Consider the following 54,419-nt stretch of genomic DNA (forward strand, 5'->3'; position numbering starts at 1 on the left):
AAAATTTTAAAATTTTTAATGCGTAAATTAATTATATAGCGTAATAACACAAAAATATAGAAAATTCATTAAAAGTCCAAGATATTAAAAAGATTAAAGAAAATAAAATAACTAGCATGTTTTTACAAGTATAAACGGTGCAATAGTGTTAAAGTTACTATAAAATATATATCAACTATAACGTCTTAACTTTCAAACAATTAAAAATCATAATTTCTTAATATAATATTATCAAACTACACAATTTTACCTCCCTAAAAATAAATACTCAATAAATTTCATCAATATTGTAATTTAAAACATTACTCCTTCGTGAGTAAACATAAAATCACTTTTAAATAATAAAATATTAAAAGTATGATAATTTTGAGAGACATAGAACTAAGACACGAGGATCTAGCAAGTAAATATACAAATATTTACAATCTATTTTCATAAGAAATGCTCAATTGATATTCGCTCTCACCATGTGCTTTTATTATTTACAATTTTCATAATCCTATACACAGAGGCGGAACCAAGATTTCAATCTTAAGGGTTCTGAATTTTAGAACGACGATTTTAAGTGTTAGTGACTGAGTTCTAAATTTAATATTTGTACATATATTTAATGAATTCTAAATAACAAATATATTGTTTGAACAAAAGCTACTGGGTTCGGCCGAACCTATTGTTCGGCTTGTACCTCCGCTCTTGCCTATAGATGAATAGAACTTTAATCATTCAATTGTTAAGGAACTTTGAGAGTCAAGAATACTAATTAGTAAATTCAACATATGATTTGCATAAGAACTATTGGATGATCCTCACACTTGGCCTCAAAACATTTTGATGGTATCCCGAGCGATGAGTCCCGAGGCGAGTCCCACAAAATCTTTTAAAACACTGATAAACACGTCTCTATCAACTACTGTTTAATTTGTTTATTACAGGATTTCTTCGATCTATAATGCTATTTTGTCAACAAAAGCTGGTGGTTCACTTGTCCTAATAATTAAGCCCCACCTTCATCATTGTTTTTACTTTTTAGGTTGTTAATATCAATTAATTATATATATACAAATATAATTAATTGGTATTAGCAACCTAAAAACAATATATATATATATATATATATATATATATATATATATATATATATATATATATATATATATATATATATATAAGAAACAAAAGAAAAACCCATAAACTGTTAGTTCTCATTATAAGTATCATATCCTGACTTGGGAAAAATACGCGGAAGAAGGAAAGAATTAAAAAGAAAAAGAAAGACGATAAACCACTAGAAGAGAAGGACAATAAATACTAGCATATTATTGGTCAATAGAAAGCTCTTCCGATCTTTGTTATGCAAGTAACTTTAAAATGTTGATCTTTATAAACTATACAGTAATTGCTTCCCAACCTAAAACATTTTAGACACGATAAAAAGAGTTTAACATCTATACCTAACTAACAGTGAAATGATTTTTTTTTGTACTGTCAGATCACGTAGCTAGAAAGATAACTATACGCGACTGCTTATATAATTAGAGGAACTAATAATTAATTAAAAGTTAAGACAAACAAACTGTCGAATTAACCTATAATACTACTCAGTGTAAATACACGTTAAATCCCAATAGAAAATAGCAGTTAGTTTGATTTGACTCTTTCTTCATCTAATCCATGAATTAAAAAAGGAGTGCTCCAATCTCTTAGCCGTGTTGACTGCATAATGTATCCAAACATATGCGGATTCCGTATGGTTGCACTATTAAGAAGAGGTGGATTCAAACAGTGGCGGAGCCACATACACCAAAGGGTCACCAAAAAATTATACTGTATAGTAAGGTAATTTTAAAAAATAAATAAATAAAATATATATATATATATATATATATATATATATATATAATGACACTCCTTGACTTCTTGATGAGTTTATTTCTTTATGTTTTGACTCCCCTTAATGAAAATCCTGGATCCGTCACTGGATCCAAACTATAAATTTTACGGGTTCAACCTTTATTTCTTATGATTGCGTACCCATTGCACTTTTGAAATTATAAGTTCAAATTTTTATTTTTTGAAATAGTAATTTTATTACATCTATATCTATTTTTCATGTTGAAAATATTGAGATCAACTTGAACCCATTGACTATATGCTACATCATACATTGCTACTAGTTTTAATATACACATTTTTGTTTAATCATATAAGATTTTACAGCGACAAAAGAAGAATAAGAATTTTAATGTGTGAAAATTTTGAAAGAATTAACCAAACAAAAAAAGAAATAAAAAGAAAAAGTACTTAAGTAATACGCAAAAAATAACACCAGACATGCCCATCTCCCATGGGCGTCTACTTCTAGAAAAAGAAGGAAAAAATAACAAGATTGACATAAGATTTGAACTCACAACCTCACCTAGAGAGGTACACTCAATAACTATCACATCATATAATACTTTGAGTATGAGTGCACACACACATATTTAAATATTTTTTGAAAAAATATAATATTACTATATATAATTTAGGGTGAGGAGCATGGATTCACGTGCCCCATGGAACCCCTAGATACGCCCCTGCATATGACCCTTCCTTGGGTACGTACTTGACAACAATGTTCATATATACCATCGCAGTCCGATCAAAAGCACATTATTGGTCTTGCTTAGTCGTAAATTAGGTGAATATATAGATTTATTTTATTTGTCTCAATGGAATCTACATATTTCACATTTCGCCGCAAACTTAATTCGGATTTGATTGCATGCTCTAATAAATAATCAAACTGACAACCTGGCGTTTGCAAAGCTATTAGCCCAAATAATTCGATTAAGGACACAATTTCCAGATTATCATATAAAGGCTATTCGCCCTGATAATGCTGGAGATTTCTCATCTCAAGCTTTTGATGATTATTGTCTATCAGTAGAGATAAAAGTTGAACATCTGGTAGCTTATCTTCATACTCAAAATGGCCTTGCAGAGTCATTTATTAAACGCCTGTAATTGATAGCAAGACCACTACTTATGAAAATAAAATTGCCCACTACTGTTTGGGGCCATGCTATCTTGCATGCAGCATCACTTATTCGTCTCAGACCGATAAATTATAATAAATATTCTCCGTCATAATTAATTTTTGGTCATGAACTAGATATTGCCCATCTAAAAATTTTCGGATGTGCTGTATATATGCCAATAGCACCACCACAACGCAGTAAGATGGGTCCACAGAGAAGGTTAGAAATATATGTTGGGTTTAAATCACCCTCTATTATTCGCTATCTTGAACCACTGATGAGAAGTTTATTTACTGCTCGATTTGCAGATTGTTGGTTTAATAAAACATATTTCCCACAATTAGGGGGAGAGAAAAAGGAAATCAAAAGAGAAATTGTGTGAAAAATTTCATCATTATCTCATTTTGATCCACGTACTCCTATATGTAATCAGGAGGTCCAGAAGATCATCCATTTACAAAATATAGCAAATCAAATGCCAGACGCGTTTACTGATTTGAAAAGAATAACTAAGTCACATATCCCTACAGAGAATGCGCCTATCTGAATTGATGTCCTAACAGGACCATCTACTAGCATGAGAGCTAGTGAACCTAAATACCCCTCAAGCGTGGTAGGCCTTTGAGTTCAAAGGATCGAAATCCTCGAAAAAGAAAATCGACAAATGATCAAAACGATACTATGAAAGGATCCCCTGAAGAGACCCAAAATCTGATTAGTTCTGAGATTCCTAAAGAAATCAATGAACCCGAGACTCAAGTGAGTAAGAAGCTTTTAATAAGTTCTACTGGTGAAGGGATTAATTTAAATTGATCTAAAATAGTGATGGATAATATTTTTGCATATAATGTTTTACTTAACATTATACAAGATAGTGAGGATCTTGAACCCCGATCTGTCGAAGAATATCGACAAAGATCTGATTGGCCAAAATGGTAAGAGGTAAGTCAATCAAAATTGAACGCACTTGCTAAAAGAGAGATCTTTGGACCGGTAGTCCAAACACCTGCTGGTATAAAACCAGTTGGTTATAAATGGGTTTTTGTGCAAAAAAAGAATGATAAAAATAAAATTGAAAGATACAAAGCTAGTCTTGTCACACAAGGATTCTCACAATGACCTGGAGTCGATTTTGATGAAACATATTCACCTGTTATGGATGTCATAACATTTCGATATCTCATCAGTTTAGCACTACATAAAAAGCTTGAAATGCATCTAATGGATGTAGTTACAGATTATCTGTACGGTTCACTTGATAATGAAATTTATATAAAAATTCTCGAAGGACTTAAAATGCCCGAAGCAAATCCAAAATCTCGGAAAATGTATTCAATCAGATTATAAAGATCTTTGTATGGTTTAAAATAATCTGGGCGTATGTGGTATAATTGCCCTAGTGAATATTTGCTGAAAGAGGGTTACATAAATGATGTTATTTGTCCATGTATTTTTATAAAGAAAATGGCATCAGAATTTGTTATATTTGCTGTTTATGTTGATGACATAAATCTTATTGTAACTCTAGAAGAGCTCCAAAAGGCAATTGAATATCTTAATAAAGAATTTGAGATGAAAGATCTTGAAAAGACAAAACTTTGTCTTGGTCTGCAAATTGAACATTTAGCAGATGAGATCTTTATCCATCAATCTGCCTATACAGAAAGAGCATTAAAACGTTTTTACATGGACAAAGCGCACCCATTGAGTACACCAATTGTTGTTCGATCACTTGAAGTGAATAAGGATTTGTTCCGACCTCCAGAAGAGGATGCGGAACTCCTTGGTCCCGAAATACCTTATCTTAGTGCAATTGGTGCACTTATGTATCTTGCTAATGCTACAAGGCATGACATATCATTTTCTGTTAATTTACTAGCAATATATAGCTCTTCTCCTACACAGAGACATTGGAATGAGATTAAGCATATATTGCGATATTTAAAGGGAATACTTGATATGAGTTTATTTTATTCTAACAAAGGTAGTGCAGATCTTGTTGGTTATACAGATGCAAGTTATTTATCTGATCTACATAAAGTTTGATCTCAAACTGGGTACGTCTTTACATGTGGAGGTACTATCATATCATGGCGATCCACAAAGCAATCTATTATTATTAATTCTTTAAATTATGGTGAGATAATAGCTATTCATGAAGCAAGTAGGGAATGCGTATGGTTGAGATCAATGATTCATTTTATTCAAGGAAAATGTGGTTTGGAATGTGATAAAAGATCTAAAATTTTATACGAATACAATGTTGCATGCATAGCCCAATTAAAGGGGAGATTTATAAAAAGAGATAGAACGAAGCACATTCACCAAAATTATTCTACACACATGATATTCAGAAAAATGGTGACATTGATGTGCAACAAATCCGTTCAAGTGACAATCTGACAGATTTATTCACTAAATCTTTGTCAACTTTAACTTTTGAGAAGATGGTATACAAGATTGGAATGTAGAGACTCAAATATTTGAAACAAGATTTTTATCGGGGGGAGTAAAATATGCGTTATAGCGTATTACTAAATATGTGTACTCTTTTTCCTTCACTAGAATTTTTTTCCACGGGTTTTTTCCTAGTAAGGTTTTAATGAGGCACATTATCTTTTAATGAACATCCAAGGGGGAGTGTTAGAAATATATTATATTATGGATGTTCATTTAGTACTCCGTTGTAAATAAGCTTCCTGAAGAAACTTATATATATGAGACTCCGCCGTAAATATGTTTATCTACTTAGTACTCTATTAGAAATAAGTTTCCTGAATAAGCTTATCCTTTCGATACCCTGTTATGGATAAACATCACCCTCAGTAGAAAATTATCTATATCTGGTACAATGAGCTTATTTTTTCAGTACCCCATTATAGATAAATATCATCCCCGGTAGAAGATTATCTATATCTGGTACAAAGAGCTTATCCTTTCAGTACCCCGTTATGGATAAATATCACCCCCGATAGAAGATTATCTATATCTGGTACAATGAGCTTATCCTTTCAGTACCCCGTTATGGATAAACATCACCCCCGATAGAAGATTATCTATATCTGGTACAATGAGCTTATCCTTTCAGTACCCCGTTATGGATAAACATCACCCCCGGTAGAAGATTATCTTTATTTGGTACAATGAGCTTATCCTTTCGGTACTCCATTATGGATAAATATTACCCCGGTAGAAGATTATCTATATCTGGTACAGTAACAGCTTACACATCAGCTTGCTTTCTTCTGTAAATAGAGGAAATTTCAGTTCATTATGTACATAAGTTTGAAGTTTGAATAATATATCAGTTTTTCTTTATACTTATTTTTACTTTACACTCTTAACTATATAACAGTTAATGATTTGTTTGTATAGAGTTTGAGGGAAATAATTCAATAATTTCAACAATTCCGGCTGCGAAGTTGGAATTTGCTCTTAATCATTAACCGTCATTAAAAGTCTTAAATATATTTAGCTTTTTACAAAAGAACCTTGTATATTAGTGTTCTTATTGGTGTCTTGTTGTTTAGAAATATTTTCTGAGCATTTGAACTCATTAAAGTTCACTTCAGCTAGAGGCGACAAACATTAGGCTGTTTACGAGGACTGACTTGTTTTATTTAGTCATTTAGCCTGACGATGTCTCTTTGGTAAATGAAAATGCCAATTTTATTTATAGAATCAAAATGACGGAGTCCTCTGTCTTCTTTGCATTTTAGAATTTGAAAAAGGTAAACTAAGCTACATATATGAACAAATCTAGTGTTAATGTGTTTGATGCGCGCAATACATAAAATCTCATATGTATAAGTGCATTACTTCTGTATATGGTTAAAACCCGGCCTACCCGAATTTACTATTTGACCGAGACCTGGAGTTTGCATTGAAGGATGGCCTCATAACGGAATAGGCCATATCATGAGGATAAGGTACCGAGTTCAGAGCCGAGGTACCTGTCAAGATCGAGGCTAGTAACGATCGAAGCTAAACAAGACAGACATCGAGCAAGATCGAAGATAGCACAATAACAGAAAGGCGAGATATCCGTGACTGGTTGAGGATCACAGCGTAAATCTCGGTAGCTGGTCGAGGATCATGGCGTAAATCTCGGAACGGATCAAATCAGAAACGGTTAATTAGCTAATCATGGGATTTTCTTCTGTAATTAGAGTTATACCATAAGTGAAACTTCTCTACTATATAAAGGGGAGTATTAACCATTTGTAACACATTGTTCTCACGTAAAAAAGCCAATATAACACTCTCTCTCTTTAGCTTATACTTTCTTGTTCATCATCTTGCTTATTTTTAACTATTTTGGTATCAATCAGTTTGAGGGCACAAACTCGAGGGTTGAATTCCGTTTCAATACTAGTTCGCTTTATTTTATAGTTCATTTCTGTAATTAATCTTCATATTTGCTTATCGGTATTAAGTGAAATTGTGTATCCTTAGAACCTCATTATAAGTTTAATTGTTATCCAATTTTAAGGGTAAACAGTTTGGCCCCCATCGTGGGGCCAAGGATAATAGTGATTACTTAATACTAATTTCGATAATACACACTGCTTTACACTTGTTCTCGTAAGAATCTTTGTTTTCAGGACAAACATGTTAAACTCACAAGCAGCACCTACACATGGTGATAACAGCCTTGGATTTCAGGGGAAAAATGACAACCTAGCCGCCCCAGGAATCGAGATGCCTCAGGCCGACCTCGAGGGAGTACCAATTACAAATCCCGTTAATGTCAGTTCACATGTCGCCCATAATGTAAATTTGGGCGTTGAGCCCGAAGGTAGTATACGCAGGGAAATTCGATCAGGTGGTCGAGGTACGCAGGGCGGAGAAGATGGTGGAGTTAGCCTCCAATTGATATTCGAAATGTTACAGGCTGAACATGCCGTTATAGAACAACTACAAAATCAACACCGAACACCGAGTAGGATCGAACCAGAAGTCGTTCAAAGGACCGAGCTTGTACCGAAAAGGTCGAATGCCAACGAATCGGGGACCAACCCGGCCGTTGTGAAAATGTTCGAGGAGCTCACTAAACGGAATAAATCGGGAGAAAAGAAAATCGAGGCAAATGACAAGAAAGTAGAGACATACAACTCCCGGGTTGACCAAACACCGGGGGCACCACCGATTCTAAAGGGTATGGATTCAAAGAAATTTGTACAGAAGCCTTTCCCTCCAAGTGTGGCACCGAAACTGATTCCGAAGAAGTTCCGAATGCCAGAAATTCCTAAGTACAATGGGACCACCGACCCTAATGAACATGTCACTTCTTATACATGTGCAATAAAGGAAAATGACTTAGAAGACGATGAGATTGAATATGTTCTGCTGAAAAAATTTGGAGAAACCTTGTCGAAAGAAGCAATGAAATGGTACCGCAATTTGCCGCCTATGTTACACCCTGTGCGTCCCAAGGTGATATAATGAATATGAGACTTTTTAATCATAATTTAAATGATTTTAAAGTCATAATATGGCTATATATGATATTTGGATAGAAAATATGAAGTTTGGAAAAAATCGGATTAAAGTTGCAGAAACACCGACTAAGGATTTTTCATGTAACGGAGTTTTTTGAGAAATATATTTCGTGTACTATATGAGCTATTTTTCGGATATATTATATACCAAATTGAAGGTCTTGGAATGTAGTTTCCAAAGCACTTAAGCGTTTATTCATACGACATCCGGATAAAAAGATATAAGCATCGGAAGATGGGCAAATGAGAGGGTGCCAAGCTAGCACCTTTTGACTTTTCAAACGTTGATAAATATGTCTTAACTCGTCTCTCTCATCATTTTCACATAGAACCCGACCATAGAATACCATAGAACCTGTCTTTAAGCTCTCTAATAGTGTTTCAAAGAATATTATCATCCCAGGTACGGAATCAAGAAGCGATAACATTAAAACGATCCCTACGACGTAAGTATCACTATATCGCCTCTCTTTTTCTTTATAGTTTGAGTTTTGGAATGTATTTAATAGTTAATAAAATTCCTAATTTCTGTATTTAAGTGTTTAACTATCAAGGAATTGTGATAAATTCGTTTCCTAATAGTTAGAACTCATGGGACGGTAATCGGAAGTCGTGAGTTCGAGTTATTTGACTTGTAGTGGACTGCTTTGTGGACTGTTTTATGGGCTGTTTCGTGTTGCCTTTGGGCTGTATATTTTTCTACTGTTTAATGGAGTTTTGGAGGATAAATTGTGTGGAGAAACACCACATAATGACGGAATGGTGTGCTGGTCGTTCGTCGTTACATGTTTTAGGTTGTTTGACACTACTTTGGTTGTCGTTTTATGTATGAAGTGATTAGGGTGTGTGGGCTATTTTATGGTATATTGTGATGGAGATAAGGTTGGAAAATGATGCTTACATATTTTTATTGCTGTGTTCTTGTTGTTGTTGGTATATGGTATTGGAGGAGGACCTAGTTATAGGGGAGATGCTGCCCAAATTTACGTAAACGAGCTACTAGTTTAAGTTGAAGACTTAGCATTTACTCAGCACTGATTTTGAATCTCCTTATGATGTGGTAGATTGAATTGAGTTGTTTGAAGAATTTCTTGGAAGGTATTAAGGACTCAACGGAGTTAAGGTATGTTAAGGCTATCCTTTCTTTCCTTTTGGCATGATCCAAATGATACAAACGAAACGAGAAAAATACGCAACTTTCATAAATGACTCTATTCATAGAAATACTATGGGTGTATATATTCTTGATTCCCCATGTGATTTATTATTATATCCTCTATTCATGGGTCTCAGAAAAATACGTATTTGATAAAGTTTGTCCGAAAGGCATATTGATTTTATGATATTCGAGAAATCTTATTGACGTATTTCTTATGTATTTCATGCATTTATACATGTACATTGACCCATGACCAGAAGGCGTTATATACGCGTTTATTATATGTATATGGGATATGGAAAAAGGTTACATCATTATATACGCACCACCACCTGATCAGCTGATATACATTGATGATTTTGCCCACAGTGGCCGAGATGATATGATGGGATGCCCTCAGAGGCTTGATGATGTTATGAACGCATATACCTATACATGGTATGACATTTATATGCACATGCATGACATTATAAATTTTCATGATTCACAGAGCTATTCAGAATTTCAGGTTGAGTTCTTTACTCTATATTTCTTTCATGTCTTTTATATACTACTGTCATGCCTTACATACTCAGTACTTTATTTGTATTGACGTCCCTTTTGCTTGGGGACGCTGAGTTTCATACCCGCAGGTCCCGATAGACAGGTTGAGAGTTCTTCTAGTGGGCTATCAGCTCAACAGAAGGTGTTTGTGCACTCCACTTGCTCTAGAGTTGCCTATTTGGTCAGTATGATTTGAATATGTATTGTTTGGTATGGCGGGGCTATGTCCTGACTTTTATGATATTTATATACTCTTAGACGCTTGTAGACGGATGTCATGTATACAGATACTGGTATGGCCTTATAGGCCAGTACGTTATTTGTATAAGTCGGTATATCAAGTTGGGTCACCCTATATTGAGTATTTCCTCATGTTTTATTCTACTTATCTCACGACAACCTCTCCAACTCAATTACCTATGATAGTATGATACGAAAGATACGTTACGTTGGTACTCGGTTGATTAAGGTACCAGATGCCCATCGTGGACCATCGGTTTGGGTCGTGACAGAAGTGGTATCAGAGTAGTTCTGTCCTAGGGAGTCTACATGTCGTGTCTAGTAGAGTCTTGTTTATGGGTCTGTTGTGCACCAGACTTATAAGAAGGAGGCTACAAGGTATTTAGGACTGTCACTCTTTCTTCTTACTCTAGATCGTGTGGTAGAGCTCAGTTGTAAGAAATTCAAACTCCTAAATTCTATTTTATTCGCTATTCAATGACATCTACATCCAGAAAGACAATTGGTAAGAGATTGAATGTGGTTGTGAAAGATTTGAGTCAGAGGAATTCGATTTTGCATCATGCTTATGATGAGTAAATGTAAGGCCTTCAGTAGATTATGTGTGTACTACGATGTGTGAGCTTCTTGATAAAGATCCGTAAGGCATGGATATCTATCTACCCCTATGGTAAAAAGTAACGAGAGAATCAGAAGGTTGATACAAGTTTCAACAAGCAAAAAGAAGCAAGATGAAGAAGGGTACGAGGTACCCAGTTAGTGAAGATTATCTGTATTTACAATTCAAGCAGAGAAATATAAGCATTCTGAATTACTTTCAACAATAATAAGGATATATTCACTTGACAACACCCATTTCAGTTATGCCCTGTGGGAGCTAATAGATATAATTTAAGAGAAGGATGGGATATCAACATCCAGCTGGGGTTAGATTAACCTAAAATTGTGGATGGATTGTTATCATTAGCTCACATTTCCGAGGGATATTACAAACGTGGTAATGGTTCTCCATGTGAGACACCCAGATAGTGCACTCTAGAATAGTACAATCAGATATGAATACTAGAATGTTCAGATATTTCAGAAGATTGGCATTGGAATCCTAGAAGGGATAAATATTTACCTTTGTATGGATCTCGTCCCTAGTAAAGAGAGAGTGTTAGGCGACCCGAAGAGCTAGTGAGTTGAATCAAGGGGGGATAAAAGTGAAAGAATATTTTGAAAAAGTTTTCATAATAAGGTGATAGACATAAATATTAGCAGGAGAATAAGAAAAAAGTAAATGAAGCATTACGAGTAAGATGAGATAAATGGATGATAACGGTAAATCAAAATATGACAGGACTATAGATTCTATAGTCAAGTGAAGGAAAAGACAATAAGTTACATGCCTTGAGACAATAAAAGAGTATAAGCCATAAAGTCATGTCTCTTTTTTGAGAAATGCGTTGGTGACTCATACATGATTACCAGAAGGAAAAGTTAGGCCCCCGGAGTAATAGAAATTAGTATGGGCCAGTGAATAAGATAAACTGAACATGAATTCGAGACCGAAGGATTTGATAATATTTGACATCGTGAGAATTTCAGAGATCGCGTTCCGGGCAATAATTGAATTGACAACAGAAGAATAACTTTTAAAGGTCATTCAGGAAGACGTTTCCCTAAAACAAGCGCTGTGAGAAGAGTTAAGCGTAAGGGACTAAGTGAGCTAATTACCCTAGGTGTCACCTTTGTGTGTAAGAAATTAAATTATCCCTTGTACAGAAGGGTTACCGCAAGGTAAGTAAGAGTCCGCGAAGATGTGAAAAGACACCAAATATGAAGAGGTGAAACATTTATAGGTAAATCTTCATAGCAATAAATGTTAGTACTCCCCTAAAGGGGGAAGATGGTGTGATATGGTATTAAGTCGGAGTTATATGGTTAAGGTAACTATGGAATAGTAAAGGAAGAATATGGTATAAAAGCGAAAGAAATAAGATTTCATTTATTCAAATCCTACGGATATGATACGACTCCAGAACATTTTCTAAGCATGACGATAGGGAGAGGCAGTAAGGGTTCCATCACTAGATGTTATTGATATATAAATGCAAATGAACACTTGATACATAAGGAGCCAGTATGTGGGGTAAGTTAAGACAAATGATATAACCCAAGAGGCATTACGCAGAATAAGATATGAGAATGGACTAACGTGTAGTTAGTAGTTGATTCAGGAATAGCCTAGCCATGGCTAAACAAGAGGATACCAACAAATCAGCAGGTTGTGTAAGATAAACATAGCGAAACCCAACATAGGAAAATTGGTCTCGCAAATATAATGACATCGTAATCCTTGAGAAATATTTAGATAGGAGTTCAGGATGTTAAAGGTACCGCATAAATGTTATGAAGAAAACAAAAATGGTGCCACTAAGAAGACAGTCAAAACATTTCAGTTCAGAATCAACCTTATGAGCACACGGGCGTGGAGGTAAGTAATAAAGGATAATTATAGGCGAGTAAGAACGTCAAAAATTCTTTCGGGTATACGATGTAATAAGCTCGCAGCTTTACAGAAGTCAAAGGGTCTCTCTTAAGTACTACAAAGAAAGACTAGCTGAGGGAATAAGGAAAAAGGCTTCAACTTAAGCATAGTGACATAAGGAAGAAATGGTCTTGTAACAAGAGACTCACAACAACATTGTATGCATTCCATAATAAAGTGGCACCTATCGTGGCTAATGAACGGGAAAAAAAATAATCAAAAGATGATATTTGAGATCATATGAGTTACAGAAAATTTCAGTATTTGTGGGCAATGAGATAAGACATGTATTCATGCAACAAGTGGCAGAACGACCATGAAAAGTAATCGCTTATGTTTAAAGACAACTAAGAAAGCATGAGAAGAATTATCCGACCCACGATTTAGAGTTAGCCGCAGTGATTCATGCACTAAAGATGTGGAGGCACTATTTTTATGGCATTCATGTTGATATCTATACAGATCATAAGAGCCTTCAATATATCTTCAATCTAAAGGAATTGAATTTACGCCAAAAGAAATAGTTGGAGCTACTGAAAGACTATGGCGTTGATATTTTATACCATCCGGGGAAGGCAAATGTAGTAGCCGACGCCCTCAGCCGTAGATCTATGGGTAGCCTGTCATATTTATAGCCAGAGAAGTGTGGGATAGCCCATGATATTCATCTGCTAGTTAGTCTTGGAGTTCGATTACTGGACTCATGTGATATTGGAGTTACTATTCAGGACACGACAACATCCTCTTTAGTAACTGAAGTGTAGGAACGCCAGTATGCGGATCATGTGCTAGCTCATTACAGAGATACATCCCCTCAAAAGGAGAATACACCATTTGAAATTACAGGAGATGGAGTCCTCAGATATTGAGGTCAATTATGTGTTCTAATGTGACAGGGTTGTGCCAGAAGGTTATGGGAGAAGCTCACTATTCTCGTTATTCTATTTATCCAGGAGCGACGACGATGTATCGTGATATCAGGGGAATATATTGGTGGGGCGAAATGAAGAAGGATATAACAGAGTTTGTTACTCAGTGCCCAAATTGTCAACAAGTTAAGATTGAGCATCAGAAACCCAATGGATTTTTATAGGCTATAGAGATTCCGACTTGGAAATGGGAAGTGATTAATATGGATTTCATCATAGTCTTACCTCGTACCCAATGTAAGTTCGATGTTATATGGGATTGCCGATAGACTTACAAAAGCAACCCATTTTCTGTCTGTCAGGACTACTTACCTAGCATAGGATTATGCAAGGATTTACATTAGGGAGATAGTACGACTTCATGGTGTCCCTATATCTATTATCTCAGATAGAGGTGCTCAGTTTACAGTTAATTTCTAGAAGTCCTTCCAAAAAGGATTGGGGACTCAGATATGTTTTAGTATAATATTTCATCCCAGACAGACGGTCAGGTTGAACGTACTATTCAGACACTGGAGAATATGCTACGGGCTTGTGTGATGGACTTCAGGGGTAGTTGGGATGATCATCTTCCACTTATTGATTTTGCATATAATAATAGTTATCATTCCAACATTCAGATGGCTCCATATGAAGCTCTTTACAGACAGAAGTGTAGGTCACCTATAGGATGGTTCGAGGTTGGGGAAACTAAGTTAGTAGGACCAGAGTTAGTACAACAGACAATTGAGAAGATTAAGCTTATAAGGGAAAGGCTATTAGGAGCTCAGAGTCGTCAGAAGTCATATGCAGATAATCGACAATGAGACTTGAAGTTTCAGGTATATGACTGGGTATTCCTAAAGGTATCACCGATGAAAGGCATTATGAGATTCGGTAAGAAAGGAAAGCTTAGCCCTCAGTATATTAGACCTTATAAGATTATACGCAGAGTAGGCCAAGTAGCATATGAGTTAGACTTGCCTTCCAAATTGGAGTCTGTACATCTAGTATTTCATGTGTCTATGCTCCGTAGGTGTATTGGAGATCCCTCTAAATTCATTTTAGTTGACTATGTTCAGGTTACAGAGCAGCTATCATATGAGGAAGTTCCTATTGCTATACTTGATAGACAAGTTCGGAGATTAAGAACTAAGGATGCAACTTCGATTAAAGTACTTTGGATTAACAATAATGTGGAGGAGATGACTTGGGAAGCTGAATAAGAAATGAAGACTAGGTATCCTCACTTGTTTCCACTTCCGGAGAAGGATTATACTGATACATCACATCCTTTAGGTACGTATATGATACTTGATTCTTATGTTAGTTATTGTTATTGGTCATGTGAGGCCATTGGTGTTATTGATGATTGTGTACCTGTGTGGCTTTGTATTGTTGGGTTTTCTGTGTGACAAGTTGGCAGTAGTACCGTTACAGAGAAGACTCTGCCAAAATTTCTATAGATTTCTGGGAGTTTAACATTCGATAACGAATGTTTCTAAGGGGGGAAGATTGTTACACCATGTGCGTCCCAAGGTGACGTAATGAATGTGAGACTTTTTAATCATGATTTAAATGATTTTAAAGTCATAATATGACTATATATGATGTTTGGATAGAAAATATGAAGTTTGGGAAAAATCGGATTAAAGTTGCGGAAACACCTACTAAGGATTTGCCATGTAACAGAGCTTTTTGAGAAATATATTTCGTGTACTATATGAGGTATTTTTGGGATATATTATATAAAAATTGAAGGTCTTGGAATGTAGTTTCCAACGCACTTAACTGTTCGTTCTTACGACATCCGGATAAAAAGATATAAGCGTCGGAAGATGGGCGAATGAGAGGGTGCCAAGCTAGCACCTTTTGACTTTTCAAACGTTGATAAATATGTCTTAACTCATGTCTCTCATCATTTTCACATAGAAACCGACCATAGAACACCATAGAACCTGTCTTTGAGCTCTCTAATAGTGTTTCAAAGAATATTATCATCCCGGACACGGAATCAAGAAGCGATAACATTAAAACGATCCCTACGACGTAAGTATCACTATATCGCCTCTCTTTTTCTTTGTAGTTTGAGTTTTGGAATGTATTTAATAGTTAATAAAATTTCTAATTTATGTATTTAAGTATTTAACTATCAAGGAATTTTGATAAATTTATTTTCTAATAGTTAGAACTCACGGGACGGTGATCGAAAGCCGTGAGTTCGAGTTATTTGACTTGTAGTGGACTGTTTTGTAGGCTGTTTCGTGTTGCCTTTGGGCTGTATTTTTTTCTACTGTTTAATGGAGTTTTGAAGGACAAATTGTGTGGAGAAACACCACATAATGACGGAATGGTGTGCTGGTCGTTCGTCGTTACATGTTTAGGTTGTTTGACACTACTTTGGTTGTCGTTTTATGTATGAAGTGATTAGGGTGTGTGGGCTGTTTTATGGTATATTGTGATGGGGATAAGGTTGGAAAATGATGCTTACATGTTTTTATTGCTGTGTTCTTGTTGTTGTTAGTATATGGTATTGGAGGAGGACCTAGTTATAGGGGAGATGCTGCCCAAATTTACGTAAACGAGCTACTAGTTTAAGTTGAAGACTTAGCATTTACTCAGCACTGATTTTGAATCTCCTTATGATGTGGTAGATTGAATTGAGTTATTTGAAGAATTTATTGGAAGGTATTAAGGACTCAACGGAGTTAAGGTATATTAAGGCTATCCCTTCTTTCCTTTTGGCATGATCCAAATGGTACAAACGAAACGAGAAAAATACGCAACTTTCATAAATGACTCTATTCATAGAAATACTATGGGTGTATATATATTCTTGATTCCCCATGTGATTTATTATTATATCCTCTATTCATGGGTCTCAGAAAAATACGTATTTGATAAAGTTTGTCCGAAAGGCATATTGATTTTATGATATTCGAAAAATTTTATTAACGTATTTCTTATGTATTTCATGCATTTATACATGTACATTGACCAATGAACAGAAGGCGTTATATACGCGTATATTATATGTATATGGGATATGGGAAAAGGTTACGGCATTATATACGTACCACCACCTGATCAGCTGGTATACGTTGATGATTTTGCCTACAGTGGCCGAGATGATATGATGGGATGCCCTCAGAGGCTTGATGATATTATGAACGCATATACCTATGCATGGTATGACATTTATACGCACATGCATGGCATTATAAATTTTCATGATTCACAGAGCTATTCAGAATTTCAGGTTGAGTTCTTTACTCTATGTTTCTTTCATGTCTTTTATATACTACTGTCATGCCTTACATACTCGGTACTTTATTTATATTGACGTCCCTTTTGTCTGGGGACGCTACGCTTCATGCCCGCAGGTCCCGATAGACAGGTTGAGAGTTCTCCTAGTGGGCTATCAGCTTAACAGAAGGTGTTTGTGCACTCCACTTGCTCTGGAGTTGCCTATTTGGTCAGTATGATTTGAATATGTATTGTTTGGTATGACGGAGCTATGTCCCGACTTTTATGATATTTATATACTCTTAGAGGCTTGTAGACGGATGTCATGTATACAGATACTGGTATGGCCTTATAGGCCAGTACGTTATTTGTATAAGTCGGTATATCAAGTTGGGTCACCCTATATTGAGTATTTTCTCATGTTTTATTCTACTTATCTCATGACAGCCTCTCCAACTCAATTACCTATGATAGTATGATACGAAAGATACGTTACGTTGGTACTCGGTTGAGTAAGGTACCGGATGCCCATCGTGGACCATCGGTTTGGGTCGTGACAGAAGTGGTATCAGAACAGTTCTATCCTAGGGAGTCTACAAGTCGTGTCTAGTAGAGTCTTGTTTATGGGTGTGTTGTGCACCACACTTATAAGAAGGAGGCTACAAGGTATTTAGGACTGTCACTCTTTCTTCTTACTCTAGATCGTGTGGTAGAGCTCAGTTTTAAGAAATTCAAACTCCTAAATTCTATTTTATTCGCTATACAACGACATCTACATCCAGAAAGACAATTAGTAAGAGATTGAATGTGGTTGTGAAAGATTTGAGTCAGAGGAACTCGATTTTGCATCATGCTTATGATGAGTAAATGTAAGGCCTTCAGTAGATTATGTGTGTACTACGACGTGTGAGCTTCTTGATAAAGGGCCATAAGGCATGGATATCTATCTACCCCTATGGTAAAATGTAACGAGAGAATCAGAAGGTTGATACAAGTTTCAACAAGCAAAAAGAAGCAAGATGAAGAAGGGTACGAGGTACCCAGTTAGTGAAGATTATCTGTATTTACAACTCACGGGACGGTGATCGAAAGCCGTGAGTTCAAGTTATTTGACTTGTAGTGGACTGTTTTGTAGGCTGTTTCGTGTTGCCTTTGGGCTGTATATTTTTCTACTGTTTAATGGAGTTTTGGAGGACAAATTGTGTTGAGATACACCACATAATGACGGAATGGTGTGCTGGTCGTTCTTCATTACATGTTTAGGTTGTTTGACACTACTTTGGTTGTCGTTTTATGTATGAAGTGATTAGGGTGTGTGGACTATTTTATGGTATATTGTGATGGAGATAAGGTTGAAAAATGATGCTTACATGTTTTTATTGCTGTGTTCTTCTTGTTGTTGTTGTTGGTATATGGTATTGGAGGAGGACCTAGTTATAGGGGAGATTCTGCTCAAATTTACGTAAACGAGCTACTAGTTCATGTTGAAGACTTAGCATTTACTCAGCACTGATTTTGAATCTCCTTATGATGTGGTAGATTGAATTGAGTTGTTTGAAGAATTTCTTGGAAGGTATTAAAGACTCAACGGAGTTAAGGTATATTAAGGCTATCCCTTCTTTCCTTTTGGCATGATCCAAATGATACAAACGAAACGAGAAAAATACGCAACTTTCATAAATGACTCTATTCATAGAAATACTATGGGTGTATATATTCTTGATTCCCCGTGTGATTTATTATTATATCCTCTATTCATGGGTCTCAGAAAAATACATATTTGATAAAGTTTGTCCGAAAGGCATATTGATTTTATGATATTCGAGAAATCTTATTGACGTATTTCTTATGTATTTCATGCATTTATACATGTACATTGACCCATGACCAGGAGGTGTTATATACGCGTTTATTATATGTATATGGGATATGGGAAAATGTTACAACATTATATACGCACCACCTGATCAGCTGGTATACATTGATGATTTTGCCCACAGTGGCCGAGATGATATGATGGGATGCCCTCAGAGGCTTGATGATGTTATGAACGCATATACCTATGCATGGTATGACATTTATACACACATGCATGACATTATAAATTTTCATGATTCACAGAGCTATTCAGAATTTCAGGTTGAGTTCTTTACTCTATGTTTCTTTCATGTCTTTTATATACTATTGTCATGCCTTACATACTCGGTACTTTATTTGTATTGACGTCCCTTTTGCCTGGGGATGCTGCGTTTCATGCACGCAGGTCCCGATAGATAGGTTGAGAGTTCTCCTAGTGGGCTATCAGCTCAACAGAAGGTGTTTGTGCACTCCACTTGCTCAAGAGTTGCCTATTTGGTCAGTATGATTTGAATATGTATTGTTTGGTATGGCGGGGCTATGTCCCGAATTTTATGATATTTATATACTCTTAGAGGCTTGTATACGGATGTCAAGTATACAGATACTGGTATGGCCTTATAAGCCAGTACGTTATTTGTATAAGTCGATATATCAAGTTGGGTCACCCTATATTGAGTTTTCCTCATGTTTTATTCTACTTATCTCACGACAGCCTCTCCAACTCAATTACCTATGATAGTATGATACGAAAGATACGTTACGTTGGTACTCGGTTGAGTAAGGTACCGGATGCCCATCGTGGACCATCGGTTTGGGTCGTGACAGAAGTGGTATCAGAACAGTTCTATCCTAGGGAGTCTACAAGTCGTGTCTAGTAGAGTCTTGTTTATGGGTGTGTTGTGCACCATACTTATAAGAAGGAGGCTACAAGGTATTTAGGACTGTCACTCTTTCTTCTTACTCTAGATCGTGTGGTAGAGCTCAGTTTTAAGAAATTCAAACTCCTAAATTCTATTTTATTCGCTATACAACGACATCTACATCCAGAAAGACAATTGGTAAGAGATTGAATGTGGTTGTGAAAGATTTGAGTTAGAGGAACTCGATTTTGCATCATGCTTATGATGAGTAAATGTAAGGCCTTCAGTAGATTATGTGTGTACTACGACGTGTGAGCTTCTTGATAAAGAGCCGTAAGGCATGGATATCTATCTACCCCTATGGTAAAATGTAACGAGAGAATCAGAAGGTTGATACAAGTTTCAACAAGCAAAAAGAAGCAAGATGAAGAAGGGTACGAGGTACCCAGTTAGTGAAGATTATCTGTATTTACAACTCACGGGACGGTGATCGAAAGCCGTGAGTTCGAGTTATTTGACTTGTAGTGGACTGTTTTGTTGGTTGTTTCGTGTTGCCTTTGGGCTGTATATTTTTCTACTGTTTAATGGAGTTTTGGAGGACAAATTGTGTGGAGAAGCACCACATAATGAAGGAATGGTGTGCTGGTCATTCGTCGTTACATGTTTTAGGTTATTTGACACTACTTTGATTGTCGTTTTATGTATGAAGTGATTAGGGTGTGTGGGTTATTTTGTGGTATATTGTGATGGAGATAAGGTTGGAAAATGATGCTTACATGTTATTTTTATTGTGTTCTTGTTGTTGTTGGTATATGGTATTGGAGGAGGACCTAGTTATAGGGGAGATGCTGCCCAAATTTACGTAAACGAGCTACTAGTTTAAGTTGAGGACTTAGCATTTACTCAGCACTGATTTTGAATCTCCTTATGATGTGGTAGATTGAATTGAGTTGTTGTAAGAATTTCTTGGAAGGTATTAAGGACTCAACGAAGTTAAGGTATGTTAAGGCTATCCCTTCTTTCCTTTTGGCATAATCCAAATAATATAAACGAAATGAGAAAAATACGCAACTTTCATAAATGACTCTATTCATAGAAATACTAGGGGTGTATATATTTTTGATTCCCCATGTGAATTATTATTATATCCTCTATTATATCCTTTTGTCCGAAAGGCATATTGATTTTATGGTATTCGAGAAATCTTATTAACGTATTTCTTATACATTTCATGCATTTATACATGTACATTGACCCATGACCAGAAGATGTTATATATGCGTATATTATATATATATATATATATATATGGGAAAGGGTTACGACATTATATACACACCACCACCTGATCAGTTGGTATACGTTGATGATTTTGCCCACAGTGGCCGAGATGATATGATGGGATGACCTCAGAGGCTTGATGATTTTATGAACGTATATGCCTATGCATGGTATGACATTTATACGCACATGCATGGCATTATAAATTTTCATGATTCATAGAGCTATTCAGAATTTCAGGTTGAGTTCTTTACTCCATGTTTTTTTCATGTCTTTTATATACTACTGTCAAGCCTTACATACTCGGTACTTTATTTGTACTGACGTCCCTTTTTCCTGGGGATGCTGCGTTTCATGCCCGCAGGTCCCGATAGACAGGTTGAGAGTTCTCCTAGTAGGCCATCAGCTCAGGAGAAGGTATTTGTGCACTCCACTTGCTCTGGAGTTGCCTATTTGGTCAGTTTAATTTGAATTTGTATTGTTTGGTATGGCGGGGCTATGTCCTGACTTTTATGATATTTATATACTCTTAGAGGCTTGTTGACAAATGTCATGTATGCGGATACTGGTATGGCCTTATAGGCCAGTACGTCATTTGTATAAGTCGGTACATCAAGTTGGGTCACCCTATATTGAGTATTTCCTCATGTTTTATTCTACTTATCTCACGACAGCCTCTCGAACTCAATTACCTATGATAGTATGATACGAAAGATATGTTACGCTGGTACTCGGTTGAGTAAGGTACCGGATGCCCGTCGTGGCCCATCGGTTTGGGTCGTGACAACCTAATTCCATCGATTTCTTCGCCATGCTTGCAGACTCCTTCGTAAAGGCACATGCTGGAACAATAAAGGTTGCGACTAGAAAGTCGGACCTCTTCAAGGTGAAACAAAAAGACAACGAAATGTTGAGGGAATTCGTATCTCGGTTTCAGATGGAACGCATGGAACTACCGCCGGTCACAGACGATTGGGCTGTTCAAGCCTTTACTCAAGGTTTGAACGAACGAAGTTTGGTGGCGTCGCGACAGCTAAAGCAGAATTTAATTGAATATCCAGCGGTAACCTGGGCCGATGTACATAATCGGTTCCAGTCAAAGATCAGGGTCGGGGATGATCAATTGGGGACCCCTTCTGATTCCGCTTATCCAAACAGGCCTGTGGGTAGAACTCAAAGGGATATCGATAGAGAACCTCGGTCGAGCAGAGATCTGTATCTACCATAAAACGCAGATCGTAGAAACAGTGGCCCAGGACGCAATCCCATCCAAAATGATCGAAGGAACGATCGAAGACAGAGCTCTCGAGGGCTCATGAGCAAAAGTGGCTTTGATATACATGCCAATCCCACAGAAGCACCACGATTGTCAAAATATGACTTCAGCATCGATGCATCAGGTATTGTGTCAGCCATTGGGAGAATCAAAGATACTAGATGGCCCAGACCCCTACAAACCGATCCATCCCAAAGGAACCCCAATCAAACATGCAAATACCATGGTACATATGGTAATAAAATCGAACACTGTAGACAACTAAGGGAGGAGGTGGCTCGTCTATTTAACGAGGGTCACCTTCGCGAATTCTTGAGCGACCGAGCTAAAAACCATTTCAGAGACAGAGACGCAAATAGGAAAAATGAACAGGAAGAACCACAATACGTGATTCACAAGATCGCTGGTGGGGTCAATATTCCACAAGGGCCCGTGTTCAAATGCACTAAAGTATCAATCACCAGAGAAAAATGAACTCGAGACTATGTGCCAGAAGGTGCTTTTTCATTCAATGATGAGGAAGCAGAAGGGATCTCACAACCCCACAATGATGCTTTGTTAATCTCTATCCTTATGAATAAAATTAAGGTTAAACGTGTTTTAATTAATCTAGGAAGTTCGGCCAATATTATACGATCAAGGGTCATGGAGCAGCTCGGCCTACAAGATCAGATCGTACCCGCAACTCGGATTCTCAATGGCTTTAACATGGAAAGCGAAACAACTAAAGGTGAAATCATCCCACCAATAAATGTAGTCAGAATTATTCAAGAAACAAAGTTCCATGTGATCAAAGGCGATATGAGATACAATGTATTGCTCGGAAGACCCTGGATTCATAATTTTTGGCGGTCCCCTCAACCCTTCACCAAATGCTGAAGTTCCCAACATCGGATGGAGTAAAAACGGTGTATGGGGAACATCATTCTGCCAAAGAGATGTTCGCGGTCAACGAAGTGATACCGGTATCGGCGCTTTCGTCAACAAAAGGATCAGAGTCCAAAGGAAAACAGGAAGCTAAATAGCAACCACAACTACCAGCCTCGACTCAATCAGAAAAGCATGGAATGGACAAGGACGGTGACTATTGGATCCCTCGATCCTTCATAATCCCCCAGGATTCCGACGCCACCAAATCGACGGTCGAGGAGCTGGAGCAAATCATACTGATCGAGCATCTACCCGATCGAAAGGTATACCTGTGTATGGGGTTAGTCCCCGAGATCAGGGAAAAACTCATCAAATTTCTTATCATTAATATGGATTGTTTTGCTTGGTCCCATTTAGATATGACAGGGATCCCACTGGAAATTGCTTCACATCGACTGAACTTGGACATGAAGTTTCGCCCGGTAAAACAAAAGAGAAGACCCCAGTCCGAGGTAAAACATGCATTCATCAAGGACGAGGTAAACAAACTTCTCAAAATAGGATCCATTCGGGAGGTAAAATATCCCGAATGGTTAGCAAACGTAGTCGTAGTCCCTAAAAAGGGAAATAAACTTAGAATGTGTGTAGACTATAAAGATTTAAACAAAGCATATCCTAAAGAATCTTTTCCTCTGCCGAATATCAATCGCATGATCGATGCCACGACCGGCCACGAGATCTTTAGTTTTCTCGATGCCTACTCCGGGTACAATTAAATACAAATGAACCCAGAGGATCAGGAAAAGACTTCGTTCATCACTAAGTACAACACCTATTGTTATAATGTAATGTCGTTTGGACTAAAAAATGTTGGGCCACTTATCAACGCTTAGTAAATCGAATCTTCGAAGAATAAATAGGTAAGTCAATGGAAGTTTATATTGACGATATGCTAGTTAAGTCCCTGCGAGCAGAGGATCATTTGACACATTTGCAGGAGACCTTCGATATACTAAGGGAATACAATATGAAACTCAACCCGGAGAAATGTGCATTCGGGGTCAGCTCGGGCAAATTCCTCGGCTTTACGGTATGTAATCGGGGTATCAAAATCAATCTCGATAAGATCAAGGCGATCGAAGACATCACAGTCGTGGATAATGTTAAGGCCGTACAAAGTTTAACAGGGCGTATTGCCTCCCTAGGCCGATTCATCTCGAGGTCTTCAGATAGAAGTCACAGGTTCTTCTCATTGCTTAAAAAGAACATCAATTTTGCATGGACCCCAGAATGCCAACAAGAATTGGAAGAACTAAAGTGGTACCTCTCAAGCCCGCCACAGCTTCATACTCCGAAAGCGGACGAGCAACTATACTTGTACTTAGTAGACTCGAAAATTGAGGTAAGTGGGGTCCTAGTTTGAGAAGTGCAAGCTACGCAATTTTCTGTTTATTATATTAGTCGAACTCTAGGTGAGGTTGAGACCCGATACCCACACTTAGAAAAATTAGTACTGGCCCTAATAAGCGCCTCTAGGAAATTAAAACTATATTTTCAGTGTCACCCGATCTGCGTGGTGACTACTTATCCTCTTCACAATATTTTGCATAAGACCAAACTTTTGGGCCGATTGGTCAAATGGGCCGTCGAGATCAGTGGGTATGATATCGAGTATCGACCCCGAACGACCATCAAGTCTCAAATCTTAGTGGACTTCGTGGCCGACTTTATGCCAACCCTCATACCTGAGGTCGAAAAGGAACTATTAATAAAGTCTGGTACATCATCGCGGGTGTGGACCCTCTTCATAGACGGTTCTTCAAACTTGAAGGGGTCTGTGTTAGGCATCATTTTGAAGCCACCCATGGGTAATACAATTAGACAAGCCATCAAAACTGCTAAATTAACTAACAATGAGGCCGATTATGAGGCCATGATTGCAGGTCTCGAGCTAGCTAAAGGTTTGGGGGCAGAAGTCATCGAGGCAAAATGTGACTCCTTGCTTGTGGTAAACCAAGTCAACAGAACCTTCGAGGTTTGAGAAGATCGAATGCAGAGATACTTGGACAAACTACATGTGACTCTATATTGGTTTAAAGAATGGACTCTACAACATGTGCCTCAAGAACAAAACAGTGAGGCCGATGCCCTCGCAAATTTGGGGTCATCAATCGAAGACAACGAGATCATCTCGGGGACTGTCGTACAACTTTCAAGGTCAGTAATCGAAGAAGGCCATGCCGAAATCAACTCCACAAGCCTGACCTAGGATTAGAGGAACAAATATATCAAATATCTAAAGAACAGGAAATTTCCATCGGACCCTAGGGAATCGAGGACTCTACGTACGAAGGCCACACGATTCACATTGGCCGAAGACAGAACACTGTATAGAAGGATGTTCGATGGACCGTTGGCAATATATTTGCGACCAGGAGATACCGATTACGTCCTACGAGAAATCCACGAGGGCACTTGTGGAAATTATTCCGGTACCGAATCATTGGTTCACAAAGTCATCAAAGCACGATACTATTGTGTCGATATGGAAAAAAGATACAAAAGAGTTTGTTCGAATGCGTCAATGATTCACAAACCCGAAGCGCAACTCCACTCAGTCTTATCCCCATGGCTATTCATGAAGTGGGAAATGGATATTGTCGGCCCTCTGCCATCGGCCCCAGGTAAAGCTAAATTTATTTTGTTTATGACTGACTATTTCTCTAAGTGGGTTGAAGCGCAGACTTTCGAGAAAATTAGAGAGAAAGAAGTCATAGACTTCATCTGGGACCATATTATATGTCGATTCGGGATGCCTGCCGAGATCGTATGTGATAATTGAAAGCAGTTCGTCGGCAGCAAAGTGACAAAATTTCTCGAAGATCTCAAAATAAAAAGAATTCCGTCGACGCCATATCATCCTAGTAGGAACGGACATGCCGAATCGACAAACAAAACCCTCATTCAAAATCTAAATAAAAGATTGAACGACACTAAGGGAAAATGGAGAGAAATATTGCCCGAAGTCCTTTGGGCGTATCGAACGACGTTAAAATCCAGTACGGGGGCAACACCATTTTCTTTAGTATACGGTGCCGAAGCTCTGATCCCGGTTGAAGTCGGGGAACCCAGCGTCAGATTTCGATATGCAACGGAAGAGTCAAATCACGAGTCTATGAATACAAGCCTCGAATTTCTAGATGAAAAACGGAAAGTCGCCCTCATTCGAATGGCCGCACAGAAACAACGGATCGAAAGGTACTACAATCGAAAAGCCAATCTTCGATACTTCAAAATCAGGGACTTGGTTTTGAGGAAGGTCACCCTCAATACTCGAGACCCAAACGAAGGAAAAAAAGGTCCGAATTGGGAGGGACCGTATCAGGTCCTTGATATTGTCGGAAAAGGATCCTACAAACTTGGCACTATGAACGGCGAACAATTGGAACATATCACTCCTCAAACGATATTACTGCTAAGGTATGACCTTCTCTATTTTTGTTTATATTTTATACTGACCATTTGTAGATGTTTGATCGAAGACATCAGAGGATTCTTCAAGCACAAAATCATTAGGCCTGAAAGCACGCGTTGCACTCTTTTTCCCTTAGACCGATTTTTGTCCCAAATGGCTTTTTTCGGCGAGGTTTTTAACGAGGCAACCATTGTTCGTGCTAACTTAGATCAATTCAACATTATCCGAGGCTCCTTTAAAATCTACCTCGAATACTGGGGGCAACACCTTCGGATACTTACAAGGAAAATACTTCGTGTCGACAGGGTCTCGATAGGTAAATTTTGTAGAGGACCAAACGGTCAAATGAATTGTGTCCATGTAGATTACTTGAACCCTAATGGCAAAACACGTACGCATGTATAATCTATTAAAAGAAGCATTTTTCCTTACCAGATGTTCCATGCTTTAGAAAAATTTATACTTTACAATTTCATACTTATGATATATTGTGGAAACTGGCTTAAAGACCGATCACAACTGAAGTTCAAACAATTTACCCGATACTCGGGGACTGCCGTCCAAAAAATCGACATGATCAAATTACTAAACCTCGAAATCGTAAGACCTTAAAAAGGAAATCCTCGATTTTATAGGCCACGGCCACCCCACTCGGGGACTGATACTTCGAATAAGTTCAAAGTATAAAAGGGGAATAAGCCCAAAAGGAAAATCCCAAGTTAAAGGCTACGGCCAAATTAACACGGTTCGGAGACGTCCGATTACCGTTATTAAACAGGCCTTCGAATATTTTCACAAACCGGGTAAAAAGGCCACCCTCAGCTAAATTTCTAAGGGTCTCGATAATATCGACCCTCGAAAACCCTAATGGGTACAAAGTCGTTCGAACTCCCGAACAAATTCTTTATTTTATGCTAAGGCATTACGAAACAAAGGGTCTCGATAATATCGATCCTTAAAAATCCTAATGGGTATGGAACCGTTCAAACTCTCGAGCAAACCCTTTATTTCGTGCTAAGACACAACAAAATTTATATGATTAAACAATAAACTTTTCAAGCCGAAAAGGGGGAGAAAGCCATTTTTTTTGCTATGGTCATATAGGCCTAATTCAAGAGCCTAAATGGCTAGTTTATTTTTGAGAAATCATCTTCACTCAATTAAAACCTAAGTGTCACCCTGCTACAAGTTCGAGCAAGTAATCACTCGATTATAAAAATTACACTAGTTCGGGTTCGGTCAAATTCATAAGGCATAAACAAAACAAAATTTTCACAAGGCATAAATGAAATAAAGACAAGTCGGAATAGAAAGAGATCTTTATATATATGAGAATATTTACAATATCCGATTAGGATCCTATACAAAAGATCAAAAGTGAAAAATCCTAAAGTTCCTGATCTTCTACGGGGGCAGCTTCTTCTCCATCGAGGTCCTCCCCATTCTCGCACCCGCTCTTGCTGCCATCATCATCATCATTATCGGAAGTGGCCAGCGCTCCAGCTTCGACTTCATGCTTTCTAGCCTTTACTATCTCGTCGGTAAGATCGAAACCTCGAGCGTGGATCTCCTCGAGGGTTTCCCTTCGAGATTGACATTTGGCGAGTTCGGCAATCCAATATGCTCGAGTTTGAGCGGTCTCGACTGCCTCTCTCGCTTGGACTTGAGCGGCTTCAGCATCGGCCCGGTAGACGGCCACGATCACATCTGCCTCGGCCTTTGCCTTTTTAGCTTCAGATTTGGCCTTGGCAAGTTCGGAAGCCAACCGAGCCTTGAGCTTCTCTATTTTCCTTTCTTGAGCCGAGCTCTTCTCTCTCATGACTCGAAGCTGACTTTCGGCCGATAACAATTTGGATAAAGCAGTCTCTTTTTCTACAGCGAAGCGGTTGATGTCTTCTTTCCACCCCAAGGTCTATGCCTTCATCATATTGACCTCCTCGCGGAGCTGCTCGATCCTCTCGACCTTCTGCTGTAGCTGTGAGATTAAAATATTAGCCACCATTCCCGAATCGAGCCTATGAGCTTTTAATATTTTCATTACCTGCTCGATCAGGTCGGTCTGATCTTGGTGAGCCAGGTCATTAGTCTCCTCTTCTTTTTGCCCATAGAGAATTTTAAGGGCATTCCTCTCCTCCGAGAGACCTCGAAGGTCGACCTCACACTGACTCAGCTCAGCTCGAGCCCGAGAAAATGCTTCCTGGTGAAGCGTCGAGGCCTACACAGAAAGAAGAAAAAAAGTTAGACAGGAAGAGAAAAATGAACACAAGTGTAACACCGACAAGGAGAGTTAAGGCTTACCTGATTCAGAGCTTGCTGCACTTCATTGAAAAGGCTCGATGCCTCGTCCGAGTCCTTCCTCGAGACCTCCAAGCCACTCAGACCGGTAAAGTAGGAAGGGGTCCTCCCTTCCATGGGCTCCTTCGATGGAGAGGGTCTTCAAGGCCCGAGCCTCTTGAATCATCTCCTCAGAAAACGAGGGGAGCCTCCAATTTCTATTGCCCCAAGTGAATCACTTGGGGCGTTCTCCTCATCTCGAGGGGCAACGACAGCCGTACCCACCGTTGGCTCAGTATGGTGGGAGGCATCTTCGATCCTCGATGACTCGGGGACTTCGCCCATGTCTCTTTCCGAGACACCCTCATCTCGAGACGGAGTCTCTGCAGCCTTCACCGATTCAGTGGCCTTTGGGGCCTCGGTGCTCATTCCCATTCGTGCCACCAGCCCGGAGTCATCTTCTTTCACTTCTTCATCTTCCTCCCTTAGGCACCGAACATATTCTTCGGTTAGGATGATGATGTTCTTCCTCAATGTACGAGCCACCTTCTTCTTAGGTTCTGGATCCTCAGAGGGTGAGGACTTTTTCCTCTTTTTGTCCTTCACCGGTTTCGGTGCTGGGATCGAAGTCTCCCCCTCACCAGATAGGGGCCTCATAACATCATCTTTTCCAAGGCCTGTATGAAAGGAAATTAAGTAAGATATGCTTTGATAAAATCATTAAAGATATGGAAAAGGGGCTTACTATGAGTTTTGGCTTCCCATCGGCCCTTTGATAAGTCACGCCATGAATGCTCGACATACGTAGAGGTCGAGGCCAGGTCCCAAACCCAGCTCTTGAGGTTAGGGATTGCACCGGGCATCCAAGAGACCGCTACATCACGGAAAAGGATATCAATGAGAAGAAGAAAAGGAGCAAAACAATTGATAGGAGCTAACAGGGGGATTGTACTTACGCTTCATATTCTATTTCTCGGGAAATGGCATGACCTCAGCCGGGATTAGGTCGGAAGTCCTCATTCGAATGAACCGGCCCATCTAGCCTTGGTCCTTGTCCTCGTCTATGCTCGAGAATAGCACTTTGGTAGCCCGGTGTTGGAGTTTTATTAACCCGCCTCGATAGAGGCGGGGACTGTATAAGCTGATGAGGTGGTCGAGGGTGAAAGGTATCCCCTCAACTTTGCTCATGAAGAATCAGAGCAGAATCACAATTCGCCAAAAGGAAGGATGGATTTGGCCTAGCGTTATTTGATTCTGACGGCAAAAATCAACGACGACGGGGTCGAGGGGGCCTATCGTGAAAGGGTAAGTAAACACTTAGAAACTCTTTCACATGGGTGGTGATGTCCTCTTCGGGTGTCGGGATCACCACATCTTCGCCTTCCCAGTTGCAATCTTTCTTTACCTGCTTAAGGTATACCTAAGTTATCGAGCATATATACATCGATACTGGCTCGCATCGACCGGGAACCAACGAGGCTTTATCGGTCTTAAAATCGAAAGTGAGGACACACCCCCCGGGAACACACTCCTCAGGGCGCGGCTCCGCCGGTGTCTTGTTGCCGGCCGGCCGCGATGAAGAAGCGTTTTCCTTTTGAGGAACAGTTTTTGATGTTTTTATCATTTTTGTATGGATTTGAAGTTAAAAATAGATGGAGATGATAAGATTTGGTATTTTGAGAAAAGGTTAGCAGTGAAAATCGTAGATTTGCAAATGAAGAAATTAGAAGATATAAAAAGCTTTGGAGATTGGAAATCGAAAAGTAAAAGTTCAAAATGGTGGAGAGATGGGCTATTTATAAATTTCACAATGACGGTTCAATATTGGTGGTGGCCGACCATCGACCGACGTGTATTTAATACCTTGGTAACTGTACAGTCGAGTCGTTTCAGTCACTTCCGTCGCTTACGTCACAAAGATGGCATCATGACAGGTCGAGATAGAAAATCGAAGGCTCAATTCGTTTCTTGTCATTACACTTCAAAAAAACGAGGGGACTATCTGTATACGGTTAAAATCGGGCCCACCCGATTTTACTATTTGACCGAGACTGGGAGTTTGCATCGAAGGATGGCCTCATAACGGAATAGGCCATATCAAGAGGATAAGGTACCGAGTTCAGAACCGAGGTACCTGTCAAGATCGAGGCTAGTAGCGATCGAAGCTAAACAAGACAGACATTGAGCAAGATCGAAGATAGCATAATAACAAAAATGCGAGATATCCATGACTGGTCGAGGATCATGGCGTAAATCTCGGTGGTTGGTCGAGGATCATGGCGTAAATCTCAGAACGGATCAAATCAGAAACGGTTAATTAGCTAATCATGAGATTTCCTTCTGTAATTAGAGTTATACCATAAGTGGAACTCCTCTACTATATAAAGGGGAATATTAACCATTTGTAACACATTGTTCTCACGTAAAAAAGCCAATATAACGCTCTCTCTTTAGCTTATACTTTCTTGTTCATCATCTTATTTATTTTTAACTATTTTGGTATCAATCAGTTCGATGGCACCCTAGCTCGAGGGTTGAATTCCGTTTCAATACTGGTTCGCTTTATTTTATAGTTCATTTCTGTCATTAATCTTCATATTTGTTTATCGGTATTAAGTGAAATCGCGTATCCTTAAAGTCTCATTATAAGTTTAATTGTTATCCAATTTTAAGGGTAAACAACTTCAAACATACATACATAGTTACATACATACATATATATAAACATTCACACATACACGCACATATATATGTATTATTTTGTTGGGAAAACGAAGAAGAAAAGTAGTTCTCACTAGCGAAGCAGTTTTTCCATCTTAGACTGTTATCAGGTACATATAGTATATAACAGCATTCAAGGGTGTGGATAGAGACAAACCATTTGGTAATTTATTCTTATTTGTCTAAACTCTGATATATATATAGAGAGAATTATTTATACACTAGTTTATACTCGCGCTTCGCGGCGTTGTAAAAATTCATGTTTAAATTTATTAAACCCTCCTTTCTATGATAATGTGATAGTTATAAGCAACATACTTTGAGTTAATTCATAAATTTGAATTTAGAGCAGATACTACTATATATTTGTAAGTTACAGGAGCTTTTTAACTTTTTTTCTATAATTAAGAAAGTTGAGTATTAAAATATATAGAACTCAAATTAATACCAAAGTTACATTATGGGAACTCAGCTTTTTACCGGGGTTTATAATGGTTTGTTAAAAATATATGTTTTTTAAGAAAGATCACTAACACCAGTTATCACATGTTCAACAAAACAAAGCACCCAATTCCTTTGATTACTTTTCCGAAAACCAAATGCTTTCAATCTAGATGAAGGTTTTAGTAGTTGTGATAAAACTCTAAGGGGTTGTTTCCTTTAACCATTTCCATAAGCATATTCCTACTTCCTGTTGCGCTATTTGTAGCATCATATATTCCGTCCTGCACCCAAAACAGTATAATTGTTTTACAAATTAGAAAAACCAATGCTCCATAAAAAACTAGATAAAACTTAATTACGCGGCCAGCTTCTTACAGCCGTGCTATTATTAAGACTTAGAGCAATAGAAAAGATTTTTTGGGGAATTGTGAAACTAAATTCTTTTTCTAATCTATATGAAGCATTCACTCATGTAGCTATCCTTCTTGCTCATCATAGAAGCAATTAAGTTGTAAAAGATAAATATATAGACAAAAACTTTATGCCCCATAACCAAGTTTTCCATGAAAAAGAAGGTTGAATGACATTTAATGCGATTTAGAATCATCCAAGAGAAAGAAAACGAATGAAGAAAGAAAGAAAATATCATACCCACAACACAGGACTACGTACTATCTATGTTATTGCCTATGCCTTCCTCTCAACGACTCTACGTACTATATATCTTGTTTTCATCTTATCATTTGTTTCAATCCTCAGAGTTGAGAAGATTAATATAATTACTTTGCACTCTTCTCCAGTCTCCAACTGGCCACCACCCATGTCTTCTCACATAGAAGTTTACAAAAGAAAGTTTTTGCTACGTTTCATAATGCTGCGGAAAAATAATGTAAAATAGATTTTATCAACTATAAATGATTTAAAGAAATAAATTTCCCAAAAATATTAATTAGTACAAATAAGTATGCAAGCGCCATCATAAAGAGCCTACAAAAACTCATCAAGTTTTGGGACGATCGCCCTAAATTACAGGACGCATTTGAAAATAAACATTCTAATCAAGTAACCCAAAAGCAACTAATAAACTCCCTGGTAAAATTTTGTATGGAATTTTTCGCAAACCATTTTGTGCCGAATCTGCAAAGAAGGAAAATTTGGAGATATTTTCACCCGTGGAAAACTTAATATATCAAAAATCAGAATATTAAATCAACGACAATCCTGCATAAAATAATAATTTTGTTAATATATTTCACAAATATTCAACAATATTTGACTATAGTGCCAAAACAAACCTTGCGTAATGAAGCAAAAGGGTGTGAAACAGGCAAGTTTAACTTTCATTAAATAAAGACGTTTGGACTTTCAAACACATTAAGAGGCTATAGTGAAGAGATAAAAGTAAAAGGTTAAGGAAACAGTTATTTGTAATTTTGTAAGCAAACGGGCAAGTTCAACTTTCATTGAATAACGCTCGTTTGGATTTTTAAGGGTGTCATAATTGGTTTCTTAATGAGAATGAAAAGAAAAAGGACTTGATTTTTGGTTTTTGAAGAAGCGATTTTTGGATTTGTAAAAATAGTAGATTAACAGAAAAGTAGGATAAAAGCAAAATAATTGACAAAAAAGATAATTGGGTTTCCTGCACAATGAGGCTTGCCACATCACCGGAATGTCCCTCAATTATTTATTTATATATATATATATATATATATGTTTCGGTGATAGTAACAGGCGTGCCATACAAGATGCAGACTGTAACAAATTAAAAAGAAGTGCTTATATAACTAAACCAAGTTGGCATGTGCTAACTCCGTTGACAAATGATGCACAAACAAATTGTAGCAAACTGCATATACTACATTATAATGACCATAATCCTAAATAGGTTATTTAAGTACTATGCTCCTTATTGGACTCGGAATGCACTAATAAGTAATAATGCTTCATGTACACATTAATTTATTTTTTTGGCCTTTTTTATGATTCACAATATTTAATATTTTCATATATCATGAACGAATTAACTTTTTTTTTTCAAAGTTGTCCTTGGAGTACAAAACCTAGGAGAATTTGTTATATTTTTAATGAATAAATTACGGTTAATATGGTCAATTTTATTGTTAATTAATATTAAAAGGTGAATTTGTTAATACGTGTGAAAATAACCAAAAAATTAATTAAAGTGAACCGGATGGAGCTATTCCGATGACAATACATTTGCATCAAAAGCACATTATTGTTCTTGCTTAGTCCTAAAATATGTGAATATATAGATTTATTTAATTTGTCTCAATGGAATCTACATATTTCACATTCGCCGCAAACTTAATTCGGATTTGGTTGCATGCTCTAATAAATAATCAAACTGTTTGCGAAAATATACCATTGTTGTAATTCACATCTTTCTCATACATTCTTCTTAGATGAGACCATTACATTGTTAGTATCAAATTAGTATAGGTCGTTTTCAATCCTTGTCACTCATGAACGTAATATTTGAATGTAATTGACCGAAGGGAAAATCAATCACTTGAAAATATTGTTTAATTGATTTCAACAATTCAAAACTAACTAGCTAGCCATGAAGTTTAACTTCAAATACAAGTTTTTCACATATATAATTTAGTAATCTGAACCACTTCGAATATAAAATTATAAATGATGCAATATTTGTCATCACTGTCACACATTAGTAGTTAATGATTTGTTTGTATAGAGTTTGAGGGAAATAATTCAATAATTTCAACAATTCCGGCTGCGAAGTTGGAATTTGCTCTTAATCATTAACCGTCATTAAAAATCTTAAATATATTTAGCTCTTTACAAAAGAACCTTGTATATTAGTGTTCTTATTGGTGTCTTGTTGTTTAGAAATATTTTCTGAGCATTTGAACTCATTAAAGTGCACTTCAGCTAGAGGCGACAAACATTAGGCTGTTTACGAGGACTGACTTGTTTTATTTAGTCATTTAGCCTGATGTCTCTTTGGTAAATGAAAATGCCAATTTTATTTATAGAATCAAAATGACGGAGTCCTCTGTCTTCTTTGCATTTTAGAATTTGTAACAGGTAAACTAAGCTACATATATGAACAAATCTAGTGTTAATGTGTTTGATGCGCGCACTACATATGAGATTTTATGTATAATACATACATACATATATAAACATTCACACATACACGCACATATATATGTATTATTTTGTTGGGAAAACGAAGAAGAAAAGTAGTTCTCACTAGCGAAGCAGTTTTTCCATCTTAGACTGTTATCAGGTACATATAGTATATAACAGCATTCAAGGGTGTGGATAGAGACAAACCATTTGGTAATATATATATCAGCATTCAAGGGTGTGGATAAAGAAAAATCATTAGGTAATTTATTCTTATTTGCGTAAACTCTGATATATATATATAGAGAATTATTTATACATGTTTCGGTGATGGTAACAAGCGTGCCATACAAGTGCAGACCGTAACAAATTAAAAAGAAGTGCTTATATAACTAAACCAAGTTGGCATGTGCTAACTCCGTTGACAAATGATGCACAAACAAATTCTAGCAAATAGAGAACCTAGGATAATTTGTTATATTTTTAATGAACAAATTAAAATTAATATAGTTTATTTTATTGTTAATTAATACTAAAAGATGAATTCGTGTGTGAAAATAACAACAAAAATTAATCAAAGTGAACCGGATGGAGTACGGCAGCAGACAATACATTTGCATCTCTTTGTTTGAACCCAATCAATGCATTCAAGATCGACGCGCTTTGAAGAAAATGGCCATGCAATTAACTGGTTGACTTCGATCCCATTTTTATTCAATACTTTACTACTACGTACTATCAAGTCTTCTGCCACCGTTCCTCTTCACGTAGCAAAAAGAATTACAACTAGGCTTTTACCTAAGCTGGCTTTCCATTTCTTTAGGTATATATATGTTAATATCCATCAAACCATTGCACAAAAAATCATACACTAGCTAATCACCATTTCATGTTCATGTCAAAAGCCATGGCAAAAAATTCTAACTTCTTTTTTGTTCATTTCACCCTTTTTTGCACTACTCTTTTTCTGCTTATTCCAATCTTATTTTCTCAATCTTTTGCTGCTGATGTTCCTCCAAATACTCCTGTACCTCCCTCTGTTATTTGCAAATCCACTCCTTATCCTTCCTTCTGTAGATCATCGGTGCTTCCACCTACAGGGAGTCCCAATGAAAATGTCTATGGCTACGGTCGAAAATCTGTCCGAAAATCATTATCTTCAGCTCGTAAATTCTTGTCCCTTATCCAAAAATACCTTCGAAAATCCAAACAATTAACAATCACTGCTGTCCGTGCACTAGAGGATTGCCATTTTCTAGCAGGGCTTAACATGGATTACTTGTCAAGTTCTTTTAAAACTGTTAACGTGACATCCAAAATTCTCCCAGTTTTAGAAGCTGACGATGTGCAAACAATGCTCAGTGCAATTTTAACAAACACACAAACTTGTTTAGATGGACTTCAAGCAACATCCTCTGCTTGGAGTGTTAGAAATGGCCTAGTAGCTCCACTTTCAAATGACACTAAACTTTATAGTGTTTCTTTAGCTTTGTTCACAAAAGGGTGGGTACCAAAGAAGAAAAATGGGCCGAAAATTCGTCAACCTAGACAAAAACAGCTGTTCAAAAATGGCCAATTGTCGTTCCAAATGTCGGCACGAAACCAAGCAATTTTGGAAACAGTAAGCAGGAGAAAGCTTTTGCAAGAGGATGAAAATAATGACCAAGTTAACGTGAGTGACATTGTGATTGTCAATCAAGATGGAAGTGGGAATTTCACTACCATTAATGATGCAGTGGCGGCTGCACCAAATAATACCAAGATTGATGCAGGGTATTTCCTTATATACATAACAGAAGGTGTGTACGAGGAGTATGTTGCCATTGCGAAGAACAAGAAGTATTTGATGATGATTGGTGATGGCATCAATCGAACCATCATTACAGGCAATCATAGCTTTGTTGATGGATGGACAACATTCAACTCTTCCACATTTTGTAAGTATCTAAATGATATCCTTACCTTTTCAAATGCATCCTAGAGGCGCGAATTCAAAATTTAAAAAGGTGAACGAGTACTATGAGTTCAGAATATAATATTTGTCGAAATTTTGGTTTTATATATACACACGTTACGTGTCGAAAATACAAGCTTTAGTTGAATCCATAACATATAAGCTCCATCTGTCTCAGCCTACACTAAGGGGTCGTTTTGTTTGAATACAAATTATGTTGTTATTAGTTATGCTATGAATAGTTATACTGAGTTTATGCTGAAATTAATACATTTTCCAAAATTTAATGTTGTAATTATAAATTTGTAGTATGGTTGTCTAACAACAGTTGTGTGTTACTTCTGCAGCTGTGGTTGGTCTAGGATTTGTTGCAGTTGACATTACGTTCCAAAACACAGCAGGAGCAATCAAGCATCAAGCAGTTGCAGTCCGAAACGGTGCTGATTTATCCACATTCTATAGCTGCAGCTTTGAGGCATACCAAGACACATTATACGTACACTCTCTTAGGCAATTTTACAGAGAGTGTGACATATATGGCACAGTCGATTTCATATTTGGTAATGCAGCTGCTGTTTTCCAGAATTGCAACTTGTATCCACGTCTCCCTTTGCCCAATCAGTTCAATGCAATAACAGCTCAAGGCAGAACAGACATAAATCAAAACACTGGAATTTCAATCCATAATTGCACAATTAGACCTGCAGATGATTTGGCAATTAGCAATAGTAGCACTAAAACATATCTTGGTAGGCCATGGAAGGAGTATTCGAGGACGATTTATATGCAATCTTATATGGATGGTTTTATTCACCCATCAGGTTGGCATGATTGGTCTGGAGATTTCGCGCTAAACACGTCTTATTATGCAGAGTTTAATAACACTGGACCGGGATCAAATACAACAGGCAGAGTTACATGGCCTGCAATCCAAATTTTAAATGCTACTGATGCTGCTAATTTTACAGTATCTGGTTTTCTAGTTGGAGATGATTGGTTGCCACTGACTGGTGTGCCATACTTCAATAGTTTACTGTAACCATCTCAATTCTTTTAGTTTTTTCTTTTGATTTCATAACTATATGAATTGATTAAGGCAAATTAATAAGGAGGATTAATGTAAACAGAGTCCTTTCATTTTACAGTTTGGAAGTTAAATGTGAATTCATTTGTTTAAACTACTCAACTTTTAAGTATTTTTTTAATCTTTGATATAGTACTTGCTAGAAATTAATTGGTCTTCGAAATTAGTCATCTTTATTATTGTATCCCATTGACAAAGTCAAGTACCCAAAATCGATGTACTTATCAGGAATCTGCATAAGTTAGAGCACTAGTACAACTCTCTTGGGCAGCAAATATATTTAAGTCTCAATCTCAAGGTTTAGATTTTCAAAAGCTCATCAGAGTAAACAATATGACTGCCATGAAATATGTGTAATACGGCAGCACTCAAGTTATATCAGTAACAAACAATATGTTTGTACTTGGGGAGTAATAAGTTAATACAACATACAATATGTTAGATACTATGAACATAGATGGATCTAAAATTTAAACTCTATAAGTTTAATCTTCAAAGTTTTTAGTACTGAATTTATTAGATTTTTAAAGTTATGAGTTCATAATTACTATTTGTTACAATTTTACTTGATTTTTATGAGAAAATGTTTAAATATAGCCTTCGTTATACTTTTGGTCCAAATATACCCATGCGGTAACACTATTGGTTCAAATATATCCCTCTTCCGTTAAGTTTGTCCAAAATAGACATCCAATCCTACGTAGCAGTAACATTTGATGAGGTGGATGTCACATGGCATGCCACCTCAGCGCCCTTAATCTATATATAAAAAGATTAAAATTTGGAATACAATATTTTTTATGGTAACGGTAATGGTGACAATAGTGGTGGAGGGGAAGAAAATTTTAGTGGTGGAAAAAATTAGAAGGGAGGGATAAAATGGGTTAGGGGCGCTGAGGTGGCAAGCCATGTGACATCCACATCATCAAATGTCAGTGTCACATAAGATTGAATGTCTACTTTGGATAAACTTAACGGAAAAGGAGTATATTTAAATTAATAGTATAACGATAAATGTATATTTGGACTCAAAGTATGACGAAAAATATATTTAAATCTTTTCTAATTGTACAGAGGTATATTTCGCCATTTGCGGTACTATAATATTAAGTTGTGATAATAGACTGACATGGCGTACAAAAAACTGCTGCCACGTCTAATGACTCGATTGCATCAAAGTATTTAGTTTTTTTTTCTATATATGATAATATCAAAGTTTTTCGTTTCTCTAGTTCCTTGAATGCAAAAGGCCCATCCTTAATGCAAAGTCTCGAAATTAGCAATTTATGCGCTCTCCATATCTTCTTGATCCAAGGTCGTTCCCCTCAAGAATCAATATCTATACATTACTCCAAGCGAATTAGATGCACAAGACCACAAATTCAGCTAGAGTCTCCAAGTTTTGAAAGAATAGAGTTTACTATACCTTTATACGTTATTTAATTGTTCGAGCTCATGGTTTACCTAATTCATTTAATTGATCATTCTTGCTAGATTTTGTACTTTTCTGTGAGATTTAGTGATATGACAAAAAGAATTAAAAAAATATCAATAGTTTACTAATGGAGGACTCATGATCGTGTGTCTCCTCCTTAATTCCCGCCAAGATTCTTTCCTTTGGTGCGGTTGTAACAGCTTTTTGTCTGTGAGCTCGATACCGACTCGAGCTCGGTGTCGGATCGGAACCTCGGCCTTGGTTTCGAGCTGGGTGATCACTTTCGGGCATCGATGTTCGGGACCTGTGTCGGTCGATGTTGCCTCGGTCGATTCGGACGCCCCGACGCTCGACGCCCCCATCTCGAAATTCGTTCGGGCTCTCTATGAAGATACCCCTTGACTGAAATGCCATCCTCGATCGATCTTCATGATCGAGGACCGATTTTAACCGTATACAGATAGCCCCCTCATTTCTTGGAAAACAGATGACGAGAAACGATGTGATTTCCCTAAGGTTCGACCGAATCAATGCTGACGTTTCTATCGACTTCGACTATGACGTGCGTGATAGCTGTCCCATCGGTTTGGTTTTATCGAGGCATTTAATGTGTGTCAGTCTGTGGTCGGCCACCGCTAGAAACGAATCGCCATGCTTTATAAATAGTTTTCCTATATAATATTTTCCACTTTTGCGCTTCCTCTTTTCCCAAATTCTCTTTGATTATCTTCTCTATTTCGTTGCTTTAGTGCCGCTTATACCAGAGTTTTGGTGTTGTCCCCTCTTTCACCTTCTTTTGCGACTTTTTCTTCTCATATCGATGGCGAAAACTTCAAAAATCGTACCTCAAAAGGAGAAAGCTTCCTCCTCACGGCCGTGTGACGATAAGGCGCCGATGGAGCCATCTGTTCATGATTATATTCCCGGCCTGTGTATTTTAAAAACTGATTTTAGGGTGGAGAACCCTTCGTCCGTTCCGGGTCGGTGTGAGCATGTATCGATGTATACGTGCTCTATAACGGAGGTTCACCTCGAGGCCGTCAGAAAAGACTGCAACTGGGGTTCTGAGGTTGTGTTACAAATCCCATCCTCCGATGAGAGCGTCACTACCTACGTGGAGGGATTTTTAAGTGTTTACACCTATCCCTTCACATTAGGAGCTGTCGATCCCGTGATTTTTGATTTCTGCAGGAGATATCATGTCACCCTCGGCCAAATTCATCCTTCCTTATGGCGTATAGTCATCTTATTGTGTTTCTTCTCTATCAAAGCCGGAGGGTTGGATTTTTCTCTGAACCACCTTATACGACTGTATCGGCCTCAGATTTATCGTGGACTAATTAGGCTACATCGTCGAGCATCGAAGGCTTTGATGTCGAGCATCGATGAAGATAAGGATCGAGGTTGGATGGGTCGATATATTCGAGTGAGGACTCGTGATCTTATCCCGGAGGAAAAGATGTCGTTTCCTGAAAAATGAAATTTCGACCGTAAGTGATTCATGTTTGCTTTTCGTGTCTTTTTCCGTTTTTGTTAATATTATTTTCTGATGTCCAGCTGCACCTTGGATGCCACAAGCGGTGCCTGACCTCGAGGATTGGGTTCGAAAGTTAGCCTCGACTTCATCTTATGCCGAGCGCGCTTTGCGTGATTTGGCAAAAGGTAGATGGGAGGCCAAGAATCATGGTGAGGTTTGGTTCCTGTTTCCCTCGAGGTATATTCTGCGTTCTTTTCGTTATCGATTTTTTCTTTGTATATAGGTGTAACTAGGGATGCCGTTTTGAGGCCTTCGATCGGTGATGAAGGAAACAAGTCCCTGGTCCTGGAACAGGGAAAAGAAAAGAAACGAAGGGCTTCCTCTCGGCCGGAGGACCCCAAGCCCAAAACTCGAAAGGTGAGGAGAAAAACCATTGCCCTTTCGATCGACTCGGTCCAACGACTGAGGGAGGAAGAAGAAGAAGATAGCTCCTCGTCTTTGGTAGTCTGACCTACGGAGGCAGTCGAGGTTGCTAGAGCTGCTGAGCCGATGGAGGCCGTGCCCATCAGGGTTGGTTCCGAAGACCTAAGTCTCGATCAGAGTACTCCGAGTGATTTGCTCGGGGCAATGGCAATGGGTCATTCACCTTCTCTTCCGTCTTTTTCTGAGGAGGCGTTGAAGGAAGCTCGAGAGTTGAAGACTCCCGATATTGGTGCTGGCTCAGGTGCAGCGGATCCTTTTAAGGATTGTTTTACTGGTGTTGATGACAGTTCCGATATCGATGATGCTTCTATTTTGTTAGACGAGGCTCAGCGTTTTATTACTCGGGTAATGATTCTTCCATACTTGGCTTCTTTGTTCTTTTCCATACTTGACAGTTCCGATATCGGTGATCCTTCTTTGTTTTACTGGTGTTGATGACATTTTCTAACTGTGCAGGCCATCGGTAGGTTTCGAGTTGATCTTAGCCAGTGCGAGGCCGAACTCCGGAAGGTCCTAGGTGAAAGAGATGACCTTCGGCTTCTTTGTAGCAAAACGGACGAGGCTATAAAGGATCTTCAAGCGGATTTGGCTAAGGTTCATGAAGAAAGGGTCGAGCTCGATCAGCAGATGAGCCTCGTTCTGTTAAAGTATGGATTCGACTCGACTGTGGAAGTTAACCCTTCGTTGTCTCAGTTGCAGCAAAAGATCGAGAAGATCGGGCTACTTCGAGAGGAGGTCGATCAAATATGGGCCGAATGCAACCAGTGGAACGAGGCCATTGACCGCCTGGCAGCGGAGAAAGAAACCATCTTAACAAAGTTATTATCAGCCGACGTTCAGCTTCGAAACGTCAAGCAAAAGGTGTCGGTTCAGGCTAAGAAAATCGATGAGCTTGAGACACGACTTGCTGAGGCTAAGGCGGAGGTTGAGTCGCCGAAAGTTTTGGCGGATAAGTCTATTGCTGTATATCGAGCTGATGCTGAGGCCGCTCAAGTGGAGGCCCGGGAAGCGGCGAAGACTGCCGATGCTCGAGCTCATTGGGTTGTCGAACTTGCTAAGTGTAGATCTTGGAGGGAGACCCTCGAGGAGATACACGCTCGAAGTTTCGACCTTACTGAAGAGGTAAGAAAGGTAAAAGAGCTTTAAGCGAAAGCTGAAGCCTTGGCTTCTGATGATGATGACGATGATAACGATGATGGTAGCAAAAGCGGGTCCGAGGATGGGGAAGACCCCGACCCAGAAGCTTAGAATCTAATTCTCCATATCTGTAAATTAATTACGTAGGCAATTTTGTATATATATAACAAGGTCAATTTTGATCGATCAGATTTGGAGTGACGTTTTGCTTGTTGAGTTGATGATAATGTGGTGGTTAACGTAAACTCTGAGTAAATGTAGCTTTTTCAATGTTTCAAACTCGATTGGGTCCTTGTTCGAACTCGGCAGCCCGTAGGCTTTAACATTTGAGTGTTTATTTCGAACTCGAGATAATGTGGTAGCCCGTAGGCTTAATATTGGAGTGATTATTTCGAACTCGTTGTTGAAGTAGCCCGTAGGCTCAACGGTCAGCTGAGTGTTTCGAACTCGATGTAGAAGTAGCCCGTAGGCTTAATATTCGAGTGTTTATTTCGAACTCGATATAGAAGTAGCCCGTAGGCTTAATATTCGAGTGATTATTTCGAACTCGATGCTGAAGTAGCCCGTAGGCTCAACGGTCGACTGAGTGTTTTGAACTCGATATAGAAGTAGCCCGTAGGCTTAACGGTCGAGTGAGTGTTTCGAACTTGATATAGAAGTAGCCCGTAGGCTTAATATTCGAGTGTTTATTTCGAACTCGAGATAATGTGGCCCGTAGGCTCAATGGTCGAGTGAATGTTAATTCTGGTTGCGTAATAAATCTCAAATCATTGTACATATGTTTTGGGGCAATCTATATGAGCATGGTTCATTTTGACCATTTTGGCTCTTACAATTTTTCCTCTATTGTTGTGAGAAGACTTTGTTGCATCTGAACTCGATGTATTTGAGGGTCTGGTGCCCCCCCGGTATTCGAGGCCGATTGGGCTAAGGGTCGAAAGCCTCAGATACTGTTTTAAAAGCGCAGCACGATCGATGGTTGCCTCATTAAGAACCTTGCCGCAAAAACCCATTTGGGAAAAAACCGGTCTAAGGAAAAAAGAGTGCAACACGTGCTTTTGAGTAAAAGAATACTTCTGTTCTTTGTTCGAACTTCTGTACGGGACAGTTGAATAAATATGGTAAGGTCGGACCTTAGCAGTAGTACTATTTTAGATGTGATACATTCCAACTGCTTGATAGCTGTTTGCCGTTTATGATGCCGAGCCTGTACAATCCTTTCCCAAAGTTCTCGAGCACCTGGTATGGTCCTTCCCAATTTGGTCCTAGTTTTCCTTCGTTTGGATTTCGAGTATTGATGGTGACTTTCCTTAACACCAAGTCCCCTGTCTTGAAGTGGCGAAGTTTAGTTCTTCGATTATAATACCTTTCGATTCGTTGCTTTTGTGCGGCCAACCGGATGAGGGCAGCTTCTCGTCCTTCGTCCGATAATTCAAGGTTGGTGTTCATAGCCTCGTTATTTGATTCTTCTGCCATGAATCGAAATCTGGGACTAGGCTCTCCGACTTCGACTGGTATCAATGCCTCGGAGCCATATACTAAGGAGAATGGGGTCGCCCATGTACTGGATTTCGATGTTGTTCGGTATTCCCAAAGGACTTCGGACAGGATTTCTCTCCATTTTCCCTTAGCGTCGTCCAATCTCTTCTTCAGGTTTTGAAGAATAGTTTTGTTTGTTGATTCGGCTTATCCGTTTCTGCTGGGGTGGTACGGGGTTGATAGTATCCTTCTTATTTTGTGGTCTTCGAAGAATTTTGTGATTTTATTGCCAATGAATTGCTTCCCGTTATCACATACTATTTCGGATGGTATACCGAATCGGCATATGATATGATCCCACAAAAAGTCGATAACCTTTTTTCTCTTACTTTCTCGAACGCCTGTGCTTCAACCCATTTAGAAAAATAGTCAGTCATAAACAAAATAAATCTGGCTTTACCTGGGGTCGATGATAGGGGGCCGACGATGTCCATTCCCCATTTCATGAATGGCCATGGGGATAGGACCGAGTGGAGTTGTTCTCCGGGTTGATGGATCATTGGCGCAAACCTTTGACATTTATCGCATTTACGAACAAATTCTTTTGCGTCTTTGCCCATATCGATCCAATAATACCCTGCTCTGATCACTTTTCGAACTAACATGTCGGCACCGGAGTGATTGCCACAAGTTCCCTCGTGTACTTCACGGAGGATGTAATTGGTATCTCCCGGACCTATGCATACCGCCATCGGTCCATCGAATGTTCTTCGATATAACGTTCCGTCCGCAGTCAAAGTAAATCGAGCAGCTTTAGTTCGAAGGGTCCTGGACTCTTTGTGGTCTAAAGGGAGCTTTCCGTTTTTTAAGTATTCAATATACTTGTTTCTCCAATCCCAAGTTAAGCTAGTAGAATTTATTTCGGCGTGCCCTTCTTCGATTACAGATCTTGAAAGTTGAACGACAGTCTCCGAGTTCAAATCATTCACTTCGACCGATGATCCCAAATTAGCAAGCGCATCGGCCTCATTATTCTGTTCTCGTGGAACATGTCGTGGACTCCATTGTTTGAAATGGTGAAAAGTGATAAGCAGTTTGTCCAAATACCTTTGCATTCTGCCTTCTCGGACTTCGAAGGTTTTGTTTACTTGACTCACCACCAGCAAAGAGTCGCAATTGGCCTCAACGACCTCCGCTCCCAAATTTCTAGCTAGCCCGAGACCTGTAATTATGGCTTCATACTCGGCCTCGTTGTTAGTTAACCTGATAGTTTTAATAGCTTGCCTAATAATGTTACCCGTGGGAGATTTCAGAACTATGCCTAGCCCGGACCCCTTTACATTCGAAGCTCCGTCCGTAAAGAGGATCCATGCCCTCGTCGATAAATTTGATTTTAACAGTAGTTCTTTTTCGACTTTGGGTACGAGGGTCGGCGTAAAATCGGCCATGAAGTCTGCTAAAATTTGAGACTTGATGGTCATTCGAGGTCGATATTCGATATCATACCCGCTGAGTTCGATGGCCCATTTGGCCAATCGGCCTGATAGTTCAGGCCTATGTAAAATATTACGAAGTGGGCAGGTGGTTAATACGCCTATGGGGTGGCATTGGAAGTACGATCGTAACTTCCTAGAGGTGCTAATCAGCGCAAGCGCCAATTTTTCCAAGTGCGGATATCTAGTTTCCGCTTCCCCTAAGGTCCGACTTACGTAGTAAATAGGAAATTGCGCACCTTCCTCTTCTCGAACCAGGACACTGCTTATGGCGACTTCTGATACTGCCAAGTACATGTAAAGTTTTTTGTCAGTTTTTGGAGTGTGCAGCAGTGGTGGGTTCGATAGATATCGTTTCAGTTCTTGTAATGCTAGTTGGCATTCCGGTGTCCAAGCGAAGTCGTTCTTCTTTTTGAGTAGAGAGAAAAATTTGTGGCTTCGATCTGATGAACTCGAAATGAATCGGCCTAAGGCTGCTATTCTTCCTGTTAACCTTTGTACAGCTTTCATGTTGTTAACAATGGTGATGTCTTCAATGGCCTTGATTTTGTCTGGGTTAATCTCGATTCCCCGATTTGACACCATGAAGCCGAGGAACTTACCCGAGCCGACTCCGAAAGCACATTTTTCGGGGTTGAGCCTCAAGTTGTATTTCCTCAGAATATCGAATGTTTCCTGCAAATGGGTCAAATGGTCCTCTGCGCGCAGGGACTTAACTAGCATGTCATCAATATAGACTTCCATTGATTTACCTATTTGTTCTTCGAACATTCCATTTACTAGGCGTTGATAAGTAGCTCCTGCATTTTTTATCCCGAAGGGCATTACATTATAACAATATGTTCCATATCTGGTCACGAACGAAGTCTTTTCCTGGTCTTCCGGGTTCATCTGGATTTGATTATACCCGAAATAGGCATCGAGAAAAGTAAGGATCTCGTGGCCGGCCGTGGCATCGATCAAGTGATCGATGTTGGGCAGTGGATAAGAATCTTTGGGGCATGCTTTGTTCAAGTCCTTGTAGTCTATACACATTCTAAGTTTGTTTCCCTTTTTAGGCACTACGACCACATTGGATAATCATTCGGGGTGTTTTACCTCTCTAATGGATCCTATTTTGAGCAGTTTAGTTACCTCATCCTTTATGAATGCGTGCTTCACCTCCGATTGAGGTCTTCTTTTTTGCTTCACCGGTCTGAATCTAGGGGGCACACTTAGTCGATGTGTTGTTATGTCCGGCGGGATTCCTGTTATATCTAAATGGGACCAAGCAAAGCAATCGATGTTATCGATAAGAAATTGAATGATTTTCTTCCTGAGTTCGGGGCTCAAACCCCTTCCCAGGTATACCTTTCGTTCGGGCCAGTGTTCGATCAAAATGATTTGCTCCAATTCCTCAATAGTTGATTTAGTGGCATCGGAGTCATCGGGGGTCACGAAGGATCGAGGGATCCACTGATCATTATCTTCTTCGATGCTCTGCTTACCTGGCTGGGTTGAGGCCGATGTCTTTGGTTGCTATTTAGCGTTTCGGTCTTCGACTGTGCCTCATTTTGAACCCGATCCTTTCACCGGTGAAGACGAAGATGTTGGTTTTGCTTCCTCGACGGAGAACATTTCCTTTGCGGCTGGTTGTTCTCCGTACACTATTTTGACACCTGTCGGTGTTGGGAATTTGAGGACCTGGTGTAGGGTCGAAGCTACGGCTCTCATGTTGTGGATCCACGGCCTTCCGAAAAGGGCGTTATATCTCATATCACCTTCGATCACGTGAAACTTTGTTTCCTGAATTGTTCCGGTGACGTTTATCGGTAGGGTTATCTCGCCTTTGGTGGTTTCGCATGCCATATTGAATCCGTTTAAAACCAAAGTTACGGATACGACCCGGTTTTGTAGGCCGAGCTGTTTTACGACCTTCGATCTGATAATATTGGCCGAGCTACCTGGATCAATTAACACACGCTTAATTTTAATTTTATTCATGAGTACGGATATTACCAGTGCATCGTTATGGGGTTGGATGATTCCCTCTGCATCTTCATCATTGAACAATAAAGTCCCTGAGGGAGTGTAATCTTGAATTCGAGATCGTTTTTCCCTCATAATCGACGTTTTAGTGCGTTTAAGCATAGGTCCCTAAGGGGTATCGACGCCGCCGATGATCATGTGAATGATGTGTTGTGGTTCTTCTTCTTCGTTTTGCTTGCTGAAGTCCTTGTTTTTAAAATGGTTCTTCGCCCTATCACTCAAAAATTCCCTAAGGTGCCCTTTGTTGAACAAGCGAGCTACTTCCTCTCTTAATTGTCTGCATTCTTTCGTTTTGTGACCATGGGTGCCATGATATTCGCATATTTGATTGGGATTCCTTTGGGCCGGATCGGTCTGCATGGGTCGAGGCCATCTGGTATCTTTGATGTGTCCGATAGCCGATACGATGGCAGATGCATCGATGTTGAAGTTATATTCTGATAATCGAGGAACTTCTATAGGATCGGCATATTTATCAAAGCCTCTCTTGCTCATAAGTCCCCGAGAATTTTGCCCCCGATCATACCTGTGGTTATTCCGAACTGTCTCATGTGCCGAACCATGGTTTATCCGATCTGTGACGTACGGCTGGTATCGGTCTCTGTTTGACCTTTGTTCTCTGTTGGTCTCCTTTAGAATTTTAGTGGTTGCGCGGTTCTGATGCGTGGGTTCATACGGGAATCCCAATTGATCATCTTCGACCCTGATTTTTGATTGATACCGATTGTGTATATCCGTCCAAGTTATTGCAGGGTATTCGATCAAGCTTTGTTTCAGCCGATGTGATGCTGTTGAACTTAGTCCGTTCAACCCTTGGGTGAAAGCTTGTACGGCCCAGTCGGCTGTGACTGGTGGCAAATCCATGCGTTCCATTTGAAACCGGGATACGAATTCCCTCAGTATTTCGTCACCCCTTTGTTTTACTTTGAATAGATCCGATTTCCTCGTTGCGACCTTTATGGCACCAGCATGTGCTTTTACGAACGAATCTGCTAACATGGCAAAAGAATCGATGGAATTTGGTGGTAAGTTGTGATACCAGATCATTGCTCCTTTTGCGAGGGTCTCTCCGAACTTTTTTAACAATACGGACTCGATCTCATCGTCTTCCAAATCGTTGCCTTTGATGGCACATGTATAGGAGGTGAGATGTTCGTTAGGATCGGTCGTACCGTTATATTTGGGAATTACGGGCATACGAAACTTTTTTGGGATTGGTTTCGGGGCCGCGCTCGATGGAAAAGGCTTTTGTATGAATTTCTTCGAATCCAGCCCTTTCATCATTGGCGGAGCCCCCGGGATCTGATCGATCCTAGTATCATATGTTTTGAATTTTTTGTCGTTGGCTTCGACTCGTTTTGTGAGTTCCTCGAGCAGTTTAGCAATTTCAGGAGCGGTTCCTGATTCTCGCTCGTTCGATTTCACTGTGTCGGGCTCCATTCTGGGGGTTACTTCTCGAATAAGTGGATTGGAGTTTGGCTTACTTTGCATATGAGTTTGGCTCTGCAACTAAGCTATCGCTACTTGTTGGGCTTGTAGCATTTCAAAAATCATACGCAGGCGGACCCCGATTTCCCCCGTGTTGTGGGTGTCTCGGGCTATGGGTCGAGCGCCACCCTGAACGCTTCTTTCCTGCTCGGAATGCTGATTCGCTTCTAGAGCTATTCGTGAATTGATATCTACTGGTACTTCGGCTCGGATTTCGGGTTCCTCAATTCGAGCCTCGTTTCCATTATTGGGTAGCCTTTCGGCCCAGGCCGGCTTCGAGGTCGATTGGTAGAGCCATTGCTGGTATGAAGTTGTAAGCTGGAGTATACTGTATATTTGTATCAAATAATCACTTGTTATCCTTGGCCCCACGGTGGGCGCCAAACTGTTTACCCGAAAAATCGGATAACGTTGAATTTGTGTATCGTTCTAAGGGTAAGTAGATTCCTTTGACCTGAAGATAACAATACACGTATTTATGATGCAAAATAGAAAATGATGAACAAAGATACTTAGTGAGCTTAGAAAGATAAACACAATGAATTCTTGATCGCCCTTCTATTACAATCTATCTTGCCTTTTATAGCCAAGGATCACTACTTTATGTATAACAACATAATAGAATAATATTACTAATGGAGGACCCATGATGGTGTGTCTCCTCCTTAATTCCCGCCAAGATTCTCTCCTTTGGTGCGGTTGTAACAGCTTTTTGTCTGTGAGCTCAATACCGACTCGAGCTCGGTGTCGGATCAGAACCTCGTCCTTGGTTTCGAGCTGGGTGATCACTTTCGGGCATCGATGTTCGGGACATGTGTCGGTCGATGTTGCCTCGGTCGATTCGGATGCCCCGACGCCCCCATCTCGGAATTCGTTCGGGCTTTCTATGAAGATACCCCTTGACTGAGATGCCATCCTCGATCGATCTTCATGATCGAGGACCGGTTTTAACCGTATACAAGGATATCAACACTTTTACTAAAGAAAAGTTTAAATTGTATACACTGTCACTGTTTATATCATCACGTCAAATAACTTGTCTTACTTTGGTCCAGTAAGGTATAGCGCGGTGAATAACCGCGCTATATATAAAATGTCCTACCCCATCAATAATTCATATGGGTATAGCGTCTATTATGCATGCGTTATACCTCAATTATTGTATCGCCAAGACTGGATTTTTTTCGTATTTAAGGAGTTTCAGAATTAGGTAAAAATTCATTCTAGATCCTTCAGGTCTTCTGAAATATTTGTTCGTTAAGCTATTTTGCATTTTGTCATAATGTCCGAAGAGCGAAAAATTAGAGTTTCATTATATTGGGAGTTGCATTATATTGGGGGGGAGGGGGGAGGTTGTGGTGGAGAATAACTCAGTACGCTATAGTTGTTCTCCACAGTGTCATGTTAAGTTTTCACTTACAATGAAGTATGATATATTAGTATCGTTGTTATGTAAAAAAAATGAGTGTGAGCAAACATTCGGTGAATATTAAAGTAACCGGAAGATATTTGTATTATGTTCGCAAGGGGTTGCTTGTTATGCTGAGTTTAACATTGAAGACGATGAAACTCTGACAAATCTTTTGAGGACTCCGGATGAACACCGGTAACTTCTTGTGATAAAAATGGTCTTTTAACTAGTCCAATGGAAATCTCCTCTATTGTATAGGAAAGTACCAGTTTTTCACAGTGACAAGGACTTCGTGCGAAAGCATTGATTTTCGGTCTCATGGTGGCAAAGAAAAATAAAGAGAAAGCGTTCTTGTTCTTGTTGCACGGACCCCACAATAAAGAAAGATGGAAGACAAGAAGCTCAGTTGCTATCGATCGAACCATCTCGAAAGCACTAGGATCCGGATCTGTCTTATTGACCGGCTTTTTGGAAATGTACATCAAGGCTGAAGACGTTCGCAATAATAAGGTTCCGCAATGTCATGCCCCGAACTCGAGGAGCGCGACCGGCGCTCAACCGAGTAAACCCAGTCGAGCAAGCCTAATTCACATTAACCTCTCGTCAATACTCATGCATGATTTACCATAACATAATTAGATCTTGACTTTCATATTGAATATATTTGGCTCAATGGCCTAAAATTCTCCTTACGATGGGTACATAGCTTTATAAAAATCTATAAATATTGTGAACATAGATACATGACAACACTCAAAACTTTAAATACACAACCTACAGTGTACATGGAGTTTCTATGAGAATAGATACCTATATACATAAAATGAAGTAGACTCAAACACCCACTAGAACAGTAGCGGGCTCACTATAAGCTGAATAGTGAAGAAGATCCCTATCAAAGATCCATATCATCCTGTAGAAGTATACCTGCATCCATTAAAAGATGCAGCGCCTCTGGCAAAAAGGACGTGAGTACATGTGGAATATTACTCGTATGTAAGGCAGTCAAAACAACATATGATAATACGGTAACTCAAATAAGAGGCAAATAAAGTACATCAAGAAACTACTAAACATCCCATAGGATCACATTTCAAGTCTTATTATACTTGTATCATTCTAAACTTCTTTTAGGACTAACTGAGCCATATGAACTATATATGGAATACATAATATAGTGTAATGGTAATAACATGTACAAACAAGGCCAATGAAAGTAGAACATTCCTCTCTTATTTTTCATATATACATTTCATAGACCGTCCTTAGTGTTCACATATCATATTATACACTTATGCGTCTTATAGACCATTCACAGTATCACCTATACAATACACATATTCAAGGGGTTGGAAATACAACATGAATATGATGAATCATGGTAACAATAAAAGGGCTTAGATTAGCCATCAACGTCGAGCCAATTTACTAAGAGATTTCATTAATCATTTATAGATATTATGTCAGGAATCCTCTATAACCACCATCACACAAAATGGCCATGCAGCCTCATCCCAATATATGCGGGTGGAGGTGTATCACAATACCATAATCCCTACACAAAGCGGCCATGTCGCCTCACCCCAATATATGTTGGTGGAGGTGTATCACAATACCACAATCCTTACACAAAGAGTCCATGCCGCCTCACCCCAATATATGCGGGTGAAAGTGTATCACAATAGCACAATCCCTACACAAAGAGGCCCTGCCGCCTCACCCCAATATATGCGGGTGGAGGTGTATCACAATACCACAATCCCTACACAAAGCGGCTTTGTCGCCTCACCCCAATATATACGGGTAGAGGTGTATCACAATACCACAATCCCTACACAAAGCGGCCTTGCCGCCTCACCCCAATGTATGCGGGTGGAGGTGTAATCCCAATCATAATACCATATATAAACTCAAAACGACATAGTCTGTTATTACATTTAAGGTCGTAATTTCTCATATCATTGGAATACTTCATGTTCATGCTCATCATGGAGAAACACAACTCGTTATACTAGCACATGCATGGTAAATCAATAAGTCGATTTCAATGGCACATGAGCCCAATTGCTTTTCCTAAGGTTCATCATTATTTAGCATAGGACATCTCCCTTCCATCTCATTATTCACTCCCTTGACATTTTGAGGTCATTATCTAGGTTCATGACTCTTGGGGACTTAACAATCGAAGTCATTTACATACATTATTTCAGAATCATACAACTATAGTTGAAACCATTGAGACATACAACACTTCACAATTCTCATTTAGGCAATGGCCATATTTCATGTTCATACTATCACTTACTTGTACTTGCTATGGGTGATCATAGAATATTAAGAGCATTTAGAACGTTTAGGAACATTATAGCCTTTACTCGCAAGAACATATGGGCTTATAACACATTGGAAATAAAAGTACAAATACGTTCATCTCATAATCTTTCACACCATATATCACTTAATCCGTACTTTCAACCACTTACAACATCATTATTTTATTGGCTCTCTTGGCCATACATATGATTCTTCTTTCATGGCACAATGACCGTATTTCATATTCTACACTTTCATATCTTTCCTTTCATGGATCATCATCATAAATATCAACATATAGAATATTCCGAAAATCACAACTTTAGGTTCATTGGTAATGAATACTTTAAACACTATGGATTTCTTTCCAAGAAATGGAGTAAAATGATTGGCAATCGAAGCACAAGTTAAAATCATAAACGAGTAGCACACCATTTATTCTTCAAATACTTTTCCCCAAAAAGAAAATGCACCATTTCAACTCATGATTATGTAAGAGCTCAAAACATATTGGAAATACCTACCAAGCATAGCATAGGTTAGTACAACCACATTTGGACATGACTTGAGTACATAAGCTTTTAGAAAATTCTATTTTCGGAGTCAATTTGGAATAGTTGAATCAAGACTCATTTCATAACCTTCCTCTCATCATTTTATTTCATTGGCACTATTGGCCACACGTATAACTTTCAGTCTTGGCACGGTGGCCACACTTTATATCCCAACTCACCCCTTTCACTTTCAAGCATATTTAATCGCGACTTTCATTACACACATGAGTAATTAAGAGTCTTAAGCACATTGAAATTTCTTACACAATTTGGTATAATAACCTTCATTCGAAACACGACTTGAAGTCATAACATCTTAACATACATCGCATACTTTAACACATTCTCGTATGATATCATAATATGACAAGAGAGTTCGCAACACATTCTAAACATATACCTTTCGACATAAAGTTTATCCGCAATAGTCAATTTATAATGAATAACTCGGGACTTACAAGAATATCGTGGGATTCAATTCTAGGAGAGAAGTTTAGATAACATACCTCGCTTTGAGCTTTCCTTAAATTATTACAACGTTCCGAAAATTCTAGCAATTCCAAACTATTTTAAGACATAACAAAATTGAACCATAATTAGGAAGATATTCATGGTCTCAACTCATTTGAGCATGTTATCAAACACTAGGTTTGCAAATTTAACTACAAGGTTCTTCTACAAGATTTCTTTCACTCTTCAACCCAATATTTACCCATTTGAGCTCAACAATCTTCTCACAAACCTTATTGGTACAT

General features: G+C 38.7%; 1 protein-coding gene across 1 annotated transcript; it reads left to right on the forward strand.

Moving 5' to 3' along the window:
• The first annotated feature begins 36,172 nt into the window (after positions 1-36,172).
• LOC104088701 (probable pectinesterase/pectinesterase inhibitor 41) lies at positions 36,173-38,463 on the forward strand. The gene is made up of 2 exons (XM_009593424.4): positions 36,173-37,265; positions 37,630-38,463. The coding sequence occupies exons 1-2, from the start codon at positions 36,218-36,220 to the stop codon at positions 38,319-38,321; spliced, it is 1,740 nt and encodes a 579-aa protein (XP_009591719.1). The 5' UTR covers positions 36,173-36,217; the 3' UTR covers positions 38,322-38,463.
• The last annotated feature ends 15,956 nt before the right edge of the window (positions 38,464-54,419 follow it).

This window comes from Nicotiana tomentosiformis, chromosome 1 (assembly GCF_000390325.3).
Source record: "Nicotiana tomentosiformis chromosome 1, ASM39032v3, whole genome shotgun sequence".
Classification (NCBI taxonomy): Eukaryota; Viridiplantae; Streptophyta; class Magnoliopsida; order Solanales; family Solanaceae; genus Nicotiana; species Nicotiana tomentosiformis.

Excerpts from the sequence above, each read along its gene's own strand:
- LOC104088701 (XM_009593424.4), top strand. The coding sequence starts at position 36,218 with ATGTTCATGTCAAAAGCCATGGCAAAAAATTCTAACTTCTTTTTTGTT. Across the intron at positions 37,266-37,629 it reads ATTCAACTCTTCCACATTTT|CTGTGGTTGGTCTAGGATTT; the intron begins GTAAGTATCTAA and ends TTACTTCTGCAG.